A 72,089-nucleotide genomic window follows, 5' to 3' on the forward strand; every position below is an offset into this window, starting at 1 on the left:
AAGCATAACATGACAATTCTGGAACAGTATCCATCATGAATGAATCTAAGATGAAAAGAATGTAATACTGCTCATAGATACCGAGTTATAGAATATGTCACACTGTAGATATGCAGACTTCTAGAATGTATCACACTGTAGGAATACATAATTATAGTAACACTTTAGACAGACAGATATAGAATGTGTCACACATAAACAGAATTATTGTAGATAAATAGGGATACACAAGCCTGTGTAATACAGAAGATTTCCCCTTTCTAGATGAAAGATTTAGACACCAGATATTCTAATCCCTGTGTGAACAAGACATGATAGACAGGAAAGTAAAATTAGGAAGAAGTAACAGCATACAACCTCCAATGAGAGAAGAAAGTGCACATATACAAGAAGCCCATAATAGAATACTATAAAAAGAGAGATCTCCTATATTTAGAAAATATTCTCTCAATGTTAAGGGCTAAATGCACCAATCCTAAAAAGTGCATAGAAATAAATCATGAATATCAATACACATATAGACAAAACAAAGAGTGACATTAACTACATATGTGCAGAACATTTTAACAAAACAATGCCATCCTTTAACACTGAGGTAGGCTCCACCACCTGAGTTTACCATTACATATCAAAATTTACTAGCATAATACAGAAAGGTGCTGTACACCCAATATCTCAAGCTGTAGCCAGAATAAAGAAATACTAATATTCCACCTTAATGGGATTGAATCAGTTAATGACTATATACATACAAACAGCTATACACACACATACATACACCTATACATATACATACTGCATTTTCAAATTACTTGAAGACACCATACAAGACAATTAAACTCTCTGATGGAGCCTTACTTCAAGAAAATATTGGTACAAAAAAAATACAAGTGAGTTTTTTAAAGTCATGAATGATAACAGGAAAGCAAACTTCCATGTTAACCTCAAGACTCCTGTTTTCAGTGTCAGGACAATTCACAAGGCCCAGTAACACCTGCAATGCATCTAAAGAAATTAATTAGAACTGCAAGACTTTATTCTGTTACCGGGTGTGTCCTGCAAACTGCAATCCACATGCAAAAGGCTTTCTGGTATGACAAATAGAATGCCTTATACTGCAAGTAAAGCCTCACACCGAATCTAGTTACTTACCCTCACTTCAATAAGAACTGGGCTGTCAATTTACACCAGTTTATGCACAGAGGTTATAGTGGATAGACATACAGATAGTCTAATGGGAATCCCAAACGAAGGTTATATTCCATCCTTCACTTTAACCCCTTAAGGACCAAACTTCTGGAATAAAAGGGAATCGTGACATGTCACACATGTCATGTGTCCTTAAGGGGTTAATAAGAACTGGGCTGACAATATTAAAGACTGGACTGTCCATACACACCAGTTCATGTACTTATGAGAATCCCAAATAAGGTTATCTAACAAAATTATAAAAATCACAGAATTTCATAGCCCCAAGTTTTACCCTCATCTTACCCACGAGGCATAGCATATTTCACAATTGTTGGTCACAAAACTGCACTCGACTTATACACGAGATCGGGGTATTATTTCTCGCAACAGGAACAGCACAACTTCTCCTGCTTTCTCTGTACGAGTAGGACATGCTTCTACCCAACCTGAGTAGGTACACACAACTACTAGTAGGTAGCGATGTCCACCGGATTTAGGCATTACTGTATAGTCTATTTGAAGATCGGACATAGGGAGTCCCCCCATATACTGGACTCCCAGTGGTTTCACTGGTCCTTGCCTTGCGTTATTCTTGGCACATATCACACATCTCCGCACAATGGCTTGAGTCAAGTTGGACAATCTTGGTATGTAGAAATGTTTCCTGAGAGATTCTTCCATACTATCTCTTCCAGAATGTGTCCCGTTATGATAGTTCTGGACAATTTCTACAGCTAGTGATGCTGGAATAACTATTCTTCCATCTTCTAACTGATACCAATTGTTCTCCAGGTACTTCCCAGCTTCAGTCTTTAACCACTCTTCTTCTTGAGCTGTATAAACTGGAGTCCATTGAGACAGTGGGGTCGGTATAAGAGCAGCTATATGTTCCACATACTCCTGTCTTCCTGATTCAGCGGCATGCTTAGCTGCATTATCTGCCATCCGATTTCCTTTGATTACATCACCATCTCCTTTCAGATGCGCCCGACAATGTACGATACCAACTTCTTTAGGTTCCCACACGGCTTCCAGTAGTTGTAATATCTCAGCTGCGTACTTGATTTCTTTACCCTCTGAGTTCAATAATCCTCTTTCTTTATACAAAGCTCCGTAGGCATGAGTGGTTAAAAACGCATATTTGGAGTCCGTGTAGATGTTCACTCTTAAACTTTCAGCCAATTGTAACGCTCGTGTGAGTGCAATTAGTTCTGCCTTCTGTGCCGATGTTCCTTTTGACAATGGCCGAGCTTCTATCACCTTGTCTATGGTTGTTACTGCATATCCTGCATAGCGAATCCCTTCTTTCACATAACTACTGCCGTCCGTATAGTACTGGACATCAGGGTTCTGAATGGGAAAGTCCCGAAGGTCTGGTCTACTTGAGAACACTTCATCCATTACCTACAGGCAATCATGTTGACTCTCAGTAGGTTGTGGCAAAAGGGTAGCTGGATTTAAGGTGTTAACAGTCTCTAGGTGCACTCTCGGGTTCTCACACAACATAGCTTGATACTTAGTCATGCAACAATTACTAAACCAATGATTGCCTTTATAGTCTAGCAACGTTTGTACTGCGTGCGGGACTCGCACATAGAGTTCCTGACCCAGAGTGAGTTTATCAGCTTCGGCTACCAGCAGGGCGGCGGCAGCTACGGCTCTTAGACAAGGTGGAAGGCCACTGGCCACTGCATCCAGTTGTTTGGGCATATATGCAACAGGTCGTTGCCATGATCCCAAGTACTGTGTCAATACTCCCACAGCCATTCTTCTTTGCTCGTGTACATATAAGTAGAATGGATGTGTATGATCAGGTAGACCTAATGCTGGGGCACTCATCAAAGCCTTCTTCACATCTTCAAATGCCTTTTGCTGTTCAGGGGTCCACAGGAAGGGATCGTGCTCTGTACCTTTTATAGCTGCATAAAGAGGTTTCGCCAATATCGCATAACTGGGAATCCATATCCTACAGAAGCCTGCTGCCCCCAAGAATTCCCGCACTTGTCTTCTATTCTTGGGTATTGGTATTTGGCATACAGCTTCTTTTCTCTCTGGCCCCATTATTCTTTGACCTTCAGAGATATGGAATCCCAGATACTTGACAGTTGGCTGACACAACTGAGCTTTCTTCCTGGACACCTTGTATCCTGCCTTCCAGAGAATGTGTAGTAAATCATGTGTTGCTTGCTGACATATTTCTCTTGTAACTGCCGCTATCAACAAATCATCTACGTATTGCAATAGTACACACTCTCCTGGGATGGACTTGAAATCCAGTAAGTCTTGACTTAAAGCTGATCCAAATAGGGTAGGTGAATTTTTAAACCCTTGGGGCAGTCTTGTCCAAGTCATCTGGCATTTCGAGCCCGTTACAGCATTTTCCCATTGGAATGCGAAGATACATTGGCTTTCCGCAGGAATTCGAAGGCAAAAGAAGGCATCTTTGAGATCTAGGACATTAAAATAGGTAGCCCCGCCCGGAATTAAAGCAAGCAGGTTATATGGATTGGGCACAATTGGGTGTATACTTACAACCGCATCATTGACTGCTCTCAAGTCCTGCACAGGGCGATACTCATCTGTACCGGGCTTCTGAACAGGCAACAATGGGGTGTTCCAGGGGGAAGTACAGAATTTTAGGATACCATACCTTATGAACTTATCCAAATATGATTGTATATTCTTCTTGGCCTTTTGTGGGATATGATATTGTCTTAAGCTCACTGGATAAACCCCAAGTTTCAGTTCGATTCGAATTGGTGGAATATTGCGAGCAAGTCCTGGTGGGTTGTTCTCTGCCCACACTCCTGGTATACTGAACAAGGATTCATCACTCTTAGGGTTTTGGCTAGTCACTCCTTTTTCCCCCTATTGCTACATCGACCATAGTCTCCGCTCGGACAAGGGGGATGGAGCCCGGTCGGTATCAATAGTCCTCCATGACTGTGTCAGTCAACCCCACAAAGTCCCTATCCTCTCTATCGCGGGGTCTCTGCGCTGCTGGATAGTACCTGTCACCACTAACACTTCCACTATTCCCTCCAGGACCTCCTCTACCTCTCGCTCTGCCTCTATAATTACTATATCCTGCCCTAGGTCTGTCTCGCTCATACTGTTCCCTTCGCGGACACTCACTTCTCCGATGCCCTTCTTCCCTACAGTACGCGCATTGATTCCTACTCAAAGGTTCCCCATTCCATTGACTCTCGCCTTTATCCATTCCCCTATACACTTCCTTTTCCCTTCTATCTACGCCTGCAATAGCTACCGCTAGCATATCTGCTTTCCTACGCATCTTACGCTCTTTCTCCTTCTTTGTCTCTGTTTCCCTATTCATGTATACCTTATTTGCTACCTCCATTAGTTGGGTTATGGACATCCCTACAAACCCTTCTAACTTTTGTAGCTTGCGCTTTATATCTCCGTAGGCTTGGCTGACAAAGGCAGAGTTAACCATCCGGGAATTCTCAGGAGCCTCCGGATTAAAGGGGGTATATAAACGGTATGCCTCCAATAATCGGTCATAAAAGACACTGGGCGATTCATCACATTTTTGTAATACCTCAGCCGTCTTAGACATATTAATCGCCTTCTTCCTTCCGGCTTTCATGCCAGCAATAATAGCGTCCCTGTATGCTTTTAAATGGACCATGTCTGCGCCATTGACATTCCAATTCGGATCAGTGTTTGGATAATGGGCTGCGGCCCACGCTACTGGGTTGGCCTGATATTGTGTACGGGCCACTTCTTCCAGCGCTTTAATTGCAGCTTGATTTATCCTTGTCCTTTCCTCGTTATTAAACAATGTCATCAACAGTTGCTGGCAATCAGCCCAAGTGGGATTGTGTGTCTGGACTATTGAGGTAAACAAATCCGTCATGGCTTGAGGCTTTTCGGTGTAAGAGGAGTTATGGGTCTTCCAATTAAATAGATCAGTGGTTGTAAAAGGGACATAGACGAAGACTGGATCAGCATATTGTATCTGGCCGTCACCGTTAATATGTGTCGGGCCAGGAGTCAATCGAAGAGGCATCTGGTAATGTCGGGGTTGTAGGGTACCAGTCATTTGTCGGGTTAGTATGGGGCTTCGTTGAGATACGTCAGTTAGGGGTTCCGGTCGAGGGGTAGTAAGACAAGGGGATGGAGACGCTTTACTAAGGGGAAGGTTGGTAAGTAAAATATTCCGGGCCGGGCTAGGAGGAGCCTGACCGGAAACTAGATATGGCGCCAAATCTGGGTAGGTGGAATTAACAGAGGTAGGTACCGGAAGGGGAGGGTTTAAAACAAGAGGGCTGGGCTCTGAGCTAGAGGAGGGGGTAGGTGGGGACAACGGGGCAAGGGGAGGAGCGTTACCAACAGCACCTCCTCTTCCTCTTCCGGTGGAGGAGGAGTAAGGGGGCGGCATGGGGATCTCAGACTCAGGGGGCGTGTCCAAAATGGGCGTGATTACGGCCTTAGTGGACAAGCGAGTCCTGGCCACCATGAGGCGACATTGTTCCTCGTGGCATACTCTGATCCATTTTGGCGAGTCATTTACGGCCTGCCTCCAACAGTCAATATATGGAAACTGGCCGTAAAGGCCTACCTGATACAGCCACGTGTACACGCTGTACCAGATTAGGATCCAAACTGCCACGTGGTGGCCATGCGGCAACCAAAGTAGGCCATTCCCTACTACATAAAGTAGTCAGGCGTGCTGGAGACATCTTTACCCCAAAATCACATACAGTATATCCCTTTTTAAAGTTTTTTAACATACATCCTAAGGGATCCAAAACCGTTGAATCTGACGCGCCCATACTTAACAATGAAGCGTCGTCTCCAACAGAAACTAAACAAACACTCTTCCAACGGTCACACCCGTTCCCTCGGCAACAGCACCACGTGGTACAGTTACTAAGCGAAACGCACACAACAAAACACTCAGGGAATTCCCGTACACACACAGCTGTTACACCAGTCACTAAGTAACTAATACTGTGCCCTTTGGCGAAACTATACGGTCACCCACGCTATAATTACCTATATCTGAATTACCCGTCTATAACATATGCCAGTAACATCGTCTTTACAAACAGTAGTTATAGTACGGTTAGCGTTGGTTAGAGTACAATTTAAAGTCACAGTTCAATTAGTAGTGGTTATGGTGTTAAACATACAACATAAACGACAGTTATTAGTACTTATTTACAGTATCAGTAATTTTACATGGTTATGGTACCGTGCGCTATAATACAGTTACACACTATTCACACTCTCGCTAGACGGCAGAGCTCACGCTATCTAGCAAGATATACACGCTACTACAACAATCTTTAGCACATTTACAATTCCCAACTAATCTATTGGCCAGTACCTTGATGGACTTCCTAAAACTATCTACATACGTTTTGGTTAGCCACACTGCCCAAGCACCACATATAGCGAACTAGAGGGCGGAATTTACAACAGCACCCTTTTAGTCTATTTACTCTATCAAAAATCTAGTGGGTTCCAAATTTACACGCCTTCCCACTTAGCCAAGATAAGTTGAGATCTAGCGGACCGAATTTACACAGACGCCGCTTAGTCTCCCGGTCCCTCCGACCTAGTGAACGTAATATACACCCTAGAATTCTAGTCTAGACAAGACACCGGTGTCCGGCTAGGGCTATTTACACCAGAACCCCGCCTGACTCCAAACCAAAATTAAACGGGCTGACTACAGGGCGTTTAATTGAGCGGTGCGCCTTCGCTCCTTCCCTCCACTGGAGGGGGCAGATTCCAAATAACCCCTTATGGGCCTACCGCACAATCGGTATCCAATACCCCTAGTGGGTCCACCGTCTAAAACAGCGGTCGTCTTACCTCCTCGTTCCTGAACCTGAGTTCACACTCATCGACGGGGACACCCCAGCACTTACTACGTAGAGGCCGATGATCTCCTGGACAACAGACCAGTGGCGCCGAGACGAAGGGAGGTCCACGCAGAAGTTCAGGGGTGCAGCCGTAGAGAGCGTGGGCAAAGATAGACCGTCTCACGCCTCTGCTTCTCAGCTACCGTTGAAAGATGAGCTTCCCGGCCAATGCACCAAATGATACCGAAGAAACTGACGGAAGCCAAGCACAGAGAGATGGACACAGGTTTCTTCAGGAAGGAAGAGATTCTTTATTCGATTCACCGACCGGGACTCAGAGGGACTAATGTCACCAAAATACAACAAGATCTGAGCCCCGAACAATAGTGTAGGCTCCTTATATAGGCATGTAACTCCACCCATAATCAGTTCCACCCACACATACTTACCCAATCAATCGAACAAGAACTAACTTCCTGTTTGACCACATGGCTTGCCCAGCACAATGGAGGAGGGGAATACTACATCCTGTATTCTCGCACATGCTCCGTACACTACTGATTGTATCTTTTCCACGTGCAACCAACCGACCGATACACCAGTATATGCACGTACACATGCCACGTGGTAATCTCGGCCTACTAAATTTATTATCACCGAGATTCCACCACAAAGTAATTACAATAAAATTGGTAAAATATTAAAACTAGTAAATACAAAGGTGGAGCAGGCAAACTTGCAGTGGGGGGGGGGGGGAGGGGGAGTAGAGAAAGAAGATGACAGGAATTCAGGATCAGAAAAGCCACACTGGACCCCTGAAAAAAGATCCACCCCAGCAGTAGAGAGGCTAGTTAGACTGGAATTAAAATAAAAATGTTAGTGTATGAGAGAATGTGTGTTTCTCTCCGAGTATGTGTCAAATCACTGAGTGTGTGTGTGTGTGTCTTAGTGAGTCGCATAGGAAAGATGTTTTTACTCACTTTTTTCCCCATACTGTGCTTGTCTCTCTGCAGCTGGCCCTGCCCTTATGGCTAAGATATTCAGTCTTTATGATCTCAGGCAATCCAATGCTTTCCCAAGGAAAGGCTCCTAACATTTTTAGCTTGCTCAGAAATTCTAAGCAGATTTGTCCTGCACTACACAAACACACACTCTGCATTCACTAGATGCTGCATTAACCACACACTGCAAGTTGGTGTGTGGGCAGCATTTTCTATTTGTACCCGTCACTAGTGATGGCTGCATGGAATTGGCTCTATGGAGTACATATACCTCAATTCTGTACTCTCACGCGAGAGTACAGCAGTGATGTTGGCTCCTGGCAGGTGAAGCGCAAGGAGCAGAAGAGGACCCCACCAGAAGCGGATCCTGATAGACAGGTTCAGGTAACACTCACTTTAGCCTGCCCCCCTAGCGACCAGACACCCAATGGTGAGATCACCATTGCAGATCTTTGGAAAGCATGCAAAGCCCCCCCAACAGTAACAGTGCCGCTTTAACACAGAAACCTACTTGTCAGATACATAAAGACATGCAATCGAAAAGGCAACATTTAAAAAATGTAGGTCAAAATAATTATTTGCATGCAGAACTTCAAAGTGAACTATCAGGGTGATTTACTATAGTGAGAACTCAAAATTAATACAAAATTAATTTCAAAATTCTAAATCAGCTATCCTTTCAATTCAGCTACTTTGGCATTAAATTGGAAATTCATGTTGGATTCTAAATTTAAGAGAATGTATTCAGCTCTGCTATTTTGACCGAAGTCATCTACCCTTTCAGTTTGGTTTCTATGGCCTTAAAATGGCAATTCATTTTAAATTCTAAATAACCCTGTAAATGTAGTAAATAACCCTGTGTGTCTCTCACATTCTCATTAGTAACAAAGAGGCTTGACTTCAGACATTACTAGAAAAAACATTGAACAATACCTTAATGTAAGGTAATGTAATGTAATGTAATGTAAATACACCTATTTGTGTTGCTTTTCATTTGCATTAGATCAATATTCCATATAGTATTATATAATATTACGTGTTCCATTAGCACTTTTGTAGATTCTGACTGTTCATCACAGGCTACTTTATTAGAAGTGTGTGGCATAAACATAACCAGAGCCTTGTAAATGTCACATTTAACAGAACAGCATGCAAAACATGCACAATACTTCAGAGTTGTAAAATTAGCTATTTAAATAAGTTTAGGGGGAGCTTTTTATTTTAAATTGCCTTTTTTAATACTGTGACGAGACCAGTCTCGCCACATTGCATTGGAGAAGCCTGGTTGCCCTCCTGTTGCCTCTGGACTATGGCCCCATGTTAAAAAGCTTGATTTTCCCCTGCAAAGACACGAAAGCCGGGTCATTCGGTGCTTGCCCTGTTTGAGCGGTGATACCCCAGATAGCTATGCCATGGAGCCCATTCGTATAATGAAAGACTATGGGAAAGACTTTGGCTCCATGGCAATTGAACTGTATGTGTGTGATCTGAGCACCATTCAGTAATAATGTGCACTCAGATCTGAGCTATTTGGGGATATGTTGAATGTACCTGTTTATGCAATGGCTGCACAGTTATATATTTTTATGTATTTTATTGTCTTTTGCTGCCATGTGTTCAATGGAGTTTTGCCTCTGTACTTGGAGATAATTGGATTACTTCCCAATTATCTCCAGGATAGAAGATTCTTTGGAACTGGTTTTGGGCAGAAAAGCCATGCTTCATTTGGTCACAAAGGACTACGATTTATCTTTTGAACCAATGGACATGTGGATGATTTTGACATATGTTCGTATTTGGAGTATGCTGATTCTGAAAATGTAAGTTTTATGTGAATGTGATGCATACTTTTAAAGTTATGAATAATGTGGAAAAACTGTATTTCTCTGCTTGTGATAATTACATTACCCATTGTGTAAGGTAATTGTATCACAATCAGAGGGGAGGATTTTGTGTGGGAGTGTCTGAGTGTATTGTACGTGTTTATTGGTTGTTTTCCAAAACCCTGTGGGTGGTACTAATGTGTATATAAGAACAATAAACCCACAGCTCTGTCTGTTCACTGCTTGACCCTCAACACAGAGCCTTGTCTCGTTCTTGGGGGGATTTATGGTATGCTGTTCCAGTTTGACTGCTAGGAGTGTAAACCTATTCGTATGGTTTTTCCTATTCGGCTGTTTACAACATTCCTATGGTTCCGGTTCAGCTGTTTACGGCATTCATATTCTTCTCCGGTTCGCTGTATTGGTGTCTACAGTAGCTGTGCCTGTGTCTCTGGAATGGAAGATTTACTAAACGGCGGTTAAACCCTTTTATGCCTGGGGGTGCCGTTACAAATACAAGCTTTACAAACATTAAAATATCATTAGTATTGCTAAATATTGGATACTAAAACCTGATAGTTGTATAGAGGAGCACCTCATGTTTACCACAAACACCTTCTCAAACAAAGCCTTACTGGCTCTCTCTGGTGCGACACTCCTTTGATGACATGAGAAGTGAAGAAGTGGTGTTAAAGGATTAGTTGCAAGTCACCATGTGAACCAGTTACAGGCAAACTCTGGGGGATTAGGACGGAGAGTTATGGTGTGAAAAAGACAGTCGTGTTTACAAGAATCTGTTCCTAAAATGCCATATTTAAATTTTCTGCTATTCTTCATCAGATGAACCTTTCATCTTGATCAAACAGGATACGGTGCTTCTGAGAACAGCTCAAGAGTTCAGGCCTAAAGTGGTTTCATCTTTTCGTATGAACCAATATATTATCTTACCTTCTTCTGAGATGGATGTGGTTTGCTGTCTTTCACTATAGCTCAACAGAATTTGCAACTGGAGATGGTCCACTAGGCTTTCCATTGTCACTGGAGGGCATAAAAAGGGACTGCAAACATCTTCTAAAACTCTCTCTCTAATTGAGGTTTTTGGTTCCTCAACTTCTGAACGCCCATTCCATCCAAGCTCTATCCACTTCTTGGGCAGCAGTTGCACAAGCCTCTCCTGATCAGATCTGCAGAGCAGCTATATGGTCTTCTCAGAATACCCTTATCCGGCCTTATCAACTGAATGTGAGATCCTCTAAAGAGGCTCAGTTTGGTTCTGTCTTCTCGAACCTATATTTGTCATTTAATAAAATTCCAGAAACATATGGCGTTCTGAGTTTCCTTTTTTCTGCCCAGAGTTATCTAGCTTGTGCAGTGCTGCCATGGCTGGGATTTATAGATATTTTCCTTTCCTGGTAATGGGCCATGGCAGTACTATAATAACAATAACAAAGTATTTAACAAGGAGAGGTACATTCAGATTACTCTGGTTTTCAAGTACGTCCTGGGGAGGTTACCTTAGCCTAGGGGTTGTTACTATTACCCAATTTAATGGTACTCATTTTATCTACCTCGAAGGATGAAGGGCTAAGTCAACCCTGCCGGGATTTGAACCTGATTGAACCTCAAGTTTGAACAGATTCTACTGATGATGCATTAGACCACTGAGCTCTCTCACCGGCTTGAGTTACACACCGACCCTTGAAGTTGGCTTGTTACAAACTGGGGTATCATGGTACGTGTGGTCTTTATAAGCTAATATTTAGTCCTGGAAGGAGCTAAGGAGCCATGGCCCATTAAAGGGAAAGGACAATAGTGGTATTTATTTTAATTATACGTGTGTATCTATGTATTTTTGTTTAACTTTTTTTATTAATTACAATTTGAGGGAACTCAGGCAGAGAGAGTCCAGATAATTAAATTGTAGGCCCAATATTAACCCTGTACTTTCCAAAACACCATAAACCATGTATAGGGGTACTGTTGTACACGTGAGACTTCATTTAACACAAATGAGTGGTTTAAAACCGTAAAACATGACGATCTCAATGAAAGTACAATTTTTGCTTGAAAATTGCACAAATTAATATGAACATTTTTGGGACTAAGTGACTCCTAAAAAAAAAAAGACTGTACATAACCCAGGCTATTCAAAATTGGGTGTATACTTTTGCAAACTGTATGCCATGATGGGGGTAAAGCTCATCCCTGGGCTGCCATATAATCTCAAAGGAAACATAATGCTTGCCCATTCCAGTTTTCACACACTGAAGCTTGCCAAACTGGTCATATTTGACCTTGTAACATTTCAAAACGCCATAAAACCTGGATATGGGGGGTACTGCTGTACTTGTGCAACATCTCTGAACAAAAATAAACGTGAGCGTTTTAGAGCAGTAGGACAATGATATCAATGAAAGGGCAAGTGGTTTGTTTGAAAAATGTAAAAATAAAATGGCTAACTTGGTCTAGGGTTTGTGACCAAGTGGCTACTAGAAAAGGAAAAAAAAATACACACATACATATACATATATACACACACACATATATATATGGACACACCCACGTTAAAATATACTTTGCAGAACAAAATTTCTAAAAGGGACACTGGGCATCTGGACCACTTTAGCTCATTGAAGTGGTGTAGGTTCACTGTCCCAGGTCCATTAACCCCAAGCAGGTAAACATTGCACTTTAAGAAACTGTATTAACCCCTTAAGGACAGAGCTTCGGAAGCTTGTCTTTCACTTAATGACAACGGCATTTTTGCATTTTTTGCTGTTTGCGTTCAACTGCAATTTGCATTTGACTAATTTATTGCACCAACGCATATTATATACCGTTTTTTAAAGGACAGAAAGGGCTTTAAGTTGATGTAACATATATATATATATACATGCTTATTTATTATAAAAAAATACAGAAAAATGCAAAAGAAATGAAAAATGTGGTTTTTTTTACAGTTTTTGCAATAATAATGTGTGCACAATTAGTGCAGGTTAAGGAAAGTAATTAAAAATAAATTCATTTAGTTGTTCTGATTTACAGAATATATAATGTGTCTGGGATTTTAAGTTTTTTTTGGTAGTTACAGGTCACAAAGCACAAGGAGTAAAATAAACTTTTAATGTGGAGCGATTTTAGAATTTGGTATGTTTGTCTTGTAAGCTTAATAGCCATAAAAGAAAACAAAATTGCCATACAAAAGTATATATTTATATAAAGTAGACACCACAGGCTATTTACCTAAGGTTGTTTTGACACTTTCTACCTAGCCATTTTACCGCCAACCTCTGCTAAATATTGGAGTAAAATTTTGTTTTTTGGGGGTTTTCGCACACAAACTTATAACAAAGAACTTCTCATGTGTATTTTGTAAAGTTGGTGTGTGCTATTCCTGTACAAAATTGTATTATGTGTTCAGTTACTTCTGCTGAGTACAACGGTACCCCCATTGTATGTCTTTGGCACTATTTCGTGAAGCTACAGTGCCATATAGGAGACCATTTTCTTACCATTACATGCCAAAGTATGTGGTAAAAAATAATTTTGTGCCTTTTTTACATACGGATTGCATTTTTGCTGGGAATTTTGTATATTTCATATGTGCCACGTTCAAACCCCCCAAATTATGCTCAGCTAAGTCTTCTGAGTAAAAGGACACCATTGTATGTCTATGGCACTATTTCGTGAAGCTACAGTGCCATACAGGAGACCTGTCCTTTTCAGTATTCACAGTAGAATTTTGAGAGACGGATTTAATGAGCCTATGCTTCCATTTGGGGTATTATAACAGTTTGACTGTTCAAAAAAACCCCACAAAGGCCTACCATTTGTAAAAGTAGATACTCCAGGGTATATCATAAGGTGCATATTGTGCCTTAGCATGCCCCCATTTTTTCACCAATATATGCCAAAGAATGTGGTAAAAAATAATTTGGGGCATTTGTTTACATACGGATTGCATTTTTGCTGGGCATTTTGTATATTTCATATGTGCCACTAAGTTCAAAACCCCCAAATTATGCTCAGCTAAGTCTTCTGAGTAAAAAGACATCCCCAATGAATGTCTTTGGCACTATTTTGTGAAGCTACAGTGCCATATTGGAGACCAAGCCATATCAGTTTTTACAGAACTTTGAATTTCGACGCTGGGCCTATGTGCAATTTCCAAGCATCTTCGCAGGTTTTAAATTCAAACTACCCCACAAAGGCCTACCATTTCTTAAAGTAGACACCCCAGGGTATTTCTAAAGGCATATTTTGAACCTTAGCGTGGGATAATTTTTCCGCTAGCTTGTACCAGGTGTAGTGGTAATAAGCGTTTTTTCTGCCTTTTTGACACACAAAGTGAGTTTGCACAGTATATTTTGCAAACCTTATGTGTACCACCACTCTATAATACTTTATATGTTGCTCAGCTATGTCGGCTGAGTACAAAAATACCCCCGTATGTACCTTTGCCAGGTATATGTGGACATCGGAGGGGCACATTTGGGACACAGCCATTCCAGTTTTTTTTTCAAACTTTAAATTTTTACGCTTTGCCCATGTCCCATTTTAGAGTATTTTACCAGGCTATATGATCCAAATACACAAGAACACAATGTGTGCTGGCACTCAATTACGCAAGGTGCAGGTATTCAAGGTTTAACCCCACAACAACCTCCTAATCTCAATCATAAACAAATATGAATACCGCACTCAAAGAGATTTTTGGCAATAAAACTTATTGCTAATCCTGCTTTTTATTTCCAAATATTTATTGTGTTGATTTTAGATGAATTCATAAAGATAATAGTATTTCCTCATAGTGACACTCATTTCAAACTATTTACATATATACACACACAGAATCCTCCCTCGTCCGTGATAAAGTTCATAATATATACACATCAATATACAGTAGGTAATGATCCAAAAAATAGAAAAAATAGAAAAAATGAGAAAAAATTGAAAAAATATGAAAAATAGAAAAAAGTAGAAAAAATAATAAAATAATAATAATAATAATGCAGTCCTGACTAGGTAGCAGTCCAAAATATAGTGCACTATATGTTTCACTTTTTTATGGATGGATCTCACCAATGTATCAGTAGCTGTTTGATGTCCATAGTAGGAGGATGCTGAAGATTACAGATGGCAATGTAGTAGAAGGGGATGAAAAAAGATTCCTGTTCAACGCAAAAGCGGTCACTTCATCATCAGTGTGCTGTATGATCCGGTCAGACTGGCAGGTCGCTGGGCAATCCTGTAAATGGGCTGCGCGCTCGGGACGTACGTGTCCCTTCGATGGCCCCTGTTCTCTCCGTCCTATTGAAATGCAGATGTGAGGGTTTATATATTTAAAATTGGCGGCTAATTTCCGCCGCGTCCATTCCGTGGACCTACTTCCGCATTCTGACGTCAGCGTGCGTCGCTGCGTCATGCGTATTCAAAACAAACTTTATTGTCCATAAACATATTACTCATATAAACACCTTAATACATTTAACCACCAAGGTAATTGCTTTTTAATGGATAACTCCACAGTATAATTTACATGCAATAAAGAAAGCATCTGGAGTGGACCCTAATAGTAAATATACATAACATTAATAAGTGTCAAGCCGAATAGTTTATATACCATAGTAGTAATCTATAGAGTGGACATAATAAATAATAAGGGAAAAGGAGAGAAAAGACTGCCAACACGCTGTTTTACTAAACAGCATATCTTAATTACACCATTATGCATATATGTCAGTCTTAACAACAACCAAATAATTTAAGATGGACTAAAAATAATAATAAAGAAAGGGTGGGGGGGGGGGGGGAGGGGGAGAAGGTGGGGGGGGGGGGGATTCTTGGAATCTTTCCAAGAGGTCTGTCTAACTGATAAACATTAATTATAAAGCTCACCTGTAACAAATGATCAAGAGGGAAGAAACTGCAAAAAATCTGTAGATATAAGCCAGTTAAACAACCAGATATATGGAAAAGAAAAAAGAAAAAAGAAAACAATTGTCTTTATCTTGTATATAAAAAAGAAAAAAGGGAAAGAAAAAGAAAAAGAAAAAAGTACAAAAAATACGAGAGAAAAAATTATTTAGAAAAAAACACACTAAAATCAGAGTATGCAACTCACCTGTCTCGCAGTGCCCCACAGTGCCCCCGGGCCATGTGTGAGGGACCCTGTATTGCTGGCAGGTAGCGGACCCTTTTGGGGTCAAAGTGTTGGCAGGAAAGAGCACCGGACCATGACTGGTCAAGGAGAGCCTCTGTAAGGAGCACAAAATCATAGAGCAGACAAAAGTAAAAATGAAAATCTTATAAGAAATGTTTAAGATCATAATCTTCATTGACTCCTAATGGTGACAAGGTCTCCAAGGTACTTATCCATTTGGTTTCTCTCTGGAGTAAGAGCTTCTGTCTGTCTCCCCCCCTACGTAGGGGTGGGATTCTGTCTAAGATTTGAAACCTCAATTGGTTTACATTATGACCATGCATTTTGAAATGCCTGTGTACCGGAGCCTCCACTTTGTTGTGTTGTAATGCTGCCCTAATGCTCCTTTTATGCTCCCCTATCCGCTCTTTCACTGGCCTGATGGTCTCCCCCACATATAAGAGTCCACAGGGACACTTTAGAGCATATACGACAAAATCTGAGTTGCATGTAAAAAATTCTTTAACGTAAATTTTTTTATCTGACCTGGGATGAACAAAATATTCCCCCTTAATCACACTGTTACAGTGTGAACAGTTAAGGCATGGAAATGTACCCTTCTTGGGTTCAGAAAAAAATCTGGTTTCTTTCTTAGAGCTGCCAATATCTGACCTTACTATCATGTCTCTCAGGTTCGACGCCCTCTGGTATGAGAAGAGCGGGGACTGTTGGAATATCGGGGGTAATTGGGTATCCCCCTGAAAAAGTTGCCAGTGTTTTAATATAACTTGTCTTATTTCTCTGTTAAGTGGAGTATATGGCGTCACTAACGTGACCCTTTCTACTTTGTTTCTGGCCCCTGTACCCAAGAGAGTGAGAATATCAACTTTCTGTCGCTGATTATCAACTATATGTGTGGGATAACCCCTCTCTATGAATTTTTTGGCCATGAAATCTAAGCCTGTCATCACTTTATCTTCCTGTGATACTATCCTTTTTACCCTTAACAGTTGGCTGAATGGTAACCCATTTTTAAGATGAAAACTCTATCTGCCAGTCTGACCGGATCATACAGCACACTGATGATGAAGTGACCGCTTTTGCGTTGAACAGGAATCTTTTTTCATCCCCTTCTACTACATTACCATCTGTAATCTTCAGCATCCTCCTACTATGGACATCAAACAGCTACTGATACATCGGTGAGATCCATCCATAAAAAAGTGAAACATATAGTGCACTATATTTTGGACTGCTACCTAGTCAGGACTGCATTATTATTATTATTCTTTTTCTCTTTTTTATTTTTATTTTATTATTTTTTCTACTTTTTTCTATTTTTCATATTTTTTCTATTTTTTCTCATTTTTTAAATTTTTTGTATTTTTTGAATCATTACCTACTGTATATTGATGTATATATATTATGAACTTTATCACGGACGAGGGAGGATTCTGTGTGTGTATATATGTAAATAGTTTGAAATGAGTGTCACTATGAGGAAATACTATTATCTTTATGAATTCATCTAAAATCAACACAATAAATATTTGGAAATAAAAAGCAGGATTAGCAATAAGTTTTATTGCCAAAAATCTCTTTGAGTGCGGTATTACTTTTTGTTTATATATGATCCAAATACCCCATAAAGCCATACCATTTCTTAAAGAAGACATCCCAGGGTATTTCAAAAGGCATATTTTGAACCTTAGTGTGGGATCATTTTTCCGCTAGCTTGTACCAGGTGTAGTGGTACTAAGCGTTTTTTCTGCCTTTTTGACACACAAAGTGAGTTTGCACAGTATATTTTGCAAACCATATGTGTGCTACGACTGTATAATACTTCATATGTTGCTCAGCTATGTGGTCTGAGTACAGCAACAGAGGCGGCTCTCTAATTAGGCGATTTAGGCGACCGCCTAAGGCCTCGTGCAGTCAGGGCCACGCGGCCGCCTAAATCGCCTGAGGGCAGACTGACATGTTGGGTTCTCGGTCTATGACCGAGGACCCGACACAGGAGGGGGCCCGGTGGCTTGCCCTTTGTGCCGCCGGGTGCGAGGCCCTCCTGTCAGTCCGCCCGGGGAGAGAGCCAGCCTCAGTCCGCAGCTCCGCCGGGTGTGAGCTGCAGACTGAGGTCTCGCGATCTCCAGCCAATCAGAGCGTTGCCGCGGGTTACCACGGCAACGCTCTGAAAGGAGATCGCGAGACATTCCCCATGTGGTCTGCAGCTCTGCATCCGGCGGAGCTGCAGACCGGAAAGCCCACTGGACCACCAGGGAGCCATCCAGGACACTGGACCACCAGGGACAGATTGACCCCACTGGACCACCAGGGATAAAGGTAAATTTTGACCCCCCTCACCCTGCCACCCCACCTGTCACCCCCTGCCACTTCACCCTGTCACCCCATCTCACCCTGTCACCCCCTCACCCTATCTCACCCTGTAACCCCCTGCCACTTCACCCTGTCACCCCCTCACCCTATCTCACCCAGTCACCCCCTTCACCCAATCTCACCCTGTCACCCCCTGCCACTTCACCCTATCTCACCCTCACCCTATCTCACCCTGTCACCCCATCTCACCCTATCTCACCCAGTCACCCCCTCACCCTCTCTCACCCAGTCACCCCATCTCACCCTGTCACCCCTTCACCCTATCTCACCCTGTCACCCCCTCACCCTATCTCACCCTGTCACCATCTCACCCTGTCACCCTATCTCACCCTGTCACCCCCTCACCCTGTCACCCCCTCACCCTGTCACCCCCTCACCCTATCTCACCCTGTCACCCCCTTCACCCTGTCACCCCCCTCACCCTGCCACTTCACCCTGTCACCCCCCTCACCCTGCCACCCCCTCCTCACCCTGCCACTTCACCCTGTCACCCCCCCTTCACCCGGTTACTCCCCCTCGCCCTGCCACTTCACCCTGTCACCCCCTCCTCACCCTATCTCACCCTGTCAACCCCTCTCACCCTGCCACCCCACCTGTCACCCCCTCACCCTGCCACCCCACCTGTCACCCCCTCACCCTGCCACCCCACCTGTCACCCCCTCACCCTGCCACTTCACCCTGTCACCCCTCTCTCACACTGCCACCCCACCTGTCACCCCCTGTCACCCCCATCTCACCCTGCCACCTCACCTGTCACCTCCTCTCACCCTGTTACCCCACCTCTTACTCTGTGAACCCCCACACTACTCTGTCACCTTACCTTGTCACTCCCCACACACTGTCACCCCACCTTGTCACTCCCCACACACTGTCACCCCACCTCACTCTGTCACCCTCTCTCACCCCCTCTCACCCTGTCACCCCCCTCTCACCCTGTCACCACCCTGTCACCCCCCCTCTCACACTATGTCACCCTCCCTCCTCACACTAGGTCTCCCCCCCCCCTCACACTAGGTCTCCCCCCCCCCTCACACTAGGTCTCCCCCCCTCACACTAGGTCTCCACCCCTCACACTAGGTTTTCCCCTCACACTAGGTCTCCCCCCTCACACATTAGGTCTCCCCCTTCTCACCCTGTCGCCCCCTCTTACTCTGTCGCACCCTCTTACTCTGTCGCCCCCTCTTACTCTGTCATCCCCCCTCTTACTCTGTCATCCCCCCTCTCATGCTGTCACTCTCACGCTGTCACCCCCTCTCACTCTGTCACCCCTCTCTGTCTCTTCCCTTTTTTTAACGTTAACCCCTAGTTAGCCTAACACCAAATCCCCCAATTCCCCACTAACTTCCACCCTCCCCAGCTAGCTAAATATATAATTTTAAAATACTTAAATTAATTAATAAAATAAATTTAACCCCTGAGGGTTAAAAAAAAAAAAAAAAAAAAGAATTAACCCTCAGGGGTTAAAAAAAAAAAAATCAGATCATAGTAAAATGCAATCCCTGCCAATTGATCACTGTAGTCAGTGATCAATTGGCAGGGAAGGGGTTAATTTTTTATTAAAATGGGTAAAGGGGGGTGGGATTTTAATTTTACTTTATTTTTTTTTCACTAGGGGGCAGGATCAGCACTGATCCGTCTCCCTGCACTTCACACTGAACCCGGAAGTGCAGGGAGGCGGAGGTGAGTATACTGAGCACATGTGCCCGCTCTGACATGCTGTCAGAGCGGGCACGTGTACTGGGACAGCACGATCCGGTGCTCCCGGTCTGCCTCTAATACAGAGGCAGACCGGAGCACCATTAACCCCACGATCGCCGCGATTGCGGTGATCTGGGGTTAATTTTACCGCGTGACGGACGAGGTCCGTCACTCGGCGTTAAGGCAATCCCCTGAGTGACGGACCTCGTCCGTCACTCGTCCTTAAGGGGTTAAATCACATGCTAGGGTTAACTCCACATCTATTGACTTCCAGACTCTTGGGTGACTTTTGGTCGCTGAAGTTGGGCGTCCTCGTGCTATGCATGGGGACATCAAGCATGACCCAGAACTCCATAAGAAAGCATTAAATAATGCTTTCTTATGTGGAAATCCTAATACATGGCCATTGCCGCAGATGTGCATTAGGTCCCCCGCTGGCAGGGGAGGAGAGAAGGCAGGTACCAGAGAGTGCCAAGGGCGACCAGGTAAGTGACAGAAGTGTAGGTGCAACTGATATGAAAGAGGAAAGTTATGATTAAACAGACATGACATGCTCAAATTCTAGGTTTTGTTTTGATCAGAATTTGTACAATTGCCTTTGTCCTTGAGCAGTTAATCATTCCCATTCAAAGGCAACCTGAATTCATTTTTTATGTTTGATATTCAAATTAGCACAGGAAATTGTGTTTGAGACTACATCCTATATGTACCGTAGCAATGGATTACATAATAGTTCCAATCAATTTCAGTGCTGCTGCTAGAAGATGGGATCTTTGTTCATCTGGATCCACAGTAATAAGCCAATTACAAAATAAATTAATCCTCAGCAACCCCCTTTTATTTTATTTTTTATTTTTACTCGGAACGCCGAGACCACCATCCCCTTGGTATCTTTGTTCTTTAGGCCCATCGAGGCCACCAGTCTCTGTGTGAAGGGTAGCAGAGCATCGTCGCTCACCGTTTCTGGTATGCCCCGCATGCGGACATTCTTGCGCCTGTGGCGGGATTCCAGTGCGGTCACCGACCGGGTAAGTTTCTGCACTTTGGAGGCTAGGTCCTCTATTTGGTTGTGGGTGTCCTGCATCTGGTGTTCCCGTTTTGTCTCTTTGTTTTCAATTTCGGAGATCCTCTTGCGGAGGTCCCCTATGTCTGCTTGGGCCTCTTTTAGGTCCGATTTCCAGACTTGCCTTATTTCTTGCAGGAGGTTTTTCATATCTCCCTTAGTCACTGGGGATGAGTCCTCCTCGGAATCCGTTTCTGGATAATCTTCTCCTGGTTCGGGTGAAGAGGATGTGTCTCCCTCTTCTTGGGATGCGTCTGAGGCCTCCATTTCTGCCCGGGCCGCGGGCGCCATTTTGGCGGGAGCCGCGGTTGCGGCTGCAGGTCTCTCAAAGGAGAGCCTGATGTCTGGCATTTTCGGTGTCGCTGGAGGCTGGTATTTTTTATTTTTTCGTCCCATGGCAGTCTCTGTTGGAGGGTGGGTAAGTTTGTCACCTGTGGGGCTTCAATATTTCTGGGAATTCGCAATATTTAAGTTTCTTCCTCGGAGCTCCAGAGGTTTGCGTCCACTCTGTTGCTCGGTTAGCCACCAGCAACCCCCTTTTATGATCTATATTTTTTGTTCACAATTTGTCCAATGTTTACACACCGCAATTTTTGGTTTTTAAAATAGAACATTGGCTGTGATTTAAAAGGATCAGAAATGGATTGGCAGTTTTGACCTGGTCAGTCTCATTGGTATGGTATATGTTCTGGTCTGGAAGTTGAAGTCTTTCTGAGAGCATAGTTAGGAACCAAAATATACCACACCGTGCAATTAGAAAAATTGTTGTGCATCACCTGCTTACAGGGCTGCCATCAGAAATTTTGGGGCCCCTGACACAGTTCAAAGTGTGGGCCCCCTGGGCCCGTCCCCGAGGGCCCATTCTGAGCCCACCCACAAGGATGGCCTGTGTGGTGTGTAAAATGGATACAGATTGCACATTTGTATAATGAATGTAGTTTTGTGTGTTTTAGATAAAGTGTGTGTTTGTGTAGTGAAAGCAGAGTGTTTGTGTTGTGGTTTTAGTGTGTGTATGGGGAATGCAGTGCATATTTGTGTTGTGCTTTTAGTGTGTGTGTATGCAGTGTGTGTGTTGGGGTTTTAGTGTATGTAACAGTAAAATAGGGGGCTGCATAGGGGGGAGTGGGGTGGGAGGGGAGCCTCTTTGGTGGCATTTACATGTTATTCCCCCCTCCCTGCTTCTTACCTGGCCAGGGAGGGGGGAGATCGCATCCCTGGTGGTCCGGTGGTCTGGTGGAGGGTGCCAGCCGCTGTAGTATGTAGACGGGGACCAGCCAGCACATCTTAACTCTCCAGCAGCTCCTGCCTGTAAGTCTCGCGAGCTGTGCCTGTTTGCCGCGCGGAGCATTGCCATGGTAACCCGACTTACAGGCAGGAGCTGCTGGAGAGTTAAGATGTGCTGGCTGGTCCCCGTCTACATTCTACAGGTAGCTGGGGCCCGCAGGTGAACATATAGATAGCGATAATTGCTATCTATATGTGCACAAATAGAATGTGGGGCCCGGGACTCCCAGAGCACTCCGGGCCCCCCAGGACCGCCGGGCCCATGACAACCGTTATGGTTGTCATGCCCTGATGGCGGCCCTGCCTGCTTATCTCAAGCTGAATGGAGAGTCTTCCTTTGGTTCAGAAACTTGAGGAATCAAGTTTCCACAAAGAAAATCTCACAAAGTGCTGTTTTTTTGGGACAATTGAAAGCAAGTCTGTATCCCAGGCAGCATTACATTTCATCATTCTTTTGGCAGAATGGATACTATTTAGATCCAAGAAAGAAAGTAAGCATTGCTCTTTCGATTGGTAGTATTTGATTAATATGAATGGGTTTTACTTCACCATCCTTTCACATTCAGCACAAGGAATGCTCAAATTACAGCCAATTCCATAAAAGCGTAGTGATAGTGTGGAGGGAATAACAGGACAAGAATCCTACTTTCTTTAACCCCTTAAGGACAGAGCTTCGGAAGCTTGTCTTTCACTTTATGACAACGGCATTTTTTGCTGTTTGCATTCAACTGCAATTTGCATTTGACTAATTTATTGCACCGACGCATATTATATACCGTTTTTTAAAGGACAGAAAGGACTTTAATTTGATGTAACATATATATATATGCTTATTTATTATAAAAAAATACAGAAAAAGTTTTTTTTTACAGTTTTTGCAATAATAATGTGTGCACAATTAGTGCAGGTTAAGGAAAGTAATTAAAAATAAATTCATTTAGTTGTTCTGATTTACAGAATATATAATGTGTCTGTGATTTTAAATTTTTTTTGGTAGTTACAGCAGGGGCCAATAGTTCTTATCTGCTGTCTCATTCTATGTTTCTAAAGACATTTAACATTTGGTTATGGTGCTTTAGCTTGAGCTTTAGCTTGAGCTGCCCTTTTAACATTAACTGCACATACTTTGAGTCTGCGAGGGTTCCCTTAATATGTATTTTTGTATATTTCAAATAAATGAGTGTTAAAAACTTTATGAAGGGTCAGCATATACTACATATCCACAGTATCCATCGCCATTGTGTGTTTATAGTTCTAAAACGAACATTTCTGCACTCTGCTGATCGAGCCATGTGTGTTCCACAAATCTACAGATTACTCTGTCATAACTGAAAATGTTAATATGGCATTTTATAAGCGGATTCTTGTAAACTCGACATTATCTCTTTCACACCATAGCTCTCGGCTTTCCCTCCTGGGCTCTCCCAATCATCCACATTTTGTCTGCAGTGTGTAACTGGTGGGCGTGGTGACGTGCAACATATCCGCTCACGCCACCTTGTCTATAAATCAGAAGGTCTTTGCAGTGGATTTCACTTTTTGTGTCAAATAAGGGGTGTCGCAGCAGAGAGAACAAGTAAGGCTTTGTTTGATATTTGTTTGCGAAGGTGTTCGTTTTAAACTTGGGGTTGGGAGGGTCGTCTTTACACCTATCATGGTTTAGCATAGAATATTTAGCAATACTAGGTGATTTTCTAATGATTTTGTGAAGCTCGTTTTAAAAAAAAAAAAACAGCGATTTAAACTTCACATGCTGCATTGTGCATTTTTTGCATGCTTTTCTGGTAAACGAGACTTTAGGAGATTCTGGTAAAGTGTGTGTGTGTGTGTGTATATACACCACACATTTTTAGTAAAGTAACCTGAGCCTGATGAGCATTTAGAATCTACAAAATTGATACTGTACCACATATTCTGATATATGGAATAGTGTACTTGTGCAAGTGAAAACAACCCCAATAGACTTGTTTACAGTAACAGTGAATGGGTTAAGGGAGTATGAGTTACAGTAGATTGCGTGCAAGCAGTTGTACAATGTCTTCTGTAGTAACCAAATTAAGTCAAGCCCGTTTGTTACTAATTGGCATGTAAGCTATTTTAAAGGTTATGTATTAAAGTTAGACGTGAAAATGCTTTTACACTTTAAGGCCAGAGTAGCTGACTTGAACATTTACAGTTTGTGTATTTTGAAATTTGTTTTCGATTCCTTTAGAGTTCACTTTAGTAAATATCCCTGCAGATAATTCTTTTGACATATATACATTTAAAATGTTGACTTTACAATTGCATGTAACTGACAAGTAGGTTTCTGCTTTAAAGCGACATTGTTCCTGTCAGGGAACTTTGCATGATTTGTGCTGTCCTATATGTAAAAATGAGAAACTCCTCCCTACCGTCAGTATCCTTCAACCATATACATGCAATTTTGGTCAGAATGTGTTTGAAAACTGACCGTTTCCATGGTCTTCCCTGCTTCTGTAATGCAAAGTGTTTGAGCTTTGATTGACCATTAAATGGACACTACAGTTGAAATTATTCCAATCCTCGTTATTTGTTTAGTTTTTAGTTTTTTTTTTTTTTTACTAATAATGCCATACTGGGCATTATTTAATAGGCCCCCCTCCCAGCGCAACTTTCTACACTCCCCTTCTGACATCAATGCCGCGTCATGTCCACTCACAGGATTCTTACTTGGTCTTGTGAATTTAGGCATGACCGTTTGATCCTGCATGTGATTTACCGATTGTCCAAAACACATGATAGTTTCTTTATGTACACTTGTGATTTTTTTTTTTTATCGCTGGATTTTGTTTAAACAGGCACTATAATCAACACTCCTACAGCAGGTTATTTTAGAGTAGGGGGTCTTCAAGCAATGGTACACATGCCAACCATGGCACTTGAGGTCCTTTGCACGGCATACTAGCCTGCCAGACCCAAATAGGCTAAAGAAATGAGGATCTACCCTAGTGCTGCCCTATCAAGGGGCCAATTGGGACTTCACATATCTGCTAGTTGAAACCAAACATTCGGTATTAGCCCCTAATTTACTTACTGCAGCACTTTGATAATGTTATCTCAGATGAACCGGAATCCGCACTGGAGGAAATCAGCCCTTGATCTATACCCGGCCAGTTTGGCTCCAACTAGACTCCAGGGAAACCCCAACACAGTCAGACATACTCACATCTGCAGAAGAAGCCCCCCACCTGCAGATAATATGAACAACCCACACACAACCTCCATAAACATACCACTGACAACCCCACAAGCAGTCTCCACACACAAAACATATCACCCACATGTAATCCCCCAAGAAGCCCCTATATACATTTCACATACCCACAAATATAACCCTACAGCACCCACACATAACATAAACCGAATACTGCAACATACACACGTTCGGTTTAAAAAAACTAAAATTAGAACTGGCACACAGACTTTAGTCTTGTTTTACCACAGTGCTACTAAAAGGTTGAACACCCCTGTAGAGGTTATAGTGACATTTGCAGTTTTAGGTTTTATAAATGTTGCAAAGTTTTAAGAGTAAACATGAAGGCAGTAAACTAGCCTTGTTTACATGCTAATTGCTAACTTAGTGGAACTTTGGCCTTCATTTATATTGCAACTCTTTTCCAAATGTCTCCATAACCTCGCAAACAACCAGTAATGCATTTCTCTTGTCTGACGTGCAAGACACGCATGCATACTTGCAAAACCATTAAAGGGATACTCTAAACACCAAATCTGTTTTAGCTTAGAGGGTCACTAAAGCATTAGCGCTTCCTACCAAGCATGTCAAACTTGCGGCCCACCTGCCCTTGGGCTGCTTTGTGCTGTGGCTGCAACCAGCCACAAGACGGGTGCCCTGCTACGGCTGATCGCGTGCTTCAGCTGCCAATGTAGAGCAGGCCAGACACTCTCCCTTCCATCCTGCTCGCAGTGCCAGTGGAGTGTCTGTCCTGCTTGTACAGAGAAGAGCTGGAACTTAAGAACAGACGGTCCATCTTAAGATAGGGGAAGAGGGGTTTAGGGGAACTTTCTGTGTACTGTGTTGAATAGGTAGTGGGGGTGCAGTGTATTAATTTGGGTCAAGGTAGCTGGACTGAAACATTGGTTATATGCAAATGCACTTAAAATAAGTTCGCTCTTTTGTTTAGTTTGAAGCCCTAAAAGCGCAAGGTAACTTTTATTTTTATATATATATATATATATATATTCAAAAATTCCTGCACTCCACCCAAACCAAAACAATGTAATGCCCGGTGCTAAATCCAAACATGGAAATATAAAGCTAAGTGAAAACGGAAAGCACTCCAAGGACTTCTTAAAAAATAACTTTTATTCGGTCAAAATAAAACGGTCAACGTTTCAGCCCGATATACTCAGGCTTTCCTCAGGACACCCTGAGGAAAGCCTGAGTATATCGGGCTGAAACGTTGACCGTTTTATTTTGACCGAATAAAAGTTATTTTTTAAGAAGTCCTTGGAGTGCTTTCCGTTTTCACTTAGCTTTATATATATATATATATACTGTAATTTTCTAAATAAACCTAAGTTTCTATAAAAATTAGATTTTTTTTAAAAAAATTTTTTTGTGGCCCACATAAACTTAAGCCTTGTTTATTTTGTCCGTGTTAGACTTTAAGTTTAACATGCTTGCTTTACACTGTTACTCCAGATGGTAAAAATCTAGTGAAAATAACTGAATTGGCAATTATCATATTTACCAAATCTGAAATCTCACCTAGAGAACTTACAGCAAATAATGATTCACTCTGTGTGAATTAAACCCGGTGCTTTTGCATCTAAGTCTACAAAGTAGAGGATTCATAAAGCCTCACTTTATCTACAGAGATTGCCATGACTACTAGGAATTTTGTCCAGATGCCTGGGTGTTTGCCAGCCTCCTTGGGGTCCTCCCGAGGTGGACTGCTGTTATCGATGGAGCTGTAATCTTTCTACTTTTTGCTTTGTCTCCAGAGCAAGAATAACAGGAAGATGAATGCAGCCTCACTGAACCCCAGGGAAACTATCCACTCCATCTCTCCCAAAGTTAGGAAGGCTGAGTGGATGTAAACGGAATTAAAACAAATAATTTGTGTATATGTTTAGGTGACCTGCTATCCGATTGCATTCGGAAAGGTGTTTATTTTATTTATTTATTTATTTTTTTAAACTCTTTCCCACTCTGTTCCGGTTTTGCAGTTTGATTATATTGACCAATCTAATTCTTTCCCAAAAAGCATTAGGAGGTTAATGTGTGTGGCGAAACCAACCTCGCCACTGGGCCCTGGAGAAGCCTGTTTGCTAGCCTCCTACCTACTGACTATGGCCCCTGGGTTATTTGGGGCATATTGTACTGTATATTGCTGCTACTGGCCTTTTTAACAGCATCTATGGACATATTGGGACTTTTGGGACTACTGTCCCTTTAAGACTGTGCTACATATTCTAGTGTACTGCCTGTAATATTATATGTGTATTTGTGTGTTAAGTTAACCTGGGATATGTATGCAGCATTCATCTGATTGTTCGGTAGAATCACTCCATTCATTATATTGAGTGAAACTACCGAACAACCAGACCACCCAGGAATAAGTGTGCCTCCAATTACAGTTTGCAACAATGTTGCAAACGGGTAATTGGCAATCAGTGTAATGTATTCTTTGTCCTCTGGGTGGCCGCCATTCGGGAAACAAACACGTGGCGGCGGCCATCTTAAACTACCGAACAGCGGTGTTTTGCCGTCGAGTGTCTGGAACTAAAATCGGACACTTGACTAGGCAAACACCGCTGAGACCTCCATACTTCCAGAAATTCGTATAAAAACTACCGAATGGCCCGCCATTCGGTAGAAAGAACCCCTCAAACAAGGGAATTCATTCAAACCCTCTCCAGGCTCTATAACACAGGCAATTCGCCTGTTTTCATTCCCTTGTTTGTGACCGACCGCAGGGCCAAAATGCATGGAACTGTTTTCGGATACTTTACCCATGCGGTCGGTCAAATATTTGGAACCCCATATCTCCCGAACCATTCATCCGAATGACTTGAATTTTGGATATGTTGTCCCCCTGAATAAGGGCTACCCAGCGATGCTGGATTTAAAGGTGTACCCCCGGGTTTTGGGGTACATCCAGAACTTGGCTGAAAAGGTGTACCGGATAATTGGGTTTAATGTTATCTGAGGGGAGGGGATGTGTGGGCTGAACCATGTATGTGATTGGATATTTTATGCCTCCCCCTGGGTGTGGACTGTATGTGTATTATTGTAATAAAAGCCGGGCTGGATGAGCCAGTCCAGAGTTCCTGTTTTACCCTCAAAGTGATGTGTCGTCTCATTATTGGGGGGAAGGATTTATTGCATGCTGTTCCAGTTGACTGCTAGGAGTACAAGCCTATTCGTATGGTTCCTATTCAATGGTCTACAGCATTCATATGCTTGGGAGAATTTAAAAGGTTTCTCGGATTCGGTGATTGTGGTGTCTGCCAGAGTGCTTGGAGTCCTCAGGAAGCACTAGGAGCATCCTTTAACGGAGGTACCAAGTCGGGGTGCCAGGTGGTCCGTTACAATGTGCATGCTCAGCCACATGCTGCACAAATCAGAATCTCCTCATAGAGATGCATTAGATAAGCACATCTCTATGGGGAAATATTCAGCACCTCCATGCTGGGCGTGAAGACTCTGAATGTAGTTGCTGCACACAGTGCAATACTGGACTAGAAAACTCCTCTAGTGGCCATCTGTTGCGTTTGGCGTCTTTGCAAATTATTCAAAAACCACAGAAATTGACAGAGCCACTTTTAGCTAAGACTTTGGGAAGAATTTAGGTTTGGGCATCGTTTTAGGGTTGTCTTTTTCAGATAAATATAGCTGCGGTTCTCTTGTATTGCAGTCATTGTAAAACAGGTTTCAACTAGAGATCAATTTGCAAATGGCAAAGATCTATTCCGTGCAATGTGGTTTCATTTTGATTGATCATAAACCTCCCAAAATTTTACTGTTAAGGTAATTGAACTGAATGAAAGTAATTGAAATTTCTAGAGCAAATTTGGCATTTGTTGAATAGACCTCAATGTGCTAAAATGTTTTTGGCATGTTGTTCTTCTTCTTTTGAGGGTTTCTAATATCAGACTTTTATTAAATGTTGTGCAGCGGAAGTGGGTTACTAAGCAGTAAAATGTAGATCAAAGTGAATTGCGACTTCTGTGTTATTTCACCTCAGGATAATTTCTAACTTTACTTTTGCAGTGCCAGAATACACAATTGTATACTTCAATGTCAGAGGTGAGTAGAAAATACTTTTCCACTTTAACTGTTTCTAAAATCGGTTTATAATGGTTTTGTCCTAGCAGACTTATGCATTGAATTTAAAGGTACCTCAGTATTTTATAAATATATGTGGGTCATGTAAATGCCAAATTTTGTCTTGATGGACAACACTAGGTTGAATGGCTGAATTCCAAATGGGATGGCAATTTTCATGTTTCCTAAACCCAATCAAATTTGCATTGTTAAGCCTGATCCATTCTGTGTAAACTTTAAAATGCTTTTTGCATCTGAAAAAAGTGTACAGCCAACAGGCATCTCAGTGTTATTAAATTTAACATCTGGGCAGTTATTGGAACTGTAAATTTAATTAGTATACTGGATGGGGTCTTAAATTCAAATATGGTTTATGGACAAGTCACTGTCCACACCCCTGCCTCGAGAAATGACCACCGGGTGTGGGCTCTAAAATAAAACCTAGGGAAGGCGCATCTGACTGCAGAATGTCTGATTGACTAAACAAAAAATTGGTAGTGGTGGTAGGGGATGGTCCAGGTGCAAGGCTAAAGGTCAGGGTTGTGCAGTCAGTCATGCAGCATGAATCAACTATTGGGTTACTGAAGTAGGAGACAGTAAAATTGTTCTGTCTGACTAAAAGTAGCATATATGCTGATGCGTATAGGTTGACCCCCGAAAATTACAATTGTTACTGGTTAATTTTGGGAGTCATCTACATGTTTGCTAGGCGACTCCCAAAATTTTGGAAGCCTTTTAGGTGTGTTTTTTCTGATAAAGGTTCATCTAGCATCGAAACTGCAGTCTTGCTCACTAGCTTTTCTTTCCTTTTTCTCACTTTCACTTGCCCCCCCAACACACTAATCCTCCTGAAAAGCTCAAAACAAATCTATTGCCAACTGGCCCCCCTTGAACCAAGCACACAAGATTCGCCAATAAGCGCGGATAGCACAGCTGCATGTCACCACGACGAACTGCGGCTCTCCTGCGTGCCCAATACACAGACGAGTGATCCAGCAACCAAGCAGTCCACCTACACAAGAAAAACATTTTCATTATTAACAGAAATAACCACCCCCCAACCAATACCTAAACTAAATGGCTGGGCCTCACACATGACCTGAATCTTTGATTCCCATCACCCCATCTTGTTTGGACTGGATCATCCCCTAGACCAGGGATAGGCAACCTTCGGCTCTGCAGATGTTTTGGACTACACCTCCCATGATGCTTTGCCAGCATTATGGGGGATGTAGTCCACAACATCTGGAGAGCCGAAGGTTGCCTATCCCTGCCCTAGACCTAGCCTAGATGCCTGTCAGCTCGAAACCTGAACAAGTGTGTACTGAACTGCAACGGAACCAAACCCATGCGCCCCAAGGCGCTAAAGACCTTACGGAACCGAAACTTCGACAATGAAGAACCATTGGCAGCCAACAAAAAGTAACCGCCTATCCCACACGGACTGACTGAAAAGCCAACATACAATACACCGGGTACGCCACTAACTCCAGTACAGAAAAGTGGAACCGCAGAACTGTTTCCAATGTCGGTTATGGACTGGCAGAAACCAATTACATCCTGATACTGCCAAATCACCACATCAGCAGCAACCGTTCGGGTGATTATGGTTTATGAACGACTCCCTCATCCGAAACAACCCAACGAGAGCCCAACTAAACGCCACCGAAAACCACACAACTCCTTACCACGAAAAACAAGCACTAAGAAGTGCACCCAGCAAAACTTTGCAGATTACAAAAGCTACCGGTCGGCGTGAATCTTGCAACTACCTCCCTCTCAGAAATCCTTTAATAGCCTGACGCACAAGTAAAGGTTTAGTCAACTCCTCCACACCATTAAGCTTAAACAGAAAAAAAGTCATTATGCACATTCTCAAACTGGGACGCCCTATCAACAAGAACCGCCAAAGGAACCACAACAAGTGTTGTGGACGTCGCCAATGACCCAATCTACCACACATCTCTGGCCATAGCAAATCATCCTCCTGCACGCACTGGGCCACCTCCCGAAACCTGCAACAAGGGACCCCCCAAAGCCAATGCCACCACAAATGGAAAATTCCCGAACGACAGAATGTGAGAGTAAGTTGGACATCCACTTATCCGGCCACATTCCCGCACTCCACTGGCCAACTAAATACGCCAAAAACTCCATACTCCGCTCAACCCTATCCGTGATTTTTCCAAAGTACGCACATGAGATGGAATACTCCATTGACCGACATACAGCAACAAAATATTGTCCCTCAACAGCCCAGCAATTGGTGACAATCCGTATGAATGATCAATGACCAACCAGCCGCTTCCACATGAGCCCTGGATATGGACTCTCCCTTGCCCGTGCGCCAAACCAACTCGACCGTCCAGTCATATAATGCATACAACACAGAGCACAGGGCTTTGTCAATATTCACTACGGATCTCTGCCGATACGATGATGCCCGAAAGGTAACAATCCTGCCATCCGTCCCAACTGCCTTCCTTAGGCAGTTCATGCATGTCGGCAGGAAATATACCTACTGATTCCAAAGGCTACGAATAACCACCTGATCCCGGAATGGAGTTAACCTTTGTAAATCCGTTCCTGAAAAAAGATGTTAGAGGATGCACCCAAATCACGGCAAAAAAGACCGCAAATTATGGACATTTAAAGAGGAAACCGATGTACACAATATAACGGCAACTGAGGAAGCCTCTAAACGAGGCGAAACGCGTTTTGCACCTTATGAACTTTACTAAAGGACTTGCCTACAAACTGTAAGGTTTTTATTTGATTGTGCACTTTATGATAAAGCACTTTTAAAACTTACCATTGAGAGGATATTATATTGCTTAAGATCTATCAGCATAAAGAAGGAAATTTGAGCCACATTCATTGGCTCTATGTTTGTGAGTGCTATTTCACTAACTATTTGCACTTTATTATTTAAGATTAGCAATATTGCACTATTTTCTGTCTCTTTAGATTTTATTTTCAGGACGATACCTGTCCAAGAATTAATTTAGAATCAAAATAAGAAAGATACTCCAGACGAACGGTAACAGTTCGTGCAAATGGTCAATGTTAAAGTGCCGTTCGAATTGTCGAGCGGTGTTTGTGCCATCTGGTGTCCGATTTGAGTTCCAAGAACTCAACGACAAAACACTGCTGAACTCTTTCGACTGAATTAAAATGGTCGCCGCCATCACGTGTTCGAATGTTCGTATGATGGGTACTTCGGCTGTATCCAAAGTGCCACTTCAAAGGTGTAGAACTGTTCCAATATAACTTAAATGGGCAGAACCAGTGCCTTAAAACCCAATATGCCCAAATAGTGCTTTTTAAAGAGCCATAGATCCCAGGGGCCATAGTCACAGGGCAAGAGGCTGGCAAGCAGGCCTCTCCAAATCCTAGTGACTAAGGTGCTTTAGTCACACCAACCGGTCCCTTTCCTTGCCCCTCAGAGCTAGGCGCCCAAACCCAACTAAAATCCACACTTACTCGCACCTACACACCAAGACTCTAAATTGACTTTAAACCATCAGATTCCCAGAATTATGAATTTCTACAAATTCGCCCTTCAATATTTGCTCTTTCACCTCCGGCTTCAAATGGCAGCCCAAAGAACCCGCAAACGAAACATGGACATTCTGACAAGCGGCAACAGGAATGCCTCCCAATAGCAACGCCCACTCCGCTACTGCTTTTGTGGCAATCTACCCGGATTACGCCATGAGTCTCACCTGCAGTGCTAATGGCCGCCACCAATGTCCCCTGTGTGCCAACCCCTGAACCCACACCTGACTAAATGAATCCTTCCTCCACGTACCCGCACTCAATGAATCAAGAAAAGCTTTTAAACACTCAATCTCTCCTGAGTGGTGCAAAATGGGACTCACCATCCGAACCCCGTATAGCTGCGAGACCTGGGGTTGCCTCCTTAACTCCGCCATCTACGAACCGTGGTGAAGCCAAAGCAAATCTTGATCTGGGGCCCTATCCGCCCCGTAACTGCACGATCAGGCGACCTGTGAAAAGATGACATCCTGGGTAGACCATCACCAGAACACTCAGCGAGTCTAGCCTTGACCTGCCGATCCTGCATCTGACGTCCTGACCTTTACGGTCATAGTTGGCCTGTGAAGAGCCCTGCGCCTGACTGACTGGGGAGCCTCCTTCAATAGACCTAGAAGCATTCCTCCTGTGACTAACACTCCTAACCATTGAGCCGGAGTGCCTCCCATCCTGGCTAGGTAAGCCGTAACGCACTCTCTCCTGGATATCGTTTGGGGATCACCTGCTGTTGCTACCCAGCCTGCTACGTCAATGGCTCCTGGAGCGATGGCGCAATCTTTGCCGGCCAGCCTATAGACAGAGGAACCTGGCATCCCTATCCTGAGTGCGGCATGGCCTGCCCACCCGTGGAAGGTCACACACAGGGACCATTCAAAGTCATAGGGGACGTTTCCTACTGTGTGTCTGAAACTCTTCCTCCCCATCCCTGGAGCCTCCCAAAGGTGATGTGCTGTCCCTGCTGACAAAGTCCCTTGTGGCTGCAGCACCCCCATCAGATCCTGGCTGGGTGAGGTGGCCCCCCAACCTCCCCTCTGCTGAACCCTAACAGGACCACTGCTAGGCCCAGAGGCCGACTCACCCAGCACTCCTGAGCCTGCATCCTGCTGCTGAACCATCCTGGCAGCACCCCCTGGGATAATGTGGGCCTGCCCCAGCCGAAGTCCGTGCTGTCTTGCCAACCGCTGTCAGGCGTGGCGTTGCGTTGTCATGGCCACAGTACCTGGCCGGCTCCTGCGGCCGCAATGGAACTGACACCTTCCAAAATCGCCTCTATATCACGATCTGCAATCACATTTTGCTGTGATTTCTACGATCACTTACATGGTTACATAGCTGAAAAGAGACTTGCGTCCAAGTTCAGCCTTCCTCACACTTTTTGCTGTTGATCCAAAAGAAGGCAAAAAAAGTTTGAAGCACTTCCAATTTTGCAACAAACTAGGAAACAAAAATCCTTCTTGACCCCAGAATGGCAGTCAGATTAATCCTTGGATCAAGCAGCTATTACCCTACATTGAAAAGTTATATCCTTGAATATTCTGGTTTTTGCAAGTATGCATCTATTTGCTGTTTGAACATCTGTATGGACTCTGATAAAACCACTTCTTCAGACAGAGAATTCCACATCCGAAATCTTTCTTCCAGTCTAAACGCATGACCTCGTGTCCTATGTAAAGTCCGGTTTGTGAATAGATTTCCACACAATGGTTTGTATTGGGCCCCGAATATATTTGTATAATATCATATCCCTTCTCAGGTAATGTTTTTCTAAACTAAATAGGTTTAAATTTGTTAACCTTTCTTCATAGCTGATATATTCCATTCCTTTTATTAATTTTGTAGCCCACCTCTAGTGCACATTTTCTAGTGCCATAATATCCTTCTTTAGAACAGGTGCCCAAAATTGCAGTGTATTCAATATGTGGTCTTACCAGTGATTTATAAAGAGGCAAAATGATATTCTCATCCTGAGAATGAATGCCCTTTTTCATGCATGACAATACCCTACTGGCCTTAGCCACTGCGGATTGACATTGCAAATTTTTGCATAGTTTGTTGTCTATAACAATCCCCAAGTCCTTTTCGTGTGTTATCCCTAATTCGCTTCCATTAAGGGTATACTTTGCTTGTGCATTCTTTATGCTGAAGTGCATAACTTTGCATTTTTCAACATTAAATTTCATCTGCCATTTGAGTGCCCAGTCTATCTAAATTACTCTGCAGCAAGGTAATATCTTGCTCACATTGTATTACTTTACAGTTTTGTGTCATCTGCAAACACTGAAACATGACTTTCAATGCTTTTTTCAAGATAATTTATAAAAATGTTAAATAGAAGGTCCCAGAACAGAACCCTTAGGAACACCACTTGCCACCTCTGTCCAGGTTGAAAATGTACCATTAACAACAACTCTGTACTCTATATTTAAGCCAATGTTCTACCCAAGAACAAGCATTTTCATCTAGACTGATTTCCTTGAGTTTGAACACTAATCTATTGTGTGGAACTGTATCAAATGCCTTGGCAAAATCCAAATGGATCACATCCACAGCAACACACTGATCTATACTACTTCTTTGTAGAATGCAATCAAGACCTGTGCTTCATAAAACCATGCAGATTTTTGCTGATAATGTTCTTCTCAAGGCATTCTCGAATATTGTAATAAACGTTGACTCCCAAGTTGGAGTACACTTGGAATTAATGTTAACATTAACCCCTTAAGACCGGAGGGCGTACAAATACTTTTTTTTTTTTTTTAAGTGGCTCTAAACGCCGCCGGGCGTAATTGTACGCCCTCCGGTTGTTGTTTTTTTTTTTTTTTTTTTTTTTTTTTACACTTACCCAGTCTCTGGTGATCGCGGTTGGTGAGACTCCCAGGGAGCCCCCCGTGGCACATCTGCCCTCTTCAGCCCCCCCGGGCCATGTGAGAGTGAGGTCCTTGCGAGGACATCACATGGCAGGCATAGCTGGCTGCAGCAATGCCAGCAGGGGGACTAATTGTAATGACAGTCCCCCTGCTGTCTGGAAATAAAATAAATTAATATAAGTGTAAATAAATATATATATATATATATCAATCACACACACAGTCTAGGTGTATTTTACTATATATTATAAAAAATAATTAAGAAATAATTAAATATATAGATGAGTGTTATTTCGTTATAACTATATTGTGATATTAATATATATTTATCAAAATACACGTAGAATGAAATAATATATATATATATATATATATATATACACAAATATTAAAAAAAATTATGTGTGTATATACATATATTAATTCTACACATATATTTATGTAATATTTTTACAAAATTAGGTATCCTAATTAATTACAATTAGCGGGACCTGCCTGACAACCCATGCTGAAACTATAGGGAATTAAATTTGCTATCACTATATTTAACCCTATAACTTTCCAAGACACCATAAAACCTGTACATGGGGGGGTACTGTTTTACTCGGGAGACTTCACTGAACACAAATATTAGTGTTTCAAACAGTAAAATGTATTACAACGATGATATCGCCAGTAAAAGTGACATTTTTTGCATTTTTCACGCACAAACAGTACTTACACGGACGATATTATTGCTGCAATACTTTTTTACTGTTTTGAAACACAAATATTTGTGTTCAGCAAAGTCTCCCGAGTACAACAGTACCCCTCATGTACAGGTTTTATGGTGTTTCAAAAGTTAGTGTCAAATATAAGGCTTGTTTCATTTTTTTCACATTAAAATGTACAATAAACTTGTACATTTTGTGAATTATCAACATGACATACCTTCTCTGTTCTGAGCTTGCCCCAGCCCCCCTTATACTGAGCTAAAGCCCATATCCTTTCTGTCCTATCTCCATTTTTTTTTTAGATTGCTATTACCCTCTTCCTCCCCCCCAAACCTACTAGTTTAAAATCTCATCCAACCTTCTAGACATCCTATCCCCCAGCACCGCAGACCATCTTCTGTTTAGGTGCAACCCATTACTGCTTATTAAGGTTGTACCCAAGCGCAAAGTTGGCCCGGTGCTATAAAAACCCCAAACCCTCCTTCCTGCACAAAGACTTCAGCCACGCATTGACCTCTCTAATCTCCCGCTGCCTTTCCACTGTAGCGCGTGGCATAGGTAATATCTCAGAGAATACTACATTGGAGGTCCTTTTCTTAAGTTTGCTACCGAATTCCCTTAAATCATTCTTTAGGATCTTCCTCTTTGTCATTGGTACCAACATGGACCATGACTGCTGGGTCATCCCCAGCCCCTCCCTATAATCCATCCACTCTGTCAGCAACATGCCGGACCCGAGCACCCGGGAGACAGCGAACCTTCTGGTTGAGCCGATCAGAGCGGCAGATTGCCCTATCTAATCTCCTAATGATAGTCCCCTACCACGACAACCTGTCTAGCCTTCCTTACATTTTCATCCCACCTGTACTAGAGGGGCTGTTCCCTCGGCTGTTAGAAGTAACTGCTTCCTCATATACAGCTACTCCTTAGCTAATGCTCCAACATCTTCACTCAAAAGGGCAAACCTGGCTTCCGGTCTGACTGCCAAAGCGAATGGTCGCATGCGTTTGGAGCTCCGCACTACAAAGCCGACAAACACCCCAATTTTCTGTTACCCAGACCGGACCAACAGGGCCTGACAGCTCTCCCGGGAACTCTAAACCCAGATGGGGAAAAAAACAAAAAAAGCGAGGCAAGAAGCGCCCCGAATGGGCATGAACATAGGAGAGATGTGGCGGCAGGCGCGTGGAGCTCAAGAGCCAGGGATGGCGGCCATTACTGGGGACTGCTCAGACCTCTCGGACGACTTTTCATGTGGAACCGATGAGGTATACCTACCAGCTCCAGCGCTTCCCACGCCGCGGATCCCAACAACACAGCCGGACTCCGCTCCGGTGACGGGCGCACTCCTGAAAGAACTGCTAGCAGAGTTGCAAAAGAACCTCCAGGCAGACATGGCCACGCTGCGCCAAGAATTTAAAGGCCTGACCGGCAGAATAGGGGCCCTGGAGACCACCTCACTCTCATCCAAACAGCAGATCACTACCCTCCAACAGGAGGTTCGAGACCTGCGACAACTGCACGGCTCATACGAAAGGCGCTTCGCAACCTTGGAAGACTCCTGCCGTCGGAACAACATAAAGGTCAGGGGGGTCCCCGACAACGTACCTGAAGCGGAGCTCCCGCACGTGGTAAGGCGACTACTCACGGCCCTGCTCACACCAAAATTGTCCAAATCACTAGAGAGAGGGCATATTCAGGGTACCCAAACCTGCCCAGGCACCAACCTCAGCCACGAGGGACTTAATCGTCAAGCTCGTTAGAGGGAGAGACAAGGCAACCCTCCTAAATGCACTGCGTGGCAACTCACCTTACTCTTTCGAAGGCATGGACTTGACATTCTATGCGGATCTGAGCTACAGCACCTTAGCATGGCGCCGGGAGATGCGACCGCTTACCACCCTCCTACAGAAGCACAACCTCAGCTACAGATGGCGCCCCTCACGCGCCCTGTCAGTCACTCACGGGACTGCAACTCACATCATCCCAGACCTCCGGGAAGCCGATACAGTCCTGCAGCAATTGGGCATTCCCCAACACCTCCTTACCATCGAAGCACCGAAGACAGTACAGCGACCAACCCAGAGCTGGAACCCGGAAACCGCGACGGAATTTGTACCCAGACGGGCCACCCAGAGCTCACAGGACAGAGCCAAGACCTGACTTTTTGAGTGTCAGCCTATCACAGGCCCAGTGCGGGACTCAATCACTCCGGAGGCCCGATCCACACAAGGCCCATAGATCCACACGTTGAGTATTTATCGCTCATTCACCCCCCCCCCCCCCCAAAATACCGCTATGCGACAGAAGCAAAGAGGACTCCAGACCCATAATACAATGGGTTGTTTTGTGATATTTTGTGTTTTGATTTCTCCTGTTGCATGTTTATTTCCCCTAGTATGCACTATATATTTATGTATGTTGTCTCCACCGTAGGTATGCCACATTGCTCCCACACACTACACCCCTCTAGAACAACCAGAGGGCCCCACACGAGAGGCATCTGGCGCCCACTCACCCGGCAGCCTTATATGACTGACACTGCGAAAGGCACACAATCTGACTACACGAGACCACAATGCACACACTACTGGCAACCTCGACCCTGCACAACACCCTGCTCAATGGCATACACACAAAGAAATTGCTCAAAGTGCAATGTTCTGTTTATCTGTCTCCATCTGCTATGTGCACCTAGCAGCAGGGACTTGGCAGGGTAGCCGGGCCCAATGGCTTTGTCAGCCACGAGTCACTACTTTTTCCTACCAATTATTTACGCCGCGACTTCCACACACCTCGGCTGTTATAATTTTTATTTTATTTTTCTCATTTACGACGGCACAGGGTAACGCAAGGGGAGATCCACTGCATATGCAGTCAACTGACAGAATACCAAGGGGGTCAAGCAAGATGTGCGGCTTACCGCTTATTTTCTGCCTCGACTATGCTGTACAGGCTCATCAGAATGCTGCTTAACAGCTACGCACTAGCGAGCCGATCCATTTAACTACTTATTGATTCTGCATATTTACTTAGCCCAATATGATATATTGGTATACGAGTATACCCATCTGGTACCTCAGTAACCTGTAGTACTATAATGCTGCCTACCTAAGATCAAACCGTCACTTTTATCAGATCGTTAAAATGCTAAGCTGTTCTCACTTTCTCACCTACTAACCTCCGCTCTTATCAGCATGTTCCTATAATATATAAAATGTGCACTGCCTCTATGCTATGACATTGTTCACGTCTGTTATTATTAAACATGGTATCGCTGTTGTGGCGTACCCTGCTGTACAATACTATTTGCACAATAAAATAAAGAATTTAAAAAAAAAAGGGCAAACCTGCTGGGTTGCACTAAATCAGGACTAGCTAGCCCTTTCCTTGTCCCACTGTCACCCAGCTACATGCCTGTTCCCCATCTGTCTTATCTCCTCCCTCTCCACTACCTGTCCCCACTAAACTCTGCTCAGTGAGCAGCAGACTCCTCTCAAGATTGTCGATCTCCCTCAATGTTGCAATTTGCTTCGAGATCTTCAATCTGCGCTTCCAGAAAAGCCACTCGCACACAAGTCGGAGGTATGGACCCTGGACGGGTAAATCCAGGCATGCATACATGCAGCAAGATGTGCATTGAGTCAAAACCAGCAATCTTGCTAACACTAATTTCCCCAGATACAGGACAGTAAAACTATTACATTGTTAGTTTAAACCCCTTTGGTTTTCTAACTCCTACTTAAAAGTGTCTCCTTAATAGTTTACAAACTGTTCAATCATTTCTCCTGGCTTCTGCATGCATGTAAAAAATATGTGCCTTTCATATGTGACATTCCTTTTAGGTATGCAATATTCTTCAAATTTATCCATTATTGGGATTAATTTTATATCATCATCTTCTTCTGAAAACAGTTATTGTACACTTCCAGTGCTTCTTTGCCCTCTACATACAGGGATGGGTATTTAATTATTCTCACTTTTTCTGTCAGCATCAATTGCAGAGAGAGAATTCAAATCTTTGTTTAAATCTCCTCCAATTTTCAGCAACATTCCCAGTTAACAGAATTATTTTTTTTTTTTTGGTGGTTGCAGAGTTTCCATGTTGTCCTACCTTGATTTTTGCAGACTTTAGTCGTCTCTCAGCAACATGACTGCTTGTTGGAAATCTCTTCAGCAGACTTTCAGCACACCAAACTCTGGAGTAATCCTCTCCCTTCAACCCTGCTCTTCTGACCCCATGTTGTGCTTCCTGTGGTTCTTATAGAATAATCAATGCTGACACTCACTTCATATGAACAGTATTACTTCCACAAGTAACAAAACGGCTAAGTGAGGATTAAATTAAGATAGGCCCCTGATCTAAAATGGCCACTTTATATACCCCACACTAAACCCCTCCTATGCCTGTCTCCTAGCCATGTCCCATTCCACTTAGCTGCAATTTTGTGATTGTCTTATCTACATGGTTCATGCCCAGGACGCTGGTACTGTCCGCTGATTCTTTTTCACCAGACCTGCTGGTCAAGTAAAAAAGCTGTTTGAGTATATTTGGATGTGTAGCAGGATGAACAAGACTTGCTTTCAAGCAGAAAGGGTGGGATTATGTGAAACTATTTTGGTTTGTCTTCAAAAATTAATTTAAACAAGCTTCACTCTAACTAAAAATTCAACCCTCAATCAAGAATATAGAGTAGTGTAAAAAAACAATCTTCAGTGACTGGAAGGGGACTTAAAGGTGTATCTGAACATCATCACCACTTCACGGTTTTGAAGTGATCATGGTTTTTAAGAGATCTATGTGCATTCTGAGATTTGATGTTGCTGCCAGAAGTGTAACTCTGTCTCCAGCAGCTTTCTTTAGCTAATCGGGGGACTTTAACAAAGATTTAATCATTGGCTTAGGTTTTTAGGCCTGGAAAGCAGTCTTACTAATTCGACATATTTGCAAGTGTATTGTGTCCATCCCCCTATTTGGGAAAAGTAACATGACCTTTGATTTTGCCAGGTCGTTGTGAAGCAGCACGAATACTTCTAGCTGACCAAGGTTTCGAATGGAAGGAAGAAATTGTGACGTTTGACACCTGGCTGCAAGGAGATCTGAAAGCTAAAGCGGTATGGTTGTTTTTAAAGAGCGCATGTAGAAGGGTCAAATCTACTCAACTTTTCTAAAGAAAAACGAAGATGTACAGTTGTACCCCTTAAGGACACGGCTATAGAAGCTGGACATACACTTAGGGACACAAGCAATCTTTGCGCTTTTTTGCGGTTTGTGTCCAATTGCAATTTGCATATTTTATTGTACAAACACATTATATACAGGTCATCTTTTTATTTTATTTTTTTTTAAGAGGACAGAGGGCTTTAATTTTATGTGATGTATACATATAAATTCTCATTTATTATAAAAAAAGTAAAATAATGGGAAATACTTTTCTATGCTAAATATTGGAGTGTCACTATTCTGTGAAGCTACAATGCACTTTTGGAGACCAGGGTTTCAGTTTCAATTGATGGACTTTTTATAGATGGATTTGATACTCCTAAGTCTGTTTTTTTTTTTTATTATTTTTTTTTTTTTTTGTGGCATTGTAGCCGTTTGATTGCTTAGCCCCACAATGGTTGGGGGAAAGAGACACTCCAGGGTATATTATATGGTGTAAATTGTACCTTAACATGCCACAATTTGTTTTCACCAATTTGTCAAATTATGTGGTGAGAAAATGGCATCTTTACATAAATGTTGAAATTTTGCTGGGTATTTCGTACATTTGATATGTGCCACTGTCATAAAATCCCCCAAATTATGCTTGGTTACCTCTTCTGAGTAAAACCATATGCCCAATGTATGACACTCTGTCATTCCCTAACCGTAAATTCCCCAATTTCCCCATTAACTTCTACTCACCCTAGCTAAATATTTTACAAATAGCTGAGGGTTTAAAAAAAAAAAAAATCAGTTCAGTGAAGTACTGTAATCTGTATTTTCATCACTGTAGACCATGATACAATGGCATAGAAGTTGTTACATTTTATTAGAAAGGGTTCTGAGCCAACACCTTTTTTTCAGCATTGACAAGCAGATCAGCACTGATCTGTCTCCCTGCTCTACACCGCTTACACAGAGGTGTGGGGAGGCAAATCAAATTTCACTGTTGCATTTGTGATTGATCTGACTGCAGGTCCGAGCAATCACATGGGCTGGATCAGTGAGATTGCCTGCTTCAGTCTGCCTTGGGCACAGAGGCAGACTGCAGAGCATTAACCCCACGATCTGGGGTTAATTTTTACGAATTATACAGAAATTTTCCATCCTGTGTCCTTAAGGGGTTCAAGAAGGGAAATTAGCAGATTTTGTTGACTAGAAGGAAGGAATGAGGAATAAATGTATCTGGAAGGGACAGTTCTTTAACCCCTTCCTGATAATGGACATACCAGGTACGTCTGACAAAAAACTGGCAATAACAATCGCCGACGTACCTGGTACGTCCATTAGTAAATCACCAATTACCTTATTGCTGGCAATCCGCCGCCGGCGATCACAATCCTGGGGTCTTCCCGAAAAGCTCTCCTGGGCCATGTTATCACGGGGGGGATCTGGCTTGTGCAGTGCCTGCAGGGGGCCTACCTGAGCTCTCAGGCAGTCCCCCCTAATGTTTGTATAAAAGTTTTAAAAAGAGGGCGTGGCTAGCTGAGATTCAGAGCAGACGTGCATGTGTTGCTCCAGCTCCATACACCGAAAAAAGAGGCCTTATTGGCAAAAATAGAACCTCGGAAAAGAACCCAGAGACACCTTACTGCCCCCAAACTGTAATGGGGCGCAAACCTAAAACGCTCGCACAGAGTGTAAATCACTCTGATAGCAGACTCTCTCCTTTGACAGGCCACAGGCCTGCAACAAAATGGGCCGATCAGGCAACATGGCTCAAGCGATTCCATAGACTGAGGATTTGCCACAAACTGCCAGTAGAGTGTACCTGCGAGCATACTCTGACGCTTCTCCCTCCACGAAGGGGGACATCAAACTCCTCCAGGACCTACAAGCAGTGTGGAGGGCAGACCTGGCGGGGGTGCTGGTGGAAGTTGACGGGCAGCGGGATCCAGAGAGGAAACCCGAGGGCGTACAAGTAGACGCCTGCAAGATTAGTCTACCTGGACTTACCATTCTCAGTCCTGCTGTCCAGATGCAGGTTCCTACCAGTCACCAGGCTCCTGAGAGAACACCGCATCAGGTACCGATGGGGAGTCTTGGGAACCCTAGGAGGATGAGGTCCATGTCCTATCAGCCTCTGAGGACCCAGCAGACTTTCTGCAGCAACTCCAGCTGCCCCAACACAACAGAGGGCCGGAATCCGGGGACCCCCGGCGACCAAGTTGACAAGTTACCCTAGCTCTGGGGCGATGGAATACAGATACTCCCAGGCTGCAGAACCCCCCCATAAGACTGCCCATGCCAATGGTCTCTGAGGGCCTCCACACAGCAGTGATACAATCTGGATTATAACATAGAAAAATGTATTACTATGAAAATCTGTGTTCTATGATCCCCCTTCCAAAAGTGATCTGATGTACATTCTTAGCACTCACATATTTGCTTAAGTATACTTGTTCCTTTTCAGGTGTTTGGGCAACTTCCAGGATTTAAAGATGGTGATCTCACCTTGTATCAGTCCAATGCTATTCTGCGCCATCTTGCAAGGAAGCATGGTAAACTTTCTGTCGTGCAGTCGTTTTTCTTCCCATTCCCCACATCCTTGTCGTGGTGTTTTTTGATGCTCTGCATGTTATATATATATATTTTTTTTTTTTCTCTTGTAAGGACACCTGGATTTAATTTTCTTTTTGTTTGCTTTTCTAGGTTTATATGGGAAGGAGCCTAATGATCAATCCTGTATAGATATGATGAATGATGGGGTAGAAGATCTCAGGATAAAATATTTGCAGCTAATTTATAAGAATTATGTGAGTGATTCAGTAAACTGACATTTTTGAAAATTTCTTATTTTCTGACAATTTTAACTTTTTTTCTTTAACTTTGTTACAGGAACAAGGAAAGGATGACTACATTAAGAATTTATCTGCTGATTTCAAGCACTTTGAAAGTTTCTTGAGTCAGAATAATAATGGAAAAGGCTTTCTTGTAGGCAACGAGGTATGGTTTGGTCAATGAGGACTGCACAAACGTAAATTTGTTTGTAAACCTCAAATCCTATGTACTCTTAACATGATTCATATAAATTATTCTCAACACTTTAAATACTCAGCAACATTTGTAAGATCACTATTTTTAGGATGGCATGGACCAAAGTTTAATCCTCATCAATTCTCCTTCAAGATTAAATCCATGCACACACCTTGAAAACCCAGGTATCAAAGGTTACCTGGGGCTCCTCTTTGTCAGCTAGCACCATATTTAGTGTACCCAGAATGACAGATGAGTCATATACAACACTTTAAATCCGCTCAACTGAGTGGTTATTTTTTTTAAAAATTTTTTTTAATTCTTTATTTTTCTTGTGCATTCAGTTACAACATGCTTGCAGTGCCACGACGGCATGTACAAGCTATTCAATGTCATACAATGTCATGGCAGGATAGACAGCACATTTTAAATGTATATGATATAACGTCAGTGAAACCTTTTAACGTGATGGTGTACACAATATTTGGGGATTACGCAGAAATAACTTTAAAGGAACACTATAGCGTTAGGAATGAAAATCTGTAATTTTAGTAGAAGATGACAGTGGGTTACATGTAAGGTTAGCATGGAGCTCCTCTAATAGGTATTAAACAGTAGCTTGAACTAAATAATAAGTATTAAACAGTAGTTGAACCAGGTGGGTGGATATAAATATCAGGAGAGAAACTATCTGGTGAGACCGTTATAGTCTAACACGTTTTTCTGCTCGACCCATTTTTAAACTGCAGTATGTTATGTTAAGTACATGTGTCTGCACAATTGGGTTACGCTTGGGAGAAATCATGCTGAGTGTCTACTTTAGTTAGAGAGGTAAACTATTCTAGGTACATAGCTGTGGGAATGCGATATAGACTGCTCACAAGGCAAAAAAGATTCAATGTGGGGAACTATCGGGTACAACAAAGGTCCTCCAAACATGTAGTTGTCCAGGTTTAGACATGCAAGCGTTGGAGTTCTGCGTAGTAGGAGGCCTATCAAGAGTTACCACATTGTGTGCCCAGGCACGGACCATGAGGGGCATGACAGGTCAGTCTCTGGAGGGTCAGCCGAAGTCTAGTCTGGGAGTAGCGGGTACCTGCCTGTAGTTTCCATTGGTGAGTCTCTCCAGTTGCCCATCTGTACCCTGTGCTTGCTTGGATGCATCCCTCAGGTAGGGGATTAGGTTCTTGCCGGTTCCCATAAGTCGCTGCACTTTGATTGCATGAGCGGGTGAGGGTTGCTTTGTCTTGTGCGGGGTAGTAGCCGCTGGTGATTGTCTCCGCTTGTGTGTCCCAGCCGACGGGAGAGGGCGTCGTTTTCGGCGCCATGTTTTGGCGCGCTTAATCTTGGTGGGCGAGCTGGTCGGACAGGAGCGCTGAGGTGGTGTCTTAGGCGATTTCGTGACCAGTGCGTGGGTAGTCGTCGCTCATATAGTTTCTCCCAGAATGCTGCAAATGTGGCCTCTAACCGCACCAGGATGTCTGTCTCCTGTGTGGTCTCGAGTAGCCTGCTTGTGTTCTCCGCAATATTGGAGTAGGCTTGCCTCTGTTGGGGCTGCTGCCCCAGCCTCCAGGGGGGCCCACCTGGGACCGGGATGACCCCCACCGGTCCATAGGGGGGAGTGGGGGGGAACGAGGGCCCTCTGTCAGGATTAAAGCCTTTGTAGGCGGCGGGAGAGCGGCCGTCTCCCCCGCGCCGATCATGCTGGTAGGCCTCGGAGCATTTTGGTGGATCCCGGTTATTGTGCCACATGTCCGGTAGCTCCTGGTGCTGCGGATCCGTTAAGTGTGTTTTTGAGGTGATTGTGGTACCGTGTGGGCTCGCAGCACCGGAGATCCGCCTGTGGGAACTGGAGCACCTCTTTTCTGCGACCTCTCGGCTTAGCGGTCAGGCCCCGCCCCAACTGAGTGTTCATGTCTGTGGACCCTGATGAGGTCTCCCTGTATCCCCTCTGCTAACCATGTGATCCACAAGGACAGCATGAAATACCTGCAACATTCGAGAGATCTCTCTCACTGCAATAACTCTGTACACAATGCTCTACTGTGTAAGCTGGGAATTCCCACTCCAGAGGTCAGTACAGACATCAGGAGAGGGAATGATTACGTTGGGTGTACTGTTAGAGCATTTTGTTGGTATATAATTAGTGTTGGTATCAAAACATTAATTTAGATCTTAGACAAAGCATTTAACAATCATAGATACTAGAATACTTTTTTTTTTTTTTTTTTTTTTTTAATAAATAAGTTGCCCTTGGTATGTGAAAATTAGAAGCTAAACATGTGGGGTTTTGTCCTAATTTTAATGGAGTAGGGATGTGAGTTGATAGCAAAGGTGCAAATTTAGAGAAGTCGTGAAGATAATTCACAGGTGCTAGTACGAACAGAGGATAGGCAAAGCGTGGGTGGTACATGCTTGTGTTGGTGAAGATGGATAGAGCATGTTATGAAGAGATTTAGAAGAGGATCATAGTTTGAAATTGAACCCTATATCTTATGGAAAGCCAATACAAGGACTGACAGAGGGTGGAGGTACGGAAGTTACGCATTCCCACTACGGTCTATAATGAATGTTGTAGCAAGGCTTAAGACAAGTTTGAAGCATATTGCAGTAGCCAGGGCTAGCAGCATGGACTTGCACCTTAGTTGCCTCTAGTGTTTGGTAGAGGTGGATGTAAGTTATGTTAATATGGTAGCAAGAAGCTCTGTTTTCCATAGAATGCATTTACAGAAGAGCGCTGCCATCCAGTTATAAACACAAGAGTGGCAGTTGGAGACTCCATTAAAGAGGAACAGAGAAAGATCACAAGACATATTTGCATGTAATCGGCATAGACGTGATGTTGTAAGCCAAAGGAACTGATTAGCTTACCAAGGAAGGCAGTATAAATGAATAATCTTGATGGCCCATGGTCAGAATCTTGGGGAACACAGAGGGGTTGCAAAGGAGAAGAACCAGAAAAGGGAACATTGAAAAGGCGTTGGGAGATTTAGGAAAAGTAACAGTAAAGCCGTCTTGTAGACTGACATGCAAAATATGTAAAAACACGTCATGGTAAATTGCCATGAAGTGTTTTTTGCTCACTCAAATATGGCCGAAACTTAAACCTGTCTCGATACAGCTATTGGAGAAAGATCCTGAATCTGAAAAAATATGCAGAGAATATAGATTATATTTGGTAATTTATAATAACTTTACCAGTACTGCACCAATATGGCCAATATCTTTCCTTCACAGACGTACTTTTTTTTTTTTCTTGTTTTCTCAGATTTCATTTGCAGATTATAACCTTCTGGATCTTCTCCGCAATCATCTTGTATTGGCTCCTGGGTGTCTTGCAGAATTTCCGCTTCTCAGTGCATATGTTGAACGTATCTCTTCTCGGCCCAGAATTCAGGCCTTCCTGTCTAGTGACGCCCACAAGAATCGCCCCATTAATGGAAACGGCAAACAGTAATTAAAAAAAATTCCAGAAAGATCAAGGCACACCGAGCCACGACAGGAATGCCGTCTACCGCCAACCCCACACAGAGGAAACCCCCATTTTCCTTTTTTTTTCCCTCCCTCCCCACCTCCCCCTCTCTCACTCTCCACGATCTTTCCTCCCTCATCCCCACCCACACAACACCCCTTAACACCACCGCCGCACGCCCTACGGCCTGCAGCCACACTGCACAACTTAACTCCGCCCTTGGAGCCCCAAAGGCAAAGGACCCACACGAGGACGCAACTCGACAGACCACGTAGCAAGACAACACGACCTACGACCCTTCTAGAGACCCTAGGAAACCTTAGACCGACTAGTCCACAACCAGACCGACTAGACAGACACACACAACACCAAGAGATCACAGGAGCAGAACATACCACACCCCCCCCTCAACCGAATGACCCCGTGACTATACGACCCAGTTTACCCCCACCCGTTACAAAATGAAACAGATGCACAGCCAAATACATGTCGGACACGTTCTAAACTCTGTATCCTCTGCAAACATAAACTTGTAACAATATTGTTATCAAAAATGCAAAGCAAACCACTGTGAACGATGTACCCACATGTTAAACGCTTGTTTGTATTCTCTATGTATCAATAAAATAAAGAATTGAAGAAAAAAATTCCAGAAAGATTAGAACCCTGGTCTAATTAGCCTGAGTGCTTCCCTATACAATTCTTTTTTTGGTAAAGGTCTGTTTGGGCACCAGAGCAAATTTTATTAAAATATATAAATAAATATTTAACCCCTTAAGGACGAGTGACTGACTAGGTCCGTCACTCAGGGGAATGTGTTAATGACGAGTGACAGACCTCATCCGTCACGCGTTAAAATTAACCTCAGATCGCCGCGATCGTGGGGTTAATGGTGCTCCGGTCTGCCTCTGTATTAGAGGCAGACCGGGAGCACCGGATCGGGCTGTCCCAGTACAGGTGCCCGCTCTGACAGCATGTCAGAGCGGGCATATGTGCTCTGTATACTCGCCTCCGCCTCCCTCTACTTCCTGGTTCTGTGTGAAGTGCAGGGAGACTGATCTTCAGTGATCCTGCCCCCTGGTGAAAAAAAACATAGTAAAATTAAAATCCCACCCCCACTTTACCCATTTTAATAAAAAATTAACCCCTTCCCTGCCAATTGATCACTGACTACAGTGATCAATTGGCAGGGATTGCATTTTACTATGATCTGATTTTTTTTTTTTTTTTAACCCTCAGGGGTTAAATTTATTTAATTTAAATATTTAAAAATTCTAAATCTAGCTAGCTGGGGAGAGTGGAAGTTAGTGGGGAATTGGGGGATTTAGTGTTAGGCTAACTAGGGGTTAAAGTTTTAAAATAAGCTTTAAAAAGTTAAAAAAAGTTTTAATAACGTTTAAGTAAAAAATTAAACACCCCCCTTTACCCAGTCCAAATAAAAATTAACCCCTTCCCTGCCAGTCGATCACTGCCTACAGTGATCAAAATACAGATCACAGTATTATACTGTGATCTAATTTTTATTTTTTTTAACCCCTGACTATTAACTTATTTTTTTTTTTTTTAACCCTCAGGGATTAAATTTATTTAACTAATTTAAATATTGTATAATTATTTTGCTAGCTGGGGTGGGTGGGAGTTATGGGAAATTTACTGTTAGTGCTGCTTACTGCTAGTTAGGGGTTAACGGTAAAAAAACCTTCGAAAAATGTTAAATCTGTAAAGTTTTACGAAAGTTTAGGAAACTTTAAAAAATAAGCAAAACAAAAGTTTAAAAAATAGTTTTAAAAAGTGAAAAGAAATACATTTAATAACACTCATTACCACTACACCTGGTACAAGCTAGCGGAAAAATGATCCCACGCGAAGGTTCAAAATATGCCTTTTGAAATACCCTGGGATGTCTTCTTTAAGAAATGGTATGGCTTTATGGGGTATTTGGATCATATAGCCTGGTAAAATACTCTAAAATGGGACATGGGCACAGCGTAAAAATGTAAAGTTTGAAAAAAATGGAATGGCTGTGTCCCAAATGTGCCCCTCCGATGTCCACATATACATGGCAAAGGTACATATGGGGGTATTTTTGTACTCAGCAGACATAGCTGAGCAACATATAAAGTATTATACAGTGGTAGTACACATGGTTTGCAAAATATACTGTGCAAACTCACTTTGTGTGTCAAAAAGGCAGAAAAAAACGCTTATTACCACTACACTTGGTACACGCTAGCGGAAAAATGATCCCACGCTAGGGTTCAAAATATGCCTTTAGAAATACCCTGGGGTGTCTACTTTAAGAAATGGTAGGCCTTTGTGGGGTAGTTTGAATTTAAAACCTGCAAAGATGCTTGGAAATTGCACATAGGCCCAGCGTCAAAATTCAAAGTTCGGTAAAAACTGATATGGCTTGGTCTCCTATATGGCACTGTAACTTCACGAAATAGTGCCATAGACATACAATGGGGGTGTCCTTTTACTCAGACTTGGCTGAGCATAATTTGGGGGGTTTGAACTTAGTGGCACATATGAAATATACAAAATGCCCAGCAAAAATGCAATCCGTATCTAAAAAATGCACAATTATTTTTTACCACATACTTTGGCATGTAATGGTAAAAAAATGAGGGCATGTTAAGGCACAATATGCACCTTATGATATACCCTGGAGTGTCTACTTTTACAAATGGTAGGCCTTTGTGGGGTTTTTTTGAACAGTCAAACTGTTATAATACCCCAAATGGAAGCATAGGCTCATTAAATCCGTCTCTCAAAATTCGACTGAATACTGAAAGGACAGGTCTCCTATATGGCACTGTAGCTTCACGAAATAGTGCCAAAGACATACAATGGGGTACCGTTGTACTCAGCAGAAGTAACTAAACCCATAATAAAACTTTGTACAGGAATAGCACACACCAACTTTACAAAATACACATGAGAAGTTCGTTGTTATAAGTTTGTGTGCCAAAAAACACAATTTTACTCCAATATTTAGCAGAGGTTGGCGGTAAAATGGCTAGGTAGAAAGTGTCAAAACAACCTTAGGTAAATAGCCTGCAGTGTCTACTTTATATAAATATATACTTTTGTATGGCAATTCTGTTTTGTTTTATGGCTATTAAGCTTACAAGACAAACACCAAATTCTAAAATCGCTCCCTGACACAGTTCAAAGTGTGGGCCCCTTGGGCCCGCCCCCGAGGGCCCATTCTGAGTCCACCCACAAGGAAGGCCTGTGTGGTGTGTAAAATGGATACAGATTGCACATTTGTATAATGAATGTAGTTTTGTGTGGTGAATGCAGTGTGTGTGCATTCACCACAAACAGTGTTTGTGGTGAATGCAGAGTGTGAGTGTGTTTGTGTTGAATGCAGAGTGTGCGTGCGTGTGTGTAATGCAGTGTGTGTGTAATGCAGAGTGTGTGCGCGCATTCACCACACACACACACACACACACACACACACACACTCACACTCTGCATTCACCACAAACAGAGTGTGTGTGTTTGTGGCGAATGCAGAGTGTGGGGGTGTGTTTGGGGTGTGTGTGTTTGGGGTGTGTTTGTGGTGAATGCAGTGTGAGTGTGTCTGTGGTGAATGCAGTGTGAGTGTGTCTGTGGTGAATGCAGGGTGTGAGTGTGTGTGTGTGTGTGTGGTGAATGCAGGGTGTGTGTGTGGTGAATGCGGTGTGAATGCAGGGTGTGTGTGTGTGCATTCACCACAAACACACGCGCCTCACACACCACAGAGTGTGTGTGTTTGTGGTGTGTGTTTGTGGTGAATGCAGTGTGAGTGTGTGTTTGTGGTGTGTTTGTGGTGAATGCAGTGTGAGTGTGTGTTTGTGGTGTGTTTGTGGTGAATGCAGTGTGTGTGTTTGTGGTGAATGCAGTGTGTGTGTGTTTGTGGTGAATGCAGAGTGTGTGTGTTTGTGGTGAATGCAGAGTGTGAGTGTGTTTGTGGTGAATGCAGAGTGTGAGTGTGTTTGTGGTGAATGCAGAGTGTGAGTGTGTTTGTGGTGAATGCAGAGTGTGAGTGTGTTTGTGGTGAATGCAGAGTGTGAGTGTGTTTGTGGTGAATGCAGAGTGTGAGTGTGTTTGTGGTGAATGCAGAGTGTGAGTGTGTTTGTGGTGAATGCAGAGTGTGATTGTGTGTGTGTGGTGAATGCAGAGTGTGTGTGGTGAATGCAGTGTGTGTGTGGTGAATGCAGTGTGTGTGTGGTGAATGCAGAGTGTGTGTGTGGTGAATGCAGAGTGTGTGTGTGTGGTGAATGCAGAGTGTGTGTGTGTGGTGAATGCAGAGTGTGTGTGTGTGGTGAATGCAGAGTGTGTGTGTGTGGTGAATGCAGAGTGTGTGTGTGTGGTGAATGCAGAGTGTGTGTGTGTGGTGAATGCAGAGTGTGTGTGTGTGGTGAATGCAGAGTGTGTGTGTGTGGTGAATGCAGAGTGTGTGTGTGTGGTGAATGCAGAGTGTGTGTGTGTGTGGTGAATGCAGAGTGTGTGTGTGTGTGGTGAATGCAGAGTGTGTGTGTGTGTGGTGAATGCAGAGTGTGTGTGTGTGTGGTGAATGCAGAGTGTGTGTGTGTGTGGTGAATGCAGAGTGTGTGTGTGTGTGGTGAATGCAGAGTGTGTGTGTGTGTGGTGAATGCAGAGTGTGTGTGTGTGTGGTGAATGCAGAGTGTGTGTGTGTGGTGAATGCAGAGTGTGTGTGTGTGTTGAATGCAGAGTGTGTGTGTGTGTGGTGAATGCAGAGTGTGTGTGTGTGTGGTGAATGCAGAGTGTGTGTGTGTGTGGTGAATGCAGAGTGTGTGTGTGTGTGGTGAATGCAGAGTGTGTGTGTGTGTGGTGAATGCAGAGTGTGTGTGTGTGTGGTGAATGCAGAGTGTGTGTGTGTGTGGTGAATGCAGAGTGTGTGTGGTGAATGCAGAGTGTGTGTGGTGAATGCAGAGTGTGTGTGGTGAATGCAGAGTGTGTGTGGTGAATGCAGAGTGTGTGTGGTGAATGCAGAGTGTGTGTGGTGAATGCAGAGTGTGTGTGGTGAATGCAGAGTGTGTGTGGTGAATGCAGAGTGTGTGTGGTGAATGCAGAGTGTGTGTGGTGAATGCAGAGTGTGTGTGGTGAATGCAGAGTGTGTGTGGTGAATGCAGAGTGTGTGTGGTGAATGCAGAGTGTGTGTGGTGAATGCAGAGTGTGTGTGGTGAATGCAGAGTGTGTGTGTGTGGTGAATGCAGAGTGTGTGTGTGGGGGGGGTGAATGCAGAGTGTGTGTGTGGGGGGGGTGAATGCAGAGTGTGTGTGTGGGGGGGGTGAATGCAGAGTGTGTGTGTGGGGGGGGTGAATGCAGAGTGTGTGTGTGTGGGGGGTGAATGCAGAGTGTGTGTGTGTGTGGGGGGGGTGAATGCAGAGTGTGTGTGTGGGGGGTGAATGCAGAGTGTGTGTGTGTGTGTGGGGGGGGTGAATGCAGAGTGTGTGTGTGTGTGTGGGGGGGGTGAATGCAGAGTGTGTGTGTGTGTGTGGGGGGGGTGAATGCAGAGTGTGTGTGAGTGTGTGTGTGTGTGGTGAATGCAGAGTGTGTGTGAGTGTGTGTGTGTGTGTGGGGGGAATGCAGAGTGTGTGTGTGTGTGTGTGTGTGTGGGGGGAATGCAGAGTGTGTGTGTGTGTGTGTGGGGTGAATGCAGAGTGTGTGTGTGTGTGTGTGTGGGGGGTGAATGCAGAGTGTGTGTGTGTGTGTGTGTGGGGGGTGAATGCAGAGTGTGTGTGGGGTGAATGCAGAGTGTGAGTGTAAATGTGGGGGCTGCATAGGGGGGTGGGGGATGGGAGGGGAGCTTTTTTGGTTGCATTTACATTTTATGCCCCCCTCCCTGCTTCTTACCTGGCCAGGGAGGGGGGGGGGAGATCGCATCCCTGGTGGTCCGGTAGAGGTAGCCAGCCGCTGTAGAATGCAGACGGGGACCAGCCAGCACCATCTTAACACTCCAGCAGCTCCTGCCTGTAAGTCTCGCAAGCTGTGTCTGTTTGCCGCGCGGAGCGTTGCCATGGTAACCCGTGACAACGCTCTGCCGGCTGCGGAGCTCGCGAGAGTTACGGGCAGGAGCAACTGGAGAGTTAAGATGGTGCTGGCTGGTCCCCGTCTACATTCTACAGGTAGCCGGGGGCCGCAGGTGAACATATAGATAGCGATAATCGCTATCTATATGTGCACAAATGAAATGTGGGGCCCCGGACTCCCTGAGCAGTCCGGGTCCCCCAGGACCGCCGGGTCCATGACAACCGTTATGGTTGTCATGTCCTGATGGCGGCACTGCCTGTAGTCTGCCCAATTTTCTAAATACTTTAAGGGACACTATAGTCACCCAGACCACTTCAGCTCAATGAAGTGGTCTGAGTGCCAGGTCCCTCAGGTTTTAACCCTTCCCATGTAAACATAGCCAGACTCTAGTGACTGTCTTCCGGACAGCCACTAGAGGCGCATCTGCGACGCTGGAGGCATATTATGCCTCCATCGCGCAGAGCGTTCATAGGAAAGCATTGAGAAATGCTTTCCTATGGACACTTTGAATGCGCGCGCGGCACTTGCAGCGCATGTGCATTCGGCTCCGCTGACGTCGGACAGGGGAGGAGAGGTCACCAGCGCCAAGGGAGCCCGGCGCTGGATTAAGGTAAACTGCTGAAAGGGTTTTAACCCGTTCAGCGCCACAGGAGGGGGACCCTGAGGGAACTATAGTGTCAGGAAAAACGCTTTGTTTTCCTGACACTATAGTGATCCTTTAATCTTTGTCGCAGTTATGGTACTCATACATACACATTTTCAAAAATGCATTTCAGGGATGTGGCTTCACCGGCTACGGCACCACCCCCCAACACGCTTGCGTACACCCCTCCTACATAGACACACACAGCCTGCACACATGTTTTAACACCTTGACACACAGTTACTTGCACTGGTACATACACAGTGACACACAGGGCCATCTTTAACCCGGGGCCCGGGCCCAGTCATTTCTAGAGGGCCCAAAACAGCTGCCCCTTCAGCCCGCCAGCCACCGTGGTGCGTGTAGCCTGCATGGAACTAACACTGCAGGCTGCACGATGAGGGTGGGCTATGCTCTACGGGCCACCCAATGGCGATGTATTTTCAGGGGCCCAGCCACTTTAAGAGTGCAAACGGGCCCCCTGTGATGATGTCAGATCGTTGGGAGGACGTGACAGCCGGTCACTTCCTTCCAGAATTCACCTAACGCCGCACGGGAGGAGGAGAGGAGGGAGTCAGAGTGGGAGCTGAGCCAGCCACTGGACCCCATTTAAAAGGTAGGAAACTGGAGGGTGATTAAAAAAATGTGATCTTGCATGTTTGTTAGTGCTTACATCTGTATATGTGTTAGTTTGTGTATTTGTGCATCTGTATATGCATGTGTTAATGTATGTCTGTATCTTTGTTATTGTGTGTATCTGCATATTTGTCTGTGTGTTATTGTGTATCTGCATGTGTTTATGTGTATGCACTTGTATGTCTTTGTATCTGTCTTTGTATGCTCGTGTATGTTTGTATGTCAGTGTTTGCATCTGTATGTGTGTATTTTGTCTCAGAGAAAAATGAGTGCGGCTAAATGTGTTTGTGTGTGTGTGGGTGTGGGGGGGGGTGTAGGGTGTGATTGCATGCTAGGAAGTGGGAGGGCTAGGGCCAGGGTGCCCAAGCAAATGCCTGCCCAGAGTCTAATCATTATTCAAGATGGCCCTGCTGACAGTCAGATACACACACTGACACAAACACTCACATACACACAAATACACACACTCGGATAAACACTGACACACTTCTTCATATATTTGCAACCACCCTCCTGTTAGTTTACCTTTGTGTCCTGGAGGATGGCTTGCTTGGTGCTCTGGTCCTTGCTGAGGCTGATGGGAGTGAACATGCTGCAGCAGCTCACTCCAGTCTCTCTTCTGCCTCCTACCTCCATTCCCCCTGTGCAGCTCTCTCTGAAGCAGGGAGGAAGTGACAGGCTGTCACTACTTCCTCCCTGCCGGCTAATACTACAGGGGCCTGGAGGGCTCTTAAAGGGCCGGCACCCGACCGGTGTTATGTCACCTGGGCCCCGTTTAGTGAGTATGAGGGAAGGGGGGCACAAATCATATATAATAATGTATGTCAGATTGTGTGTGATTTCCCGCATAATACACGATATGAGGGTGTCAGTGAGCCAAATTAAAAATGCGTGAGTCTCCCTGGAGACTTGGGATGTCTGGGTGCTAGTAGGTTGTTATGGATCAAAGCGTTTTCAAGTGCTTTCAATGAAACTGTTTGTAGCAACCACAGCATAGATGGTTTACTTCTGCATTAACAATATCAATTTAATTAATATTTAGTTGGCATTGACTGGTATACAGGGTTTGCCTTAAAAAAAAGATTACCATGAGCAAGTATTTGCTTGGCCTCCCCTGGACCCTTCTCTCCCACTCCCTGGAATGAAATCCCGCCCTACACCCCAATGCAGCGGTGGAACAATAGTAGAAAGGGCCCTGGTGCAATAATTGTTTTGGGCCCCCCTGATGCAAGGGTGGCCAAAGGTAGACCCCATCGGTCCTGCAACTCCAACAATACTTTGACAGCTGGGGCTCTACCATTTTCCCCATGCTTTCAGGGTTGTATGTAGCATTGAACAGTATTTGTGTGTTTGAATGTATGCATGTTTTTGTATGGAGTATGTTTGTGTGAATGTAGGTAGGAGTGTTTTTTATGTGGTGTTGATGTTTGAATGCAAGCATGCATGTATGTATAGTGTTGTTTTTTGAATGCAGAGGTGTGTTTATATATAATTTTGGTGTTTAACACAGAGGTGTGTTTGTATGTAGTGTTAAATTTGAATAAAGAAATGTATTTGTATTTAGTGCAGACATCCCTAGTCTCCCAGTAGGTCTGGGAGACTCTCGCATTTAATGAGGTTCCCGGACACCATGTGTAATATCCCAGAAAGCCCACACAATCTGAAATACAATGCATGTCAGATTGTGTGTGTTTTATTTTCAGGATATTACAAATGATAAATGCCTACCTGATGGGTATTGTTTTTGAACAGGGGCCAGGTCGGTTGTCCCGTCCTTTAAGAACCTGACCGGGTCCCTGCAGTATCTGCCAGCTGGGAGGAAGTGGTATGCTGTAATTCCCTCCTAGCTTAAAAAACAGCCGCGTTTGAGGGAGGAGGAAGCTGGAGACAGCACCAGAGCAGGCAGTATGGAGAGGCTGGAGTGAGCTGCTGCTGCTGCATGCTCACTCCCATCAGCCTCTGCCCAGACCCCAAAAGGTAGACTAACAGGTGGCTGCAGTCAGGGCTGTCCATAATATGATTAGGACCCTGGGCAATGCATTTTATTGGGCCCCCAGGGCCCTGCCCCTCCCACCGCCTCACCCCCCAATTACGCCCAACCCGCAATCACACTGACAGACGTACTGGCACATACACACAGACAGACATTAAAATATTCACAGATACATACTGACACACATACACTGACACACAAATATATACTGGCAGACATACTGACACACGCACACATACATACAGACATATACTCTGACAGACGTATTGAGACACACACACAGGCATACTGACATACACACTGACAGATGTACTGGCACATACACACAGACAGACATTAAAACATTCACAGATACATACACTGACACACAAATATATACTGGCAGACATACACACACATACATACATACATACATACATACATACATACATACATATATACATACACATACACACACACACATATATACATACACATACACACACACATATATACATATATACATACACACACACACAGACATACATACATACATACACACACACACACACACACACTGATAGACATACAGACACACACACACACACTGATAGACATACAGACACACACACACACACTGATAGACATACAGACACACATACACACACTGACAGACATACAGACACACACACACACTGACATACATTTAACCACCCTCCAGGTTCTTACCTTTTTCTGGAGGGTGGTTTCCCTGGTCCAGTGGCAGGCTGAGGCAGATGGGAGTTCTCCTCTGGAACTCCCCTCCCTGCCTTTCTCCTCCCACGCGGCTATTATCTCCGGTGGGAGGAAGTGACTGCAGAACAGGAAGGGGCCTGGTCGCGCTGTTTAAGCGCCACAGCGCCCGACCGGGCCCCTGCTGACACATGTTCCCCAGGTGGCCTTTAGTGCATGGGCCACCCAGGGGGGCTACTTCAGTGTGCGGGCCGGTGCGGCTCTGTGCAGCCACACCGCCAGGTCCATAGGGGTTGTGTAAATTGCAGGGCCCACGGAGCAGCTGCTCTGGGCCCCCCCAGGAGCAACTGGGCCCGGGGCAGCTTCCCCGTTTGCCCCGCGTTAATGACGGCCCTGGCTGCAGTGTATGTCAGATTGTGTGTGTGTAAAAATACAAAAGGTATCTAGAGTAGAAGAAATAAAAGCCTCATAGGGTAATAAGGTAGGATTCATTACGTGTGCGTTCCATCGAGGGGATCGGATACGGCGCTTACGTTCCAAAGCGCCGTATCCTGAAAACATTTCAGTCATCTATATGTCCCGTATAGAGTCATCTATAAAGTCCCGTATAGCTCATGAAAAATATTAAAGGAACACTATAGTCACCTAAATTACTTTAGCTAAATAAAGCAGTTTTAGTGTATAGATCATTCCTCTGCAATTTCACTGCTCAATTCACTGTCATTTAGAAGTTAAATCACTTTGTTTCTGTTTATGCAGCCCTAGCCACACCTCCCCTGGCTATGATTGACAGAGCCTGCATGAAAAAAAAACTGGTTTCACTTTCAAACAGATGTAATTTACCTTAAATAATTGTATCTCAATCTCTAAATTGAACTTTAATCACATACAGGAGGCTCTTGCAAGCTATTAACATAGCAGGGGATAAGAAAATCTTAATTAAACAGAACTTGCAATAAAGAAAGCCTAAATAGGGCTCTCTTTACAGGAAGTGTTTATGGAAGGCTGTGCAAGTCACATGCAGGAATGTGTGACTAGGGTTCATAAACAAAGGGATTTAACTCCTAAATGGCAGAGGATTGAGCAGTGAGGCTGCAGGGGCATGTTCTATCCACCAAAACTGCTTCATTAAGCTAAAGTTGTTCAGGTGACTATAGTGTCCCTTTAAGGGGAGATGCAAAAGAAGCAATTATCAAAATATGATATGATGTGTGTTGTAGTCCTTGCAGCTTAAGCGCAGGACTTCTCTTTTTGTATTTGTATTTACTTTGTATCACACAGCCTGGTTACAATGCTGCTACCCATCCCATGTGTTCCCTATTAAGGGTTAATAAGTAAAGGGGTGTATATAAAAAAATACCCCTTTCTGTCTCATTAGAGATATCTTTGCCAGAAGCTCAAGGAAGCAGGCTGAAGGGTCAGTGTTAGGACCCGCTTAGGGGGGGTCTGCCTTGACGTTGGCAGGCGGGCATCCCTCCAATGGCCATTGGAGCAACTAAATGACCTCCATTTGTCTAAATATACATAGGGATTAAGGAAAAAGCGCAAGTAACATTTTCTTTTCTTTGGTTTTTACTATATATTGGGGCTGATGTGTGTTGTAGTCCTTGCAGCTTAAGCGCAGGACTTCTCTTTTTGTATTTGTATTTACTTTGTATCACACAGCCTGGTTACAATGCTGCTACCCATCCCATGTGTTCCCTATTAAGGGTTAATAAGTAAAGGGGTGTATATAAAAAAATACCCCTTTCTGTCTCATTAGAGATATCTTTGCCAGAAGCTCAAGGAAGCAGGCTGAAGGGTCAGTGTTAGGACCCGCTTAGGGGGGGTCTGCCTTGACGTTGGCAGGCGGGCATCCCTCCAATGGCCATTGGAGCAACTAAATGACCTCCATTTGTCTAAATATACATAGGGATTAAGGAAAAAGCGCAAGTAACATTTTCTTTTCTTTGGTTTTTACTATATATTGGGGCTGATGTGTGTTGTAGTCCTTGCAGCTTAAGCGCAGGACTTCTCTTTTTGTATTTGTATTTACTTTGTATCACACAGCCTGGTTACAATGCTGCTACCCATCCCATGTGTTCCCTATTAAGGGTTAATAAGTAAAGGGGTGTATATAAAAAAATACCCCTTTCTGTCTCATTAGAGATATCTTTGCCAAAAGCTCAAGGAAGCAGGCTGAAGGGTCAGTGTTAGGACCCGCTTAGGGGGGGTCTGCCTTGACGTTGGCAGGCGGGCATCCCTCCAATGGCCATTGGAGCAACTAAATGACCTCCATTTGTCTAAATATACATAGGGATTAAGGAAAAAGCGCAAGTAACATTTTCTTTTCTTTGGTTTTTACTATATATTGGGGCTGATGTTTGTTGTAGTCCTTGCAGCTTAAGCGCAGGACTTCTCTTTTTGTATTTGTATTTACTTTGTATCACACAGCCTGGTTACAATGCTGCTACCCATCCCATGTGTTCCCTATTAAGGGTTAATAAGTAAAGGGGTGTATATAAAAAATACCCCTTTCTGTCTCATTAGAGATATCTTTGCCAGAAGCTCAAGGAAGCAGGCTGAAGGGTCAGTGTTAGGACCCGCTTAGGGGGGGTCTGCCTTGACGTTGGCAGGCGGGCATCCCTCCAATGGCCATTGGAGCAACTAAATGACCTCCATTTGTCTAAATATACATAGGGATTAAGGAAAAAGCGCAAGTAACATTTTCTTTTCTTTGGTTTTTACTATATATTGGGGCTGATGTGTGTTGTAGTCCTTGCAGCTTAAGCGCAGGACTTCTCTTTTTGTATTTGAATTATCAAAATATACCCATATAAACAGTTCTTAATTTAAACTTTAGACATAACGTATTTGTTAAAGGGTAATATGTAATCACCAATCATGATACATTATCTGAGATACATAAGTGTACAGGTTGGGTATGACTAAAAAGAATGACAATTATAAATAAATGAAGGTGAAGTCAGAAGGTTCCAATATTCATAATGCTTAATGTAATGTAAAACAAATAGTAAAAAAATAATAATAAAAATACATAAAAAATAGAAATGCATGTAAAAATTGTGAAAACACAAATTTGTTCATTACTTAAAAGGGATTCATTATTTTAAAAGAGAAATTCATTATTTAAAAAAAAAACACACCATATCAAACTCCACATTAAGGTTTTTAATTTGTGGATCCAAAACCCTTCTCTTTTTCTAAGTTTCAGCATAAGGTCCTCTCCTTTCTCATCTAGGGAAACTTGCTCTGTCACAATGAAATTAAGGTTGTTATGAAAAAAAAAGGCACCTATTGCAGTGTACTGGAACTGAATGGGTGGTGATCTTCTTACGTATGTTGTTAGTATTTTCGTGTGTGTGTGTATCTGACTGTCTTTGCCAGTGTATGTATCTGTTTGTGTGTGTATGTGTTAATGTGTATATCTATGTATGTGTATCTGTGTTTGTGTATGTGTGTGTGCGCGCGTGCCGGTGTGGGTATCAGTGTGTGTATGTGTGTGTATTTGTTTATGTGAGTATCAGTGTGTGTGTGCCAGTGTGGAGATCTGTGTTTGGGTATCTGTGTATATGCGTGTGTATCTGAGTGTCTGTGTGTGTTTCTGCGCCAATGTGTGTATCTGATTGTCAAGGTGTGTGCATGTGTCCATGTATTAATAGTGTGTGTAAATAGTTGTAATATGTTGTGTTTAACTAGGTGGGGGGCGGCCGTGTGTGGGGCACGCAGCCATCTCCCTGAAATGAATTTTTGCATGTTGCTAGTGTTAGCGTTTGAATGCAGAGATGTATGCAACATACACTGACACACAGTGAGATATACAGATATACATACAGACAGACAAACAAACAAACACAATCTGACACACATGCAGATACAGACATACAGATACAAACACTGACATGCACGCGTGGCTTTGTGTTTTCTCTGAGAGGAAGTGCCTTGTGGCTGTCATTTCCTCCCAGCACTGCCGGAGATCCGGTCGTGCTGTTAAAGGGCCACAACGACCAAACGTGCTCCTGCTCATACAAGCCCATAGTGTGGCCCCAAGTGCCTGGGCCACCCGCTGGGTCTCCTTAGTGGGTCCCCTGGCTACACCGGCGGGACCATGGGGGATAGAGCGAGATTAGTGGGGGCAGTGGCTTTCGAACCCCCAGGAATAACTGGTGTGGCAATCACCCCATGAGATGAGGGGTGTTCACCGCCAGAGATGTCCTTCTCCCCTAGTTTGAGTAGTGCTGCAGGAAACTAGAAAGAAATCTCCAAGCAGACCATGAATCCGGTATAGCTGTACAGCTCTTAGAAGAGCTAGCGGTTATAGCTGTTCCCTACAATCACAAGACGAGGCTGCGTGTTGAGGGTAAAGTGAACTGATTGTAATGGTGCCACACTTGGCCTTTTATGACAAACCCCATGCAAGGGATACTCCCACATGGACCTTGTGGGGAACTATGGTATAAAGTCACAGACCAATAACACAGTATTACAATGCATGACACTCCCACACATAACATACAATCCCTCCCCTCTGCCTGGAGATAATTGAGTCAAGTACTGTATCAACTCAATTTTCTCCAGGCGAAAAAGAACATTTTACAATTTACAGGCAACCTGAAAGTACCCTAAAAACTCCAAAAAAGCCCCTCCAGAGCCACCTGAATGCAGAGCATACCCTACCCACCAACCCCAAGACACTGCTGCAACGACCCACCTTGACTCCTTGGTGGGAACACTTGCTACCAAGCAAGACCTCCAAACATTGCTGCTGGACATACAAAAACTGTGGCAGCAGACATAGCAGTGATTAAGACGGATGTACAGCAGGTGACTGACCGCGTGAGGGCCGCGGAGAAGGAAGTGACAGACATTCGAGCAGAAGTGTCTATCATGAAAGAAACACTCCTCAAGGTACAATCTAACCAGCTTATATTCAACTCACAGCTGTCTGCCCTTGAAGATCGTCAGAGACGCAATAACATAAAAATACGCGGCATCCCAAGGCGGACGAACTGCCTCATTTTCTGCGGCGGCTGGCAGTAATGGTGCTACCCCCAAAGGCAGCTAAAAGTTTCACCATGGATGGGATATGCCAACTCCCAGACGCAAAAGCGACAGCCACAGCTACCCCATGGGACGTCATTCTACGTTGCAGATCTTCCAAAGATAAGGGGCTCCTCATGGCCACAATGCGGGGCAAGACGCCTTTGAGGGCGCACAGCTGTCAGTATACCAAGACCTAATGAGAGCAACTCTACAGTGGCGCAGATCTCTCTGGGACATCACACTTTGGCTGCGCACAGCAGGAGTGAAGTACAGGTGAGGAACACCTCGATCCCTACTAGTGACACATGCCGGAACTGAGCACAGAACCAACTGCATCGGAGGCACAAAGTCTCCTCAACACACTGGGACTCTCAGCACCTCACACCAGCGAGGCCCCGCAGGCGCCACAACATAATTGGGATCCGGCTAATATAGCGCCTTTCGTGCTGGCAGCAGGACTCACAGACTCCCTTAACACTTGACTAAAACTGCTGACACTGTCGAGTAAAATTGCATATAGTTACAGTTTATGTTTAACTCTAACAGGCTTCTTCTGTCACACACCCTCCACACACTCCTGGAAAATCGATTTTATGTAACCCGACACATAAGGGCAATAGGACGGAGAAAACCCTCCTAACACACACCTGATCATAAGGGCCCAGGGACCACGTCCTCAGGGCCGGATTAACATAGGGGTTGATGAAGCTGCAGCTCCAAGCCCATGGAATAGGCCCATTGTAAAAAAAAAAAATATATATATATATATATATATATATATATATATATATTTTTTTTTTTTTACAGACTACTCTTAGGTTTACCACCTGACTGGTATTTTATGGCACAGCTGGTATTGGAGACTGCAGTAATACCAGCAATACAAATGCAAGTATTTTTCTCCGTATAAACGGAGATTACTCTGCAATACCAGCACCGGCCAGTCACTGTGTGTGGAGAGAGGCAGGGATAGGAAGTTACAGCATCTCCCTGCCTCTCTCTACTCACTGATCCACGGGGGAGCAGCTACACAGCACAGAGAGTCCAGACAGCAGCTCCCAGCCTGCAGAGACAGACTACAGCTCAGGTATGTGAAGGATGGGGAGAAAGGCAGCAGGGAGACATGGAGACACATGTCTCTCAGTGTCCCCATGTCTCCCAGTGTCTCCATGACTCCCAGCCAGTGTCTGTGTCCCCATGCCTCCCAGTGTACCTATGTCTCACAGCCAGTGTCTGTGTCCCCATGTCTCCCAGTGTCCCCAAATGTCTGTCCTCATGCCTCCCAGCCAGTGTCCCTGGTGTCTGTGTCCCTAGTGTCTTAGTTTCCCCAAATGTCTGTGTCACCATGGCTCCCAGTGTCCCTAGTCTCCCAGTATCTGTGTCCCCATGTCTCTCAATGTCCCCATGACTCCCAGCCAGTGTCCCTATGTTTCCCAGCCCGTGTCCCTAGTGTCTGTGTCCCCATATCTCTACGTCCTTAATGTCCCCATGTCTCCCAGTGTTCCCAAATGTCTATGTCCACAAGTGCCCCATGTCTCTGTGTCCCCATGTCTGTGTCCTTAGTGTCCCCATGTCTCCCAGTGTCCCCAAATGTCTTGGTGTCCCCATGCCTCCCAGTGCCCCATGTCTCCCAGTGCCCCCAAGTGTGTGTCCCCCTGTCTCCTAGTGTCTGTGTCCCTAGTGGCTGTCTCCTCATTTCTCCCAGTGTCCCCAAATGTCTGTCCTCATGTCTCCAAGTGTCCCCATGTCTGTATTCACAAGTGCCCCCATGTCTCTCAGTGCCCCCATGTCTGTGTTCCCTAGTATCCTAGTGACACAGGACACACTGAGACATGGGGACACAGACACTGGGAGACTAGGGGACTGGGCGACATGGGGACATTGACACTGATGCCAGGCTGGCCTTCCAATTCTTTGGACAGACATGCCCCCTTTTTGGGCATGTTCGCCCCTTTTGGCGGTTCCGGTCACGTGATTTGCATCAGTGGTGCACCCTTTTACCCCGCCCATGGACACTGCTGTTATGGGGTATGGATTTACTTGAAAGATGAAAACATTAATTAGATAAAGAGATTAGCATAGAGTATGTGTTTTCTTATAGCTGCATCCTTTGAGTTTTCTTCCAACCATGACTCTTGAGAGGTATGACTGTTTTAGTGTTTTTGGTCGATAAGTTTCTGTAATTAGTCCCCATCATAATTGTCAGCACCAGGCCCACTGGGCTCTTAATCTGGCCCTGGTCACACGATTGCTCATATGTCCGAAACTCCAAAAACTGCAGAATGGGGACACAAATAGTTTAACGGAACGCCACACCATACACTACACACCAGACCTGGGAGATGGAAAAAACAAAGTAATAGGTCGCGCTATACAGATATAGTATCTGGTATTAATTCTATTTTATCCAATCTTTCTGAATACATTGATATTTTATTACAACCTTTTGTCAAAAAAACTAGGTCCTATTTGAAAGATTCTCTTACTCTTTTATCCTTCTTAAGTGATTTTAATTGGTGTCCAGACTATATACTAGTAACTTGTGATGTACAATCTCTGTACACCATAATTCCCCACAATATTGGATGTCAAGCAGTTGAAAGGATTTTAAAACAATCCAGCTCAATTCCTGTCAGGGTACCTGGAGTCTCTACCGTTGAGAGAGGTAGAGACTTAGAAGGTTATCCGTCCGGACGCCATGTCTCCTCGGTCTCCCGCGGTTCACTCGGCCTTGCTAACGCCGGCCGCGAGGGAGTCACTTCCTTTTATAACAGAAGGACCGGAGGTAGACGTCATGACGCTAACCCGAAACATCCTGCCACTCAAATCTCGGGAGACGAATCAGGACTCGCCGGAGGCGTGTCTCCTCTCCCTAGCCAGGATACTTAACGGGGGTTCTCTCATTCACTCATTGCCCTGTCGTGGTTCTAGTCCTTCTAGTCACACAGTGCTTTGTGATTCTCTTGTCTTTTGGTTCTGACCCGGCTTTGTTATTTACTCTCCTGCCTTTCTGTATTCCTTGACCCGGCTTGTCTCTCGCTTACCTGTCTTCTGTTATCCTCGACCTCGGCTTGTCTCTGACCATTCTATTGTAGTTCTACGTTAGTCCGGCCATTCTAAGGACCGGTATACGTATCAGCTACTCTTTGTACTCTGCGTGTTGGATCCCTGACCCGATCCTGACATTACGACAGGGCCATGGATCCTGCAGGTACAAATTGTCAGCTTGGTTCTCCTGATCCTAGGTTTGACGCCATGGATCATAGGATGGATCAGATGGCCCTGGCACTACAGGCGCTGCTGTCTCGCCCTATTAATCCACCTGAGGAGAGGCGTAACACTTCTGCTTCTTCTGTGGGTTCAGGGTTAGAGGTAGCTACTGTAGGTGCTTCTTCCCGAGTTACCCCACCTGTACGTTATGCTGGTTCCCCTGAGAGGTGTCGTGGCTTTTTGAACCAGATCAGTATTCACTTCGAGCTACAGCCCCGTTCATACCCTACTGATAGGGCAAAGGTGGGATTTATTATTACCTTACTCATTGAGAGAGCTCTGAGATGGGCGAATCCGTTGTGGGAGAATGATAATCCATTAGTCTATAACTATAATTCCTTTGTAGCTGCTTTTAAAAGAACTTTTGACCCTCCTGGCAGGAAGGCCAATGCAGCCAGATTACTGTTGCGCCTTAGACAAGACAACCAAACCCTTGTGGATTATGCACTAGAGTTCAGGTCTTTGGCGGCAGAGGTAAAATGGAATGAACAGGCCTATATAGACGTATTCTTAAATGGATTATCTGATGTAATACTTGATGAGGTAGCTACTAGAGAACTTCCCGAGAATCTGGAGGACTTAATTTCCTTTGTCTCCCGTATTGACGAACGCCTAAGGGAGAGACAGAATACTCGAGATAGAACCGCTAAATCTTTCTCTAGACTAGTACCATCATTTCAAGTTGCTGAAACCAAAGATCCACAGGTTTCAGAACCTATGCAGTTAGGCCTTACTCGTCTCTCAGAGGAGGAGAGACAGTACAGGAGAAGAGAGGGACTGTGTATGTATTGTGGGTTCAGAGGCCATGTACGTTTGAGCTGTCCCAGCCGTCCGGGAAACGCTCGCACCTAAGTTTCTCTAGAGGACAGACCTTGGGTGTTTCGATTTTGTCCTCTACTCATAACTACAAAGAACATAGACTCCTTTTACCGGTCTCGTTAACTTGGGAGAAGGGAACTTTAGAAACTATGGCATTGATAGACTCCGGCGCTGCTGAGAGTTTTATCGACCAAAAGTTTCTCACTAAACACACTATCCCATCCCAGTTAAGGAAGACACCCTTGGCTGTGGAAGCCATTGATGGTAGACCTTTAGTTGAGCCTGTGATTTCCCGGGAGACCACACCTCTTTACTTAACTATTGGTATTCTACACAAGGAGGAAATATCCCTACTACTCATTTCATCCCCTTCTGTTCCCATAGTCCTGGGATATTCCTGGCTTAAGAAACATAACCCCGTTATAGATTGGAGATCAGGGGAAATAGTTTCTTGGGTCCAGAATTGTCAAGAGAGTTGTTTAAAGAAAGTGTCACCTCTTTGTAGTGTCAACCCAATTAATAACGCTACTGACTCTACCAAAGTACAGATACCGTCCTTGTATCAAGATTTAAAGGCAGTATTTGACAAAAGAAAGGCTGATACCTTACCACCACATAGGCCTTTTGATTGCAAAATTAATTTACTTTCTGGTACCATGCCCCCCAGGGGTCATGTATATCCTTTGTCCACGAATGAGAACTTAGTTCTAGAGGAGTATATTCGTGAAAACCTAGACAAGGGGTTCATTAGAAGATCCTCCTCCCCTGCTGGGGCTGGATTTTTTTTTTGTTAAAAAGAAGGATGGCTCTTTAAGACCTTGCATTGACTACCGAGGCCTTAACAAGATAACCATCAGAAATGTTTATCCGATTCCCTTGATCACCGAGCTTTTTGACCGATTAAAAAGTTCTAAAATTTTCACTAAGTTAGACCTTAGAGGTGCTTATAATTTAGTGAGAATCCACGACGGTGACGAGTGGAAAACTGCATTCAATACTCGATATGGGCACTATGAGTATACGGTAATGCCTTTTGGTCTCTGCAATGCTCCGGCAGTATTTCAGGACCTTATTAATGAGGTTCTTAGGGAGTTTCAAGATGACTGTGTAATTGTATACCTTGATGATATTCTTATACATTCCAGGGATATTGAGACTCACCACAGGCAAGTCAGGAGGGTTTTACACAAACTTCTTCAGCATGGCTTATACTGCAAACTAGAGAAATGCAGCTTTGACCAATCCCAAACTACATTTCTTGGTTATGTGATTTCTGGGGAAGGGTTTGAAATGGATCCGGAGAAGCTCCAATCCATACTAGACTGGCCTTTACCTCAGGGTCTCAAGGCTATCCAGAGATTCATTGGTTTCTCTAATTACTACAGACGTTTCATTAAGGGATACTCCTCTATCATTGCTCCCATCACTAACATGACCAAACAAGGGGCTGAGACTAAGAATTGGTCTACTGAAGCTCTTCGGGCTTTTGAGACACTCAAAGAGCTGTTTGCTTCCGCACCAATTTTAGTTCACCCTGATACTACTCTACCTTTCCTACTCGAAGTAGACGCTTCTGAGACAGGTATAGGTGCTGTTCTGTCCCAAAGGTTGGGTGTAGATAAACCACTACATCCTTGTGGATACTTTTCCAAAAAATTGTCCGGTACTGAAAGCAGATATGACATTGGTGACAGGGAACTACTAGCGGTTATAATGGCCTTGAAGGAGTGGAGACATTTATTGGAGGGTACCTTGCATCCTGTTACTATTTTGACGGATCATAAGAACTTATCCTATATTGGGGAGGCTAAACGACTATCATCTAGACAGGTTCGTTGGTCCATATTTCTCACTCACTTCAACTACGTACTCACATATAGGCCAGGTTCTAAGAATTCTAAAGCCGACGCCTTATCTCGCCAGTATGAACCTGCTGCCGTATCTGAGCCGGTTTTGTCCTCTATAGTACCCAAGTGTAACATTATCGCTAACACTACTCTCAAAGTTCATTCCCCGCTACTTGATCAGATAAGGAACTTGCAGCATCTGGCACCTAGACTGACTCCGGTTTCCAGACTTTTCGTTCCCCCTGAACTTCAATTGGAGCTCTTACAGTGTCTTCACGAGAGTAAGGTGGCTGGTCATCCGGGTGTCCGCAAGACGTATTCTTTGATCTCCAAGGATTTCTGGTGGCCGTCGTTACGGAAGGATATTAAGGATTTTATCGGGGTTTGTGTGGTCTGTACTAAAACCAAACTACCGCATTCGCTTCCTTGTGGCCTTCTACAACCGCTGGAAATTCCTGACAAACCTTGGTCCTGTGTGGCTATGGACTTTATTGTGGATCTGCCGGTTTCTAAAAAACACACTGTTATCCTCACCGTAGTCGATAGGTTTACCAAGATGGCACATTTCGTACCTTTGCCTAAACTCCCGACTTCTCCTGAATTGGCAGAGGTTTTTGCTAAAGAGATTTTTCGTTTACATGGGATTCCTTCTGAGATCACTTCTGATAGAGGCTCCCAATTTGTTTCACGTTTTTGGAGGTCGTTCTGTTCTCAATTAGGCATCAAATTGAATTTTTCGTCCGCCTATCACCCTCAGTCTAACGGAGCTGCTGAACGAACTAACCAGAAGATTGAGCAATACTTACGTTGTTTTGTTTCCGAACACCAGGACGATTGGGTCGGTTTGATTCCTTGGGCAGAGTTTGCGCACAACAATCTTGTTTGTGACTCCACGCATTCAAGTCCCTTCTTCATGAACTATGGCTTTCATCCATCTATTCTTCCCCCGGTTTCTCCTTCCCAAGGAGTACCGTCGGTTGATGTCCATGTGGCCAACTTGAGGAAGTTGTGGGATCAGACTCGACAGATTCTTCTACACAATTCTGTACTGGTAAAGAAACATGCTGACAAACGTAGAAGGGCGGCTCCGAATTTTGTTCCAGGCGATAGAGTGTGGTTGAGCACTAGGAATATTCGTCTTAAAGTTCCTTCCATGAAGTTCGCTCCTCGTTATATTGGTCCTTACAGGATCTTGACTCGAATTAACCCAGTGGCATATCGTCTAGCTCTCCCTGCTACTTTACGCATCCCGAACTCCTTTCACGTGTCATTGTTGAAACCTCTAATCTGTAACAGATTCTCCTCCACAATCGCCCCTCCGCGCCCTGTTCAGGTGGAGGGTCAGGAGGAGTATGAGGTTAACTCCATTATTGATTCTCGTATCTCCCGGGGACGAGTACAATATTTAGTTGACTGGAGGGGATATGGTCCTGAGGAGAGGAGTTGGGTACCACAAGAGGATGTTCATGCTCCTCGTCTTCGCAGGGCATTTCACTCCCGCTTTCCATCTCGCCCCGGCTCCTTCCGCCCGGTGGGCGTATCTGAGGGGGGGGGTACTGTCAGGGTACCTGGAGTCTCTACCGTTGAGAGAGGTAGAGACTTAGAAGGTTATCCGTCCGGACGCCATGTCTCCTCGGTCTCCCGCGGTTCACTCGGCCTTGCTAACGCCGGCCGCGAGGGAGTCACTTCCTTTTATAACAGAAGGACCGGAGGTAGACGTCATGACGCTAACCCGAAACATCCTGCCACTCAAATCTCGGGAGACGAATCAGGACTCGCCGGAGGCGTGTCTCCTCTCCCTAGCCAGGATACTTAACGGGGGTTCTCTCATTCACTCATTGCCCTGTCGTGGTTCTAGTCCTTCTAGTCACACAGTGCTTTGTGATTCTCTTGTCTTTTGGTTCTGACCCGGCTTTGTTATTTACTCTCCTGCCTTTCTGTATTCCTTGACCCGGCTTGTCTCTCGCTTACCTGTCTTCTGTTATCCTCGACCTCGGCTTGTCTCTGACCATTCTATTGTAGTTCTACGTTAGTCCGGCCATTCTAAGGACCGGTATACGTATCAGCTACTCTTTGTACTCTGCGTGTTGGATCCCTGACCCGATCCTGACAATTCCAAATTCCCAAATTGATTTTATTATACAAGGTATTAATATTATACTCACCAACAATTATTTTTGGTTTTCAGATTCATTTTATATACAAAGGAAGGGTACAGCTATGGGAACTAGGTTTGCCCCCAGTTATGCCAACCTCTTCATGGCAGACTGGGAATCCTCAGCTGTCTGGGGTGACCATGACTGGCGGGCAAACCTGGTTTCCTACTTTCATTATATAGATGATCTGTTTTTTATTTGGCAGGGTACCGATACATCTTTGAAATAGTTTTTAGAACATTTAAATATTAATGACAGAGGTATTGTTTTAACATCAGAATCTAGTAATGTGTCAGTCAACATTTTTATTCAAGACGGTCGCATTCAAACCAAAACTTTTTTTTAAAGAGGTCTGCACAAACACAATTATAGACCAAACCAGTTGTCAC

At 44.0% G+C, this 72,089-nt stretch overlaps 1 protein-coding gene across 1 annotated transcript; it reads left to right on the forward strand.

Annotated features, from left to right (window-relative positions):
* The first annotated feature begins 23,849 nt into the window (after window positions 1-23,849).
* LOC134575554 (glutathione S-transferase P 1-like) lies at window positions 23,850-49,129 on the forward strand. Its single transcript, XM_063434851.1, has 7 exons — window positions 23,850-24,009; window positions 29,692-29,727; window positions 41,892-41,998; window positions 44,503-44,590; window positions 44,742-44,845; window positions 44,928-45,035; window positions 48,334-49,129. Coding segments are annotated over exons 1-7 (633 nt in total). The 5' UTR covers window positions 23,850-24,008; the 3' UTR covers window positions 48,523-49,129.
* Window positions 49,130-72,089: the final 22,960 nt, after the last annotated feature.

The sequence above is a fragment of the Pelobates fuscus genome, chromosome 10 (assembly GCF_036172605.1).
Source record: "Pelobates fuscus isolate aPelFus1 chromosome 10, aPelFus1.pri, whole genome shotgun sequence".
NCBI classification, from domain to species: Eukaryota; Metazoa; Chordata; class Amphibia; order Anura; family Pelobatidae; genus Pelobates; species Pelobates fuscus.

Bases quoted from the DNA above. Each gene is read 5' to 3' on its own strand.
- LOC134575554 (XM_063434851.1), top strand. The intron at 29,728-41,891 runs GTGAGTAGAAAA...TGATTTTGCCAG, and splicing joins TGTATACTTCAATGTCAGAG to GTCGTTGTGAAGCAGCACGA. The intron at 44,591-44,741 runs GTAAACTTTCTG...TTGCTTTTCTAG, and splicing joins CCATCTTGCAAGGAAGCATG to GTTTATATGGGAAGGAGCCT.